Consider the following 72,089-nt stretch of genomic DNA (forward strand, 5'->3'; position numbering starts at 1 on the left):
TTTCCAGTTTTTTGTTCAGTTCTATTAATCGATATATCTGTTCTAATGCAAGTACATGGCCATTATAATCAAAACAGCCTGGTACTTGCACCACCAATTTACACCATGTTGAGGTACAATCCTACTATTACCACTTTGTTGAGAGTTTCAATTAAAAATGGACACTTGATTTTATCAAATGCTTTTTTGCATCTATTGATATGATCATGTGGTTTTTATCCTTTATTTTGTTTATGTGATATATCAGGTTTATTGATTTGCAAATATTGTACCAGCCTTGCATCCCAGAATAAATCCCACTTAATCATGGTGTATGATCTTTTTAATGTTTTCCTGAATCTGGTTTGCCAATATTTTGTTGAGAATTTTAGTATCTATTTTTATCAGGGATTCTAGCCTATAATTTTCTCTCTTTGTAGTATCTTTACCTGGTTTTGAAATTAGGATAATGCATGCCTCATAAAATGAGCTTGGAAGTCTTTCTTCCTCTTGATTTTGAAATAGCTTGAAAAGGATAGGTGTTAGTTCTTCTTTGAATGTTTGGTAAAATTTGCCTGTGAAGCCATCCTGTTCAGGACTTTTGTTTGCTGGGAGATTTTTGATAACTGTTTTTATTTCATTTGTTGTAATTGGTCTAATCAAGTTTTCTGATTTTTCTAGATTCAGTTTTGGATGATTGTATGTTTCTAGGAATTTATCCATTACTCCCAGGTTGTCCAATTTGTTGGCCTATAGTTCTTAATAATATTTTCTTATAATCCTTTATAAATCTGTGATGTCAGTTGTTATTTCTTCTCTTTCATTTCCAGTCATTTATTTAAGCTCTCTCACTTTTTTTCTGGATGAGTCTGGTAAAAGGATCTTCAATGTTGTTTATACTTTTAAAGAACCAGCTCTTGGTTTCATTGATCTTTTGTATTATATTTTTAGTCTTTATTTCATTTATTTGTGCTCTGATCTTTATTATTTCCTTCCTTCTACTTTTCCTGGGCTTTGATTGTTGTTCTTTTTTCTAGCTCTTTTAAATGTAGGTTTAGAATGTTTGAGATTTTTCTTGCTTCTTGAGCTATGCCTACAATGCTATAAACTTCGTTCTCAGAACTGCTTTTACTGTGTCTCATAAATTTGGGTTGTTGTATGTTTATGTCTTTGTTTCTTCATTGATCTTATTGTTAACCCATTTGTTGTTTAATAACATGCTATTTAGCCTGCAAGTCTTTAAGCGGTTTTTTTTGTTTTGTTTTGTTTTTTTACAGAGACAGAGAGAGAGTTAGAGAGAGGGATAGACAGGTACAGACAGACAGGAACAGAGAGAGATGAGAAGCATCAATCATTAGTTTTTTGTTGCGACACCTTAGTTGTTCATTGATTGCTTTCTCATATGTGCCTTGACCATGGGCCTTTAGCAGACCAAGTAACCCCTTGCTGGAGCCAGCGACCTTGGGTCCAAGCTGGTGAGCTTTGCTCAAACCAGATGAGCCCACGCTCAAGCTGGTGACCTCGGGGTCTCGAACCTGGATCCTCCGCATCCCAGTCTGACGCTCTATCCACTGCACCACTGCCTGGTCAGGCTCTTTAAATGTTTTTATGTGCTTTTTTTTTTTTTTATCATAGTGATTTCTAGTTTCATGTTATTGTGGTCAGAAAAGACACTTGATATTATTTCAATCTTATTTATTGAGACTTGTTTTGTGTTCTAATGTGGTCTAAGAAAATGTATCATGTACACATAGAAAGAATGTATATTCTGCTGCTTTGGGGTGAAATGCCCTAAAAATATCAATTAAATCCAGTTGATTTAGTGTGCCATTTAAAGCCAGTTTCCTTGTTGATTTTTTGTCTAGAGGATCTATACATTTATGTCATTGTGGTGTTAAAATTTCCTACTATTACTGTATTGCTGTAGATATCTTCCTCTATATCCATCAAAATCTGCTTTATATATTTAGGTGATTCTATATTGAGTATGTAAATGTTTACCATGGTAATATCCTCCTGATGGATTGTTTTGTTTATCATTATGTAGTGTTCTTCTTTGTCTCTTACTTTGTTTTCATTTAAACTCTGCATCTGGTAGTTTGGTTGCTTCAATCTCATTTAATTCTTTTTCTGGGGATCTCTCTTGTTGTTTTATTTGGGGCATATTTCTTCATCTGACCATTTTGTCTGTGTGTTAGGTAGCTCTTCTCTAACTCCCAACTTTGCTGTGATGTCTTCATGAGGAAGGTGTTTTGTTGGGCTTAGTGGTACTAACCTCTAGGACCCCTGAATTTCTTGCTGTAAGAATATTTCTTGTGGATTATATGCATCCTCCTGTTGTATATGAGTCTTGAATGCTGTTGGCCTTTTTGTGAGTGGAGTTAACCCTTCAGGTTAGCTGGCTCTAAGGGTTAATATTGATCACTGTATATGAGATGCTGTGGAGTAGCTGTCCCCTATAGTGGAGTTATTCTCAGCAGGGTCTGGTGCCTGCCTGGGTGTGCTGCTTGTATAGCTAGTTGAGTCTAGTGCAGGTGTTGTCTGAAACTCATTACTAGTTGAGTTGATTCTGGGTTTTCTTGGGCTGGGTTTGGGTACAGGTTGATTTCTAACATTGATTATAACCAGCTGTGGGCTCCCTGTCTAGGGATACCACTCTGTTTACTGTTTGTAGCTGTGTTCTCTGTGCCTGGGTGCATGTGGGAGTGGGTCAACCTGTGTATAAGGATTGATTTCCTCCTACTCAACTCCTTGATATTTCCTTGTACTTGTCAGCTGCTCCACCTCCTCTTGCGGTCTTCCTGCTCAGCCTTCTGCAAGAAAGACTGTTGAGTGGCCTTAGACTCAGTCACCCCATAGACTCTGGTTATGAGCTTGGTAAGGCAGGGCTGCTGAGGTCAGGAGGACAGTGTTAGTGGGCCCTTACTTGCAGAAGTATGTCTCTTGGTCAGGCATTCTGTTCATGGGAAGTGGTGCCTACTCCAGAGCTTAAATCCTTTAGCCACTCTTGGATACTCTAGTTCTATTCTCCACTGCTCTTCCCCCAGGAGTGAGCTGTGACCCTTCTCCCAGGAGTGAGTGCTCTTGCTTGTCATGGTTCTCACCTGATGCATTTCACTTACAGTTATGATTTCTTGGCTCCAGGTGCCATTTGAGTTGAAATCCCTGTGCACAACTGTTAGGGATATTTGTATAAGTAGGAATTACCACCCTTAGCTAGTGTGTAGTCGAGCTTTCCCAAGGTGGAAGTCATTGTGTTGGACACCACAGAAGTCACAGTGTTGGACACTGGGCACTATAGGCATATGGCCAAGCCCTCAAGTCTTCTTTCTTCTGTGATCACAGACAGAAATATTTTTAGAGTTTACATTTACTGTTAGTTTCATCAAAGAGGGCAGTTCAGAAACACTGGCATGTGTTAATGCGTGTGACTTCATACTGATGGAGCAAGGGTACTGAGCTCCTTAGGCTCTCTTTTGCCTTTGCTTTTATTTTCAGATTTACCATTCTGATTTTTGCAATAATTCATTAAATATAATGCACAAGGTGCTTAGTCTCTCCCTAGAAAGTGGAATTATTTTAAAGATTTGTACTATAAAAGCCATCCATATATGTAGAGAGAGAGATTGGGAGTGAGGTATGTGGGTTGTTTTACTTTTTAGATGCTTTCTATTTTAGAAAAGAATTAGGTTATCCTCTTAAAGAGTTACTTGAATAAAGGCATTTTCAAGGTCAATTTGGGCACAACTGACCCTTACCCTTCCACAGTCTGGGTCATCAAGACATGGCATTTTAGAGAGAATGTCCAGGACCTTGAGACAGTCAAACAGGAGTATGTGTGTGAATGTGTGTGTATGTGACTGTGTGTATGAGTGTGTGTGTGTGTGTGTGTGTGTGTGTGTGTGTGTGTGTGTGTGACTAGGTGCAGGGAGACTTATTCTGAAAAGTTGGGCCTAGGTCAAAGGAGAACTGCATTTTTTGGCCTGGGTGAGCAGGAAGGTGTAGAGCATCTATGGATAAGGTAGGCGAACAGGCTTGTAATTAGCCTGAAGCACTGGATGGCACAGATTTTTTTCTGTTTCCAAGCAATCATGTATGGATAGGCCCCTAGGAGAGAGCGCATTATCATTCCTGAGGCGCTCCTGCATCTGGGCCTTGGAGGGAGCAGCACCTGCTATAAGTCTCTGTGTTCTCTGACTTCTGTAATTCCTCAGGAAAGCCCTCTGGTCCCCACTCTGCAGCAGTTTCACAGGATGTGTTTTTGAGCTGTCTACTTCCAGGCAGTGCCAGGGCCTCACCAGCTCCCCCTTATTCAAGGGCAGCAGGGGTGGCAATGTAGAGCCTGCCCTGGGCATTGTTGGCTGAGGCCATGTCAGCTGGAACACAGGAGTGATGGAAAGGGAGAAGGAATAAAGTGAGCTGTTGCTGAGGGCAGGGTTGTGGGGGATTCCAGGGAGTCGGGGAAGGACAGAAAGGACAGGGGAAAGAAATATTATAGCAAAGTTACTAAGCTCTCACTTGTTGGACTGACACGTGAAGTATTATGAGGTACTATCATTATTCTCATTTTACAAAGGAGGAAGCAGAAACAGCCAAGGTTAAATGAAGGGCCCACGTCATACAGGTAATAAGTGGCGGAGCTGGCACCCAGAGAGTCTGACGCCACTGCCCGACTTGGTAAAACATCCTGCGAGGGTGGTATAAGACAGGGCAGAGAAATGCACAAAGCCAAGGCCAGAGATAGACCCGTTAGAAGAGGGCACAGTGAGAAGGAAAGGAGAGAGGTCACCCTGTTTTGTCACACTGCAGGTGACGGGCCCTGAGACTTGAAATGAGACTTAGAACTTGTGAGCTTGGCTCTGAGCCTCAGGCTCCTCGTGTGTAAACCAGGCATGGTAACCTGAGTAAATGCTTGGTGGGATTCTATGAAATAGAGAAAACTCACATTGGGCATTACTGAGTGTTTTGTATGTGGTGGTCTTTAACTATTGAGGTTGATTCTGTTAACAGGACGAGAAAGAAACTTAATTTGACCAATGTACCTGTGTGCATGGTAGGCTGCTTTCCTTCTGTGACTCATCTTTCTGGCTAATGTCCCTGTGTCCCTGTTGTTGGGTAGAGCTGTCATCTTCTTTATCTGGCTCTCACTGCTCTCTTGATTTTTCTGTCAAAAAGAGAGGCTCATTTTCTTCCTTTCACAGGATCAGTAATCCTGGCCTTGCAAGCCTGAGTTATTGACCATCTTGTTAGTGGCTGCCATTGCTAAGTGACAAAGTCACTGGAATTAATACAGCAGCTGCTTGGATTCCCTAGGACTATGTTTTAATTTTTTTTTTTTTCTGTCTTGCCATAGTAAGGTCATTTACTCAGAGTCAAACAGAATTGATTCTTCTATTTTCTTTCTTGTGACTGATAGCATCTCAGAGTTTGCCAGTCCCTGTTGTCACTGACCTCGATGTTGTGAGGATGCTTTCTCAAAGGACAAAGTGGGTTGAGGAGACAGGGTGTGCACAGCTGGAAGGAAAGGAGGCAGCAACCCACCTTGTATCCTATCTCACCTGTATGTATGTTCCCTCAGTACGCCATCACCTCTGTCCAGGTCTAGTGTGGGCACAGCAATGACACGGGCAAGGCCTACTGCTTCCCTTCTCAGGGGACCTGCTCTGCTATTCACTTCACTTTATTACTCTTGCTTTATTCTCTTCAGGTTGTTAATCCTGACTTGGAATGTCACCACTCCTAGCAGGGTTTTATTTTTAATAGAAAAATAGTGAAGAAAAAAAAACCCTGTAGGACCCTAAAAAATACATCTTCTGGAAGTAGAGTTTCAGGTTTCGCACAAGAATCCTTAGCACCTGAAATTCCCAATTTGGGCCTTTTCACTCTGAGTTCCTCCTGAAATTAAAATGTATTAATCTTACTATCAAGCATAATGTATTGTGTTCCAGTTACTGGGTACTGTCATTTGCTATAAGAGAAATGAGGGGGGAAAAGTCATTAAACTTTTTAAGGCTGGTTTGCAAATGTTTCTGTTACCATTATTCTGTCAAAGCTTAAAACATGTAGGATTCAAATATTTACTACAAAAAACTAGTTCATATCCTGCACATCCTGGTAAGTTTTATGGTCATGAGGTATCTTTTTCCTTCCTTCCTTCCTTCCTTCCTTCCTTCCTTCCTTCCTTCCTTCCTTCCTTCCTTCCTTCCTTCCTTCCTTCCTCCTTTCCTCCCTTCCTCCCTTCCTCCCTTCCTCCTTCTCTCCCCCCACTCCTTGCTCCCTTCTTTCCTTCTTTCTGTAAATGTTATTAGGAACTAATTAAATTCTAGGAGACATATTAAACACCAATATGAGAAAGCATGGTTGCCACCCTCAGTGAACTTACAGACTGGCTAATAAAGCCCATTTAAAAATCACTTAGTGTATGAGGCTTTTTCAGGTTTAACCAGTCATCAGGGTCTTATATATGTTTTTATAGCTTCCTAGTCTTACCCATATTATAGAAATTCTCATAGTGTGTCACAATTACATTTTTAAATAGTTTTTTAAATTTTATTTTGTTATTATTATTGTTTTATTTCTTATGTTTCAGTTACAGTTGGCATACAATAACATGGGTTTTGTTTTTCTCTCTAAATGAATGGATGGTAAAGACCATGCCACTTTCCTCTGTATCTTTTTTTTTAAATTTCTTACTTTTAATTCTTTTTCTTCTTTTTCCATGTGAGAGGTGGGGAGATAGAGAGACAGATTCCTGCATGCATCCTGACCAGGATTCATCCAGCAGCCCCTATCTGGGGTCGATGTTCTGCACATCCAGGGCCATGCTTGCAACCAAACTATTTTTAGTGCTTGGGGTAGAGGCTCCATGAGCCATCTTCAGCACCCAGGGCTGATGTACTCAAACCAGTTGAGCCATAGCTACAGGAGGGGAAAAAAGGGAGAGAGAGAGAGAGAGAAGGGGGAAAGAGAGGGTTGGAGAAGCAGATGGGCAATTCTCCTGTGTGCCCTGACCAGGAATCCAACCCGGGACATCCACATGCTGGGAAAACACTCTACCACTGAGCAAACCAGCCAGGATTTCTTTAAAAATTTTTTTAAATTTATTGTGTTGACATGGTTTCAAGTGTCCCACTCAATATAACACTCTCAACCCCCTGTATAGTGCTCCCTGCCCCCTGTGCCCCATGCAAAGTCTCTTTTCACCCTCTTTTTCCTCTTTGTATCTTTTGGAAGATAATTTTCCATGGCATTTCATATCAACTTTTATTACGGATTATCTTTCCAAGGATGTTTGTACAGCAAACAGCCTTGGAAGACGTAGAATCTGTAGAGTCTCACTTTAGGGCAGAGGGAAGACATTTTTTTTCTGACCAAGATAATAAAAATATCTTTCTTGAGGTAAGGGTTGAGGAGATTTTTAACACCTTTCTAGAAGATGGGGTTCCTTTAGCTGCAGGTTCCTTGGCTGTGGCACATTCCCACTGTGTGTGCAGCGCCTACCTGAGACGGTCTCCACCTCACCTTCTTCTCACGTTTACCTATAGAGTGAATGTTTCATCAATATTTTTCACTACCTGCTGTATTATCTTGGTAATTTTTAAAATATGCTTCACCTCAGTTTCCTTACATGTGTAAAACAGGAAGAATAAAAGTATTTATGTTATAGGTTTGTGACAGAGATGGAGGTGCACTGCTCAGATACTCTTTGGGGGAGAACTTGACGCCTGGTTGCAGGGACTGCCCTTTGGGTCTGCCTCCATTGTAGAGTCACTATACCTGAGGTCAGTCACAACCTTCCCTGGGCAGTCTGAATCTAATGTCTGAGCAGTGTTTTACATAGGTTAAATAAAGACAGCCATTCAGGTCCTATATGAGACAGCTGTGTTGGGCAATTATTTGCTTCAGAGCCCTCTGCTAGATTGGCTGAATGACAATTCTGTTTCTCCTTCTGTGCAATTGTAGCTCTTTTTAAAGATTTCCCTTACTTTTACAGGTTTTGATCCCTAATAAACCTCTAACTCACCCATTCCCTTCCTGTTCCAAACTCTGTGCCAGTATCAGCTTCTGGAGAACTCAAGCTGCCTCAGGTGCTAAAAAATGACTCCAGTTGCAATGGAGCAAGGGCCCCAGGTGGACAGAGCATCGCCCCCTAGTGGGCATGTTGGGAGAATTTCAGTGGGGGCACATGCGGGAGTCAGGCTCTGCCTCTCATTAAAATAAAAAAAAAAAAGAAAAAGAAAAGAAAGAAAGAAATGCATTACTTTAACTTTCCATAGGAAGCAGAAAGCTCATATTTTATTTCTCAATGTTTTCAAAATGAATATCTCAGAGTTGTTGGCTGTGTAGTGTTGACTTGATATGAATGATGAACCAACCCTTAGGAGCCAAAATTAAAATTTTTGCTCTGCCAAGTTAATTAATCTATTTTAATATTCATGCTCAAATAATCAGCTAAATATCTACACCACTTTATTATATAATAGAATGCCTGGCAATGTGGAACTTGAAAAAAATACAAATGTATTTAGCAAGAGATGCTGTTGGAAAAGTTCCTAGAGAGCAGGGGTATAGGACTCTCCAGAGAAAAGCTTTCTGTATAGGAGAAATGACCTGAGTGGCTCCTTTTGGTAAAGTAGATGTGAGGAAAGATCCTACCCCTGGCTGCTCTGGACTTCGTATTTCCTGTCCCCATTTAAAAAGTTGCTGGGAAAGAAATGAGCAACCTTGTTAAAGGGCCACAAAGTCTTCTGGGGACATTATACTCTAGTCTTTGATAATATTTTTAAAGATTTTATTTATTTATTTTATAGACAGAGAGAAGGAGGAGGAGCTGGAAGCATCAACTCCCATATGTGCCTTGACCAGGCAAGCCCAGGGTTTCAAACTGGTGACCTCAGTGTTCCAGGTCGATGCTTTATCCAGTGCGCCACCACAGTTCAGGCTGATAATTTTCCTATAAGTTTGAAGGTTATTAAACTCTGCCTGATGTACTAGGATGGCCTTATCTGGACCAGTCATGATGTAAAAGTGCCTGGAAGGAAAGTCATATTCTGAGTTCTGAGCTGGCCTTCATGAGATTCTAGAGAGTTCACTCACAGCACAGCTTTCCTGGCATCATAAAGAGGTCTGGAGTGTGTGTGTATGTGTGTGTGTGTGTGTGTGTGTGTGTGTGTGTGTGTGCGCGCGCGCGCGCCACAGAGAAAGCCATCAATAGCATTCTTTACCTAAGATTACCTTAGTCACACGTTTTATCTTCTCTCAAGCCCTGGCAATGCCTTTGTCCCTGCTGTGGTCCCAAGGATGCAATGCTGTGGTCACACCCCTTGATTATGGGCTTCTCCTCTGTAGCATGGGGCAGGCTATGTGGACAGCAGTTTCATCACCTGCAGCCAGTTCTGGATGACATTAGGGTCAGTTGCTTTGTGGCAATTAGGGAGAAACAAAGTTGTATATAATAAACAGTGTTCTTTATCTCTCTCGTGTGTGTGTTTATTGTAAAACTAGATGTTTCCAGGCTATCTCCAAAACTGATTTCTTGGGTCAAAATGGGGATTTCTTAAAAGAGCCCTTTTGTGATGTTCTGATCGAATACATACACGTTTCATCTGAAGGTCGCGCTAGTTAAACCTCCACGCAAGCTCAGCAGGTCTCATGTGCAACCTGGCCCACTTGCTTTTCTCTGGTTGTGTTAGCCTGACAGACACAGCTCACCTTTTCCTTGTACATCTGCTTGGTTTCTCTCAGGCTATTACTGCCAGGCTTAATATAAAGGGTCCTGTTGCTTAGGACGTTTCCAACAATGCTTTGGGTGGGGAAGCCAGAGGTAATTAGAACACTGGAAAGAGGATTTGCCTTTTTCTGCTCTCTCCTGAGAAACTGCCTCCAGGGGAGCAGGTATCTGTGTATCTCATTCCCGAATCACAAAATTGCTGCTGGACTTCATGATTTTTGGCAGCAACAGCAGCAAATACAATTAAGAATGAGGCATTTCAGGGGACTGATGAGACTTTCTGATGTCTTTTCTCTGAATCACTAATAACCAGGACTGATTCTCTTTGTTTGAATAACACCCTAGGGTTTCATAGACTTATGAAAAGACCTTAGTGAGAAAAGAAAGACATTCTCCAGATAAGTGGGAGTGGCTCAGAGTGGATTAATTTGAATACTAAAGGAGATATAACTATTTTTTTTTTATGAGGAGGAATATACTAGATGCCACTGGTTAGGAAAAGCTACTTCATGTTGAAAATCTACAACCATACACACCATAGCACTGTCAGAATCTAATGAGCCTGACTAGATTTCAGTCAAGCTGAATATTAGACCCAACCGAATATTAACCACCACATCAATCATTCTTCATGGTGCTTCTATCTCTTTTGTTGTTTGGGACCCTTCTTTAGGTGCTGAGTGTTTCCTTTAAAAGTGAGACATTCAGTCATAATTCAATAAATTTTAAGCACAAAGATATTTGTTCCAAAACCTCAGCCTAAAAGTCTGATGAGAAGATGGTGAGTCAAGGACACGAGGACTTCATTTTTTCAGGCACTAGTGAAAAAGGACAATGAAGGTGCTGTAGCTAGTAATGACCTCCTCAATGGACACTGCTGTGATAAAGGAAGCAAAAGTGAGTTAAAATTCAAACGTCAGCAGGAGTGGAGAGAAGCCAGAACCCAGCTCCTTCTTAACCCTACCTCTAAGTGTCTTGTCAGACGTTGCGTAAACAGTTAACTCAAGAAACAGAACAAAATTGTGCCCACCATCCTCTGTCATACCATACTCTTTGATGTTCTGATGGTTTCTCAAATACCCTGCAGTTGAGTATAATAACTTCTCTATCCTTTTGAAGTAACTGATAGGAATTTCACTGAGGTCTAAAAGCTGAATTGTGTGGGACTGTTATGCTAATAAGATTGAATAGCTACATAGAGATTAAAGAAAAAAGAAAGAAAAAAAAAAGGAAAAGAGAAAAAGGTAATTTCACTCAAATTCTTCAGGTATATTCCTTTATGTGTAACCTTTGATTTAGACAATTGTCTCCTGAAGGAATAACACTTTCTGTCACTAATCTGTAGCTTAGACAGCTGGGGGAAATAGGAAATAGATACAAAATAGACTTCAGTCTCTGGATTTTTCACTTAGCCATTATAAGGGTAGGAAAGGGGCTAGAGCAAAAAATAAAAAGGTTCAAACAAAAATATTAATTTGTCCACAGAGAGACCACATGGAATTGAGGGGGAAAAAGCTTAGAACATACAAAATTGTTTTTTAAAAAACTTTTTTTGGGCAAATTTTAAATGTTTTTAAATCCCATATAGACAGGGCAAAACCAGAGTTGGTCTACATTTATTTTTTCTTACTTTTAAAGCAGTATTTTAGATACTCTGTAGTGGATCATTCTGCCTTCACTAAAGCAAATATACAGGTATTTTAGAATTCCACAGCAGCATTGTTTGTAATAGCAACAAACAGGAAATAATTGTTCCCACCAGTTACATTGCATAAATTAGGAGTCAGTAAATTATGACCTGTGGGCCAAATCCTGTCTATAATCATGACTTCTATAAATCTAAGTTAGTTTATTTTCAAATTGGATTATACAGCCACACCTGTTCATTATGTATTATGCATGACAGAGTTGAGTGGTTGTGAATAAGACCATATAACTCACAAAACCTGAAATATTTACTGTACGATCCTTTGCAGAAAAAAACTTGCTAACCATTGATATAAATGATTGCATATATGTTCGATGGAATACTCTACCATTAAAAGAATACAAAAGATTGGTATATAATGATATGAAAAGATATCTAATATCAAGAAAAAGTGAATCAAAATAGAATGACATAATCATATTTAGATCCCATTTGCCTAAAAATAAAGAATATAAATATGTATCAAAATTTTCTGAAAGAGTATAGAAAAAACTTTATAGTGATTACCTCTGTGAAGTAGATAGATGTAGAAGGTAGCACTGGGTAGAAGGAAAGGGGAGGGAGAGAGGGAGAAATATATATTCGATATATTCTTTTCTGTCATTAAAATTTTAAATTTCTGTATATTACATTTGTATTTGAAAATAAAATAAATTGGATTTATAAAAATCATGGACATTTGTTATGAACATATTTATTTGTAGCATGAATTAATATAATGCTAAATGACATAAGAATAATAATGCCAGTCTCTTTTTTTTATCTTATGAATGTTTTTGTTGAACATTTATGTAGTATCTTTTATTTATTTATTTATTCATTTATTTATTAATTTTTATTTTCTTTATTTTTCAAGTGAGAGGAGGAAAGATGGAGAGACAGACTTCTACACACCCCCCAACAGGGATCCACCCTGCACCCCATGTGGGGCCTTGCTTGTAACCGAGCTATTTTTAGCACCTGAGGTGTAGGCTTCACAAAGCCAGCCTCAGTGCCTGGGCTGATGTACTCGAACCAGTAAAGTCATGGCTAAAGCAGGGAAACAGAGAGAAGGGGAGAAAGAGAGAGAGAGAAGGGAGAGAGGGGTAGTAGCAGATGGTCACTTTTGTGCGCCCTGATGGGAATCACATCTGGGAAATCCACACACCGGTCTGATGCTCTACCACTGAGCTAACTGTCCAGGACTGTATCTTTTACTTATTTTGACTAGTATATAGAGTATTTCTCATCTTTAAAGATTTATCTGCAATTTTAGGTTCACCATTTGTTTTAGATTTTTACAATTTACCTCTTCATTAATTTAGTGAAATCATTACTCTATTCCAATAAAATAGTTTATGTCTTTTAAATATATTTTTGTTGTGAAAAATTTTACAAAATAGTTTTGTTTTTCAATGTAACTTATAAAGCACTGGTTTTAGACCCCACTTGAATTTTAATATTTTTCCTGTTGAAGATCTGCTTTTTAAATTTAAATTAAATTTATTGAGGTAACATTGGTTAAGAATAACACCATGTAAGTTTCAGGTGTACATCTTTATAATACAATATCTATATACTCTATTAGTGTGCTCATCATCCAAAATCCAGTCTCTTTGTCACCACACACTTGACCCCATTTTACCCTCCTCATTCCAAGTCTTTTACAAATTTTTAACATTTTTTTTATTTCTAATTTTATAGGAAAATATTTGATTTGGGAAAAATTTAAGTATTACTTGATATTTTTAAATCTGAAAAATGAATAGAAAAATCCCTACCAAATACAATTTTGGTGTTATAAAGAAATTTTCAGCCTGACCAGGCAAGTGGCGCAGTGAATAGAGCATTGGACTGGGACGTGGAGGACACAGGTTCGAAACTCTGGAGTCGCCAGCTTGGGTGTGGGCTCATCTGGTTTGAGCAAGGCTCACCAGGTTGAGCCCAGGGTCGCTGGCATGAGCAAGGGGTCACTCGGTCTGCTGTAGCCCCCTGGTCAAGCCACATATGGGAAAGCAGTCAGTGAACAGCTAGGGTGCCACAATGAAGAGTTGATAGTTGATGTTTTTCATCTCTCTCCCTTCTTGTCTCTCTCTCTCTCTGTCTCTGTCACAAGGAAAAAAAAAAAGAATTTTTCAGTGTCTGACCAATTATCAATTCTTTTAAATATACAATTTTGACACAGTTTTAGTACAATTAAAATGTGGACAGAACTAAGAAGGAGTTTTTAATAGTACATGTGCATGGAACTAATTAATAGAGGCATTGTTCTAAAGTATCTAAAGTTTGGGATTTTAGACTCTTTGACCATAAATAATCCTAGGAAAGTTACAATCAACTGTGAAAAGTTAGAGAACAGGAGCTTCAAGTAAAAACAATATCAAGGTCCCTTTCAGCATGAATACTCTATTTTTTGGAGCCAGTGCCTGTTTTTCATTTCTGAAATAGGGATTGTTACACCTGCTTTGTCAATGTTTTTGAAAATTAAATGGATTAATTTATATGAGCAAAATCTGTAAATTGTATAACTGCATACCAGAAATTTTCAAAATATGTTAACCACTGTTGGTTTGCAAGATGATTTTCAGGATGATGGAAAATTTTGTATTCTAATGTCTATGTATTTATTTTACATTTATTTTTTCTTTATGATAAGTTGTATGTTACACTTGTGGTAGATTCTTTGACATTATTTTCTAGAAGTAAAACTGTAAGTCAACTTAGAAAAAAATAATAAATAACTCATACTATAGGTGGAGTGCAAATTTGACAAAAATCCTGATTATCTTATATGAATGACTAAAGTCTGAGAAACACTGCATTATAGAGACATAAGTTTAATTTGAATTTTTGTATTTTGCCTTATGGTTCTCAATCAACATTGTTTAATCTGCTGTGGCTGCAAATATACTGTAATCATACAAGGCATATGGAAACCTTTTGCAGTAAAGGAAGAAAGAAAAGGAACAGATGCTTGAAGTTTTTAGGAAAGGAACTTCATTATAACTGAAATATTGGCCAAGGGGGGGGTCCATAGTCTGAGGTTAGTATAGGTTGGGCTGATTTCATTGAAAAAAGAGGAAGAAAAACAGTTAACCAGAGATTAAAAAGTACACTTCCAAGAAATTATCTTTTGTCATGTTACAGTAAAGAGTGTTCTGGAGAAGTATGATTCTTATCATGAATGAATTCAACTGCTTGTCTGATTGGATGCTCACAGATGAGTCAGCCCAGTGAGTCATCGTTAAAGTTGGTAGCACTGGTATTAGGGCAGCAAATAAGAGAGAGGAGCATAGGAAACCTACCTCTGTGTTCACAACCTAAAGCTACTGAAATTCTGCGTGAATATGGCCTTCATGTCTTTAAGGTGACAGTGGCAAACCAAACTCAGGCTGGGAAGAAGTAAGAGTAGGGTTGAGGTGCACGTCTGTGACCTGGAAAGCAAAAATGCCATGCTCATAACATAGTGACGAGCTCACATAGGCCTTCATCCCAAGCCTTCCTTATTCTGTCCGGCAGAGAGGTCTAAAGGGAGGGAGCCCTTTTCCAGGTGTCTATGCATTTTTATCTTTCTTCTCCTCATATCTGCCTGAAAAGAGTATATTTTTTCCCCTAATCTCATTTCCTGAACTTGATATAGGAGTTTTAAGCAACCTACTGCATTGAAAGGTAAGGGCTCTCAGACTCTCACAAAGTTCCCAGCTCTGCACTTCATTTAGGAAAAGGAGCTTCTTGATTTGCAGTGTCTGCCTATGTGTAACTGACTTTCTATGTCTCTGCTAGTTCAGACAGCTAAGGACTGCTTATGTAGTGGTTCAGAAACAAGATGGAATATCTACCTTGATTATTTGCTTAAAAAAATTCTTTGAAGCCTTTCAGTTAACCCCAGCACAGGAGCTGGGATTTTTTAGCCACACATAGTGATTTTATTCCTCTGGAGTCTTATGTGAATTATTAAGCCTTTTCTTTTTAAAAGAGCAAACAGAGTTCTGCAAGGTAATCAAAAGCAAATATGCTAAGTTGGGCCTTTAAGACAGTATTTTCATCAGAAAGAACATTAAGCTTAGATCACTTATTCATCTAAATTAAGAAAACCAAAAAAGAGAGCAAGACTAGCAAATTACCTTTGCTGATGTTTGAAACCAGGACTATCTTGGACTCTTTCTTAATCGTCTTTTGCAGTGTAAAACCTAGTTACTAGGAGACGGTCGTGTGGCAGCATCTTTATTAGAAATTGTGTGGGAGAAAAAAAAGGTCAGATGCTCATTTCCAATAATGGTTTGCTAAAGTAACATGGAGAAAAGGGCAGGAAAGAATTGAGGTTTGTGATGTTTTCCTATACCAAGATTTTGAGATAATAGCACTTATATAAATGGGAAGTCTCCAGGAATACATTTTATTAATCTCAGGGTTGAGAGAAAAAGAGACATGGTAGCATATTGTCATCAAAATTAAAACCAGGAAGCCCAAAAGGAAATGTAAATATTCATTCTAAAGGTTCAGGGAAATACCAAAATATCAGGTAAAGTACAAAAATGCTCTCATCTGTCACTGATGAAAATTTTCTTAACTCTGGTTAAATCCAAGAGCTGTATAATTACACAGATAAAAGTCACACCTTCGATAGTCAATAGCTAAAGTTCTTAAACATTAAAAAAAACTTCACAAGATCTAGGTTGCTCTCACCTGTCACTGATGAAAATTTTCTTAACTCTGGCTAAATCCAAGAGCTGTATAATTACACAGATAAAAGTCACATCTTCAATAGTCAATAGCTGAATTTCTTAAACAATTCCAAAACCTCACAAGATCTAGGTTGCTCTCCCTGAAAAAAGTCCATAGCGAGATCATTATCCTTTTCTGTACTAGTATATCTTTATATCAGAATAAAGACATATTTATAAAATTTGTACTAATAAAAATTTCTTTGAATTAAACCCTATTTTACCTTTGTCTTTTAAAAAATAAGAGCTATACTAATATGGTACTAAAATTCACATAAAGATGAAAGGTTCTACAGCATATCATGTCTAAATTATTAACAATGTAATTTGCTGACAGCTAAAGAAAACAAGAAAATAAAAGTGCCTGACACCCCAGACACTCTGCTGCGTTGTGCCTTCCTATTCCCCTCCCTGGCCCTTCACCGTGCACAGAGCTAGTATGGGCCAGGGAGAGCTTGTATGTTTTGGCTTTGAAAAAACCTAGCATTGATTTACTTATTTCACTCCGTATAATGTTATCAAGGTCCATCCATGTTATTGTAAATGATCCGATGTCATCATTTCTTATGGCTGAGTAGTATTCCATAGTATATATGTACCAAAGCTTTTTAATCCACTCGTCCTCTGACGGACACTTGGGCTGTTTCCAGATCTTCGCTATTGTGAACAATGCTGCTATAAACATGGGGGTGCATTTCTCCTTCTGGAACCGTTCTATGGTGTCCTTGGGGTATATTCCTAAAAGTGGGATGGCTGGTCAAAAGGTAGTTCGATTTTCAATTTTTTGAGGAATCTCCATACTGTTTTCCACAGTGGCTGCACCAGTCTACATTCCCACCAACAATGCAGGAGGGTTCCCTTTTCTCTACATCCTCGCCAGCGCTTATTCTGTGTTGTCTTGTTGATGAGCGCCATTCTAACCGGTGTGAGGTGATATTTCATTGTGGTTTTAATTTGCATTTCTCTAATGATTATATGGAGTGAAATAAGTAAATCAGAAAAAAACTAAGAACTATATGAAGCCATGCATAGATGGGACATAAAAATGAGACTCAGAGACATAGACAAGAATGTGATGGTAACAGGGAGTGGGGTGGAGGGGTGGGGAGGGGGCGAGGAAGGAGAAGGAGGGAGTGGGGGGAGGGTAGGGGCACAAAGAAAACCAGATAGAAGTTGACAGAGGAAGATTTGACTTTGAGTGAGGGGTATGCAGCATAATCAAAGGTCAAAATAATCTGGAGATGTTTCCTCGGAACATATGTACCCTGATTTATCAATGTCACTGCATTAAAATTAATAAAAATAAGATTAAAAAAAACCTAGCAGTGAAACTCAGGTCTACCATTTATTAGCTGTGTGACCTTGGGAGGATCACATAGCTCTTCTGAGGCTCAGTTTTAGTAAGTGCATGGCAGCCAGGAGTATACTAAATTGTCATAGCCCTTCTGCAATTAGATCGGTGAAAGTGAATTATGTCAAATAGGTTAAATCTTATCACAGTAAAACATATTATAATAAAGTGGTTAGGACCCAAAAGATTCCCAAAATCTAGTAATGGTCAACTTATTCTGAGAAACACTGACATAAAATTTGATGTTTCCTCACTTGTGTAATGTAAGTTGACTGCAAAGTTTTTTTTTGGGAAGGGACAGTATATTGCAGAGTGATAGGTTAAAGACTCATAATAAACTGATGGGATACATTATAAATACCTAGCCACCTCAAGTTCTAACTTTGTATTCTTGAATGAATGACATCAAACTCTTTCCACTTTCCCAATCTGCAAAACAGGGACAGTAATAAACCGACATAACTAAGTTGAATAAGAATTACATATGAGATTGTGTATTTAAAACACTTAGCACACTGCTAGCATATCATAAGTACTTGATATTTGTTAAACATCCTTTTACTATAATTTTTGCCATAAATACTTAGATATAAAGCACAAACAACACTCAATAATTTAAAATGTTTCAGCTGTTGGTACTTCCAAATGGTTAAAATATGCATCAAATTTCATTAAAAACTGAAATCTGACTTTCATGATAGAGGAGATAAAAGGAGAAAGAGGAAATAATTCTGGTTTGTTTTGACAACAGACAAGGCAGTAATTTCTGTAAATATTCAATGACAAACAAGTATTTGAACATTTCAAAATGTCACTGTCTTTTAGTAGTAATTACACTCCTATACATACATCCCTTAACGCTTACACTTTTCAAGGTACTTTGCCAGCCGTTTTCTTTCATTCTCTCTGCTATTTTATTATAAGCTATTTACATATTTTATGGTCATACAGTTCTTCCCTATCAAAGTCAATGACATTTCTAAAAATACTGAATATTAAAAACTTCCACATTAAATACTCTCAAGGTTTTTTATTAGTTACTATTGTTATAGATTACTATTTGCATAACTAATCTGCTTCCTTCTTTTAGAAGCTTACTCCTTTGACAAGACCAGCCCAGGTTTATAGATTGACTTGTTTCTTAAAATTGTTGTATTATAAAATTTCAAATACACAATGAAAAATATAGAATTAATATGAATACCCATATAATCATGCCTCAGTTTTCAAAATTTTGTTTTTTAAAAAAGCAAGACACTAGAGATCCTCTTCTTACTTGTTCTTCTTTGCCTTCCCCGGTTCTTTAAATGCACTTGCTATTGGTGAATTTGCTACAGTTTTGCATTCTTTTTAAATTTTATCAAAAAGTTGCATATTGTAATTATTATGATACAAATTCTATTTTTCTCAATATTGAAATGTATCCGTATTTACTAATGTAGACTTACAGCATTCATTGGAACTGTTGTATAATATTTTTTTATATGAGCAAGTGACTGTGATCCATTTTTAGGTTCATGTTTATACATTGGTACTGGTTAGCTAATGCTGTAGTTTATACCCTTATCCTCTGGCAGACTGCCTCTTGTAAGACTCTGCTGGAGGGCTGTTCTGGCACACTCAGGGCACAATGGGTCCCTATGCAGGGTGAGCTGAAACACCTGAGTCTGAAGCAGACTTCATTCAATGACAGATCAAAATTTGGTGGATAAATAAATACCCAGTTCTTTTCACACCTTTATGAGAGAACTCTGCAGTGTGTTCTGCACCAGTATTTGCTTCACTGGGGAACAATTATTTTTCATTTTCTATTGCATGAGGTTTTAGAACTGTTTCTATATATTTCTGCATCGTTTATTCCAAATCTGAAATCTGCTTTTTGGTGCATGCTCTGGTTTTTATGCAATTTTAATTTCTTTTTGTTACAGTTCATGGCATGCATTGTTTTTTAAATTGGAGTTAAAGGGCAATGACTCTTGGATTGAACATAACCAAAAGGCAATTAATGTTTTACAAACATCACTTTTATATAATTGTAGTTGTTTTTAAATGTAAAAAAATTATTATCTAATAAAAACACCCTCTTATTTTGTTTTAAGATTGAATCATGATTTCTTTGAGTAGGCATAAATGTAAGAATAGTCCTGACATCTTCTGTTATGTATGTGGCTATTACACATTTCAACGTCAAAGGTGCAATATTTCACAATTTGTGACACGTGCATATATTGCCTATTTTCAAGTTCCCCTTGGCAATCAAGACAAGAATTGGGCTTCTCATATTGTGTGTCATACTTGTGAGGAATTGCTTCATGACTGGACAAAAGGAAAACGCAAAGGAATGCTTTTTGGTATTCCCATGGTTTGGTGTGAACCTAAAGACCATAGCAGTGACTGTTATTTTTGTCTGATCCATACAAAGGGCATCGGTAAAAAAAAAATGGCATATGATCACATATCCTAATATTCCTTCAGCAATACAACCTATGCCATATTCTGAGACACTCCCAGTTCCAATTTTCAATGGTTTTATTCCTTCTAAGGATGAAGAAAGTGAACATGGTGATCAAGTGTATTTTGATAAGATGCATGAGGAAATGGTTGTAGAATCTGAAGGGTCTTCTTCTGATGCCAAGCAGTCATTAACCCCTCAGCAGTTTAGTCAACTCGAATTGAATGACTTATTAAGAATGACATAAAAATTGTCCTCGACTTTCTGAGGAATAAGGAGCATAATTAGATCATTAGTGTGGATCTTAAAACAGTAATTTCCTGCTAGGACAAAAGAGAGGTTTCACAAAGTATTCTTGCTTTCTGTGTTTGTGGGACAGCTGAGCTTGGGAGAAACACTGGACACAGAAGGAGTGGCCAAAACGTGAAGCTCTGGAAGTAGGGATGCAAAATATTGTGAATGAACCTGTAGTTAATCAAGACAGGGTCATTTTCCCCCCACTTCCCATCAAACTTGGCTTAATAAAACAGTTTGTTCAAGCTTTGAATACAGAAAGTGAATGCTTTCAACATATTATTTCTGCTTTTCCTGCCTTGTCTTTCAAGAAGATAGAAGCAGGTGTATTCGATGGACCTCAAATTTGAACCCTCATACGTGACAAAGAATTTGCCAGGAAGATGAATAAGGAGAAGAAAGCAGCATGGCAGTCTTTTGTGGCAGTTACCAAGAACTTCTTTGTCAACAAAAAAGCAGAAAACTATAAATTTCTGGTTCAAAGAATGCTGTTGGCTTTCTGCGACATTGGATGTAACATGAGCGTTAAGATTCACTTCCTGAACAGTCACCTTGATAAGTTTCCTGAAAATCTTGGAGCTGTTAGTGATGAGCAGTCTACTGCTGGAGCATCAAATGAGACTGTCCTCAACAACTACACAAACACAAGAGCTACAAATGCAAATTTTTGCCTGAATAGAATTTAAATAAGTTTTGTGCAAATTTTATGATTAAAATAAGTGTTTTAATATGTTCTATTTTGAAATTGTAGACACATTCTGATGCAATCATATCTTTTAGTGTATTAGTGTATTTACTGCATTATATAAATTATTATATTTTCACAAAGATGATGCCTAAGAAGACATTCTACCTCATTATGTTAAACTAAATGTTGAAAATTTTACAATAAGATGAAAACCTAAAATCTTGAATTGCAAAAAAACCCTGTAGCTTACAGAGAAAAACTAATGTCAGATTTGAGATCAGCACACTCGAATTAGGTAAGAACAAGTGTTTTTGTGGATGCAACAAAAATTTTGTTCCCCAGTCCTTGGTGGAATTTGTTGATCATGAACCCTTTGTCTTTCTGCTTTTCCTTACCTCACATCTCTATTTGCCCACTCATTATTTTTTTTCCTGGGATCACACCCCAAATTAACTATGTGCACTCAGATCTTTGCTTCAGGATTTATTCTTGGGAACCTAAACTAAGGCTGCTATTCAAACCATGCCTGCAATAAACATACTGTATTTGAACATTTCTCTCTATCCACATGAAGGAGATTTCTCTAGGGCAGAGTCAGCAATACGAAGCCCAGGAAGCCAAACCCAGACTGTCACTTATTTTGTGTAGCTCGTGAGTAAGAAAGAATTCTTACATATTTCAAATGTTGAGAAAAATTTAAAAATAATATTTTATGAAATAGAAAATTGTATTAAATTTAAATTTTAGTGTCCAGAAATAGGTTTTGTTGGAGTTCTGCCATGCTTATCTGTTTACTTATTATCTACAGCAGTTTTTCTATTCTCACAGCATAGATGAATAGTTGGTCCAGAGACTGGATATCCTGAAAAATTTAAAATATTTGCCATCTGGTCTTTTACTGAGAAAAATTCACTGGCCCTTGCTTTAGGGTATATATATATATGAAATTTCTTTGTTAAAAGTAATGTCTATAATTAAATAAAAATTATGTATGTAAGCTTTCCAAAGTGGCTGCTGCAGTTTGTACTCTGACCCACCAGGGGCATTTGGGTGTTTCCATGTTGCCATATCCCCACCAGCATGTTTTTAAAAACCTTTATAATACCTGCTAATCTCCATTTTTAACAAAGAAATGTTTATGTCTCAGGTTCTTCTAATAGAGTAGTATCTACAGTTATTTGTTTTGTTTTTTAAAGTCTGTATGCTTATGGTTAACTTTAATTTGTGGCAAATGATACTGATTTTTCCATTTATGGGAGTGATAGAAAATTTTCTTTTAACTTTTTTAAGAAAAGAAAGATAAAAAGACATAGTTAAGTATGTGACACCAAAGTGATGTGCAGATATGACAAAATCATAAAGATAAATTTTGAGTGATTGACATTTGTGAATAAGTGAAGGAATGGAAATGTGGTACCTGTGTTTTTATCCTGGGTCAATCAACTGCTTGACTGTGTATTCTTGGTCAGATTATTTATCCTGTCTATGTTTCAATAAAATGGAAATAATTGCTAAGGCTTTCTTATTCCTCTTTTAGTATTATTTTGGAGATTTATTAAAAGTGCAGAGCATCATATAAATTATGACCTTAATGCATTGCACCATCTCCGTTCACAGCCTGTATCTTGTGATAACTGGAGTTTTCACCATTTTCCCTGAAGATGACCAACATGGTCCATGTTCAGTGCTTGGTTTTTGCCCGCATTGATACCTCTGTCAATAGTCCCAAACCCACGCTCTCCATTTCTACTTTTAGAAATTCTATTGACTGTCCTTTAGCCTTTGTCCTTAAAGTTTTGTTCCCAGAATCCATTACCTCTTGCATAATGTCTTCTACCAGCATATCTTTATATTGTTTGAAGATGTTCTCTCACAACAAGGGACACATTTTCCTACTTATTAATTGGACTGTTTATGTACCAGACACACAAACTGTCCTATGCCTTTGGTATTGTCTTCAGACTTTAGCCTTGTCATTTGCACGCAATACTAGCAAATCAATGTGTTGACTTCCATGTCTTCTTATAAGCATCTGTTTCTCCTTTTTAAAGTATGTTTGCTCACATAATTGAACGACAAGATAAACTGGACATGTTATCTTTAAATATATGTATCCTGATTTATTGATGTCACCCCATTAAAAAATAAAATTATTAAAAATAAATAAATAAAAGTACAAGGTAAAAAAAAAAAAGTATGTTTGCTCTAATTTTGGCTCCACACCTGAGAATATGAACCCTTATTTTGGTGTATAACCCCTGTACGGTGGACCTCCTCCTGCCTCTGCAGGTTCATTTTAAAACAGCCTGTTCTCTGCATCAGCCACACTGACCTGCTGGCTCCCAAATGCGTGTGCTCCTCCACATCAGGGCCTTCACACATATTCCAAGTGTCTGAAATGATCTTCCTCTCCTTCACTTATTAAGTTTTACTCATCCTTCACACTTGATCTTAACTGTCTCTCCTTCAAAGCTTTCCCTTATCTGCCTTGCTATGCCCAGTTTCCCTGTCTGCCCTGACAGCACCATAGCTTTTTCACTTAGTGTTTATTGTAGTGAAAATTTTATATTATGAGTATTTGATTAATACTAATCTTATTCATTAAGCCTTATGCTTTATGAAGATATAAGAATATTTTACCCCTTACCATTGTATCTCTAACATCCAATACAATGCTGGGTACACAGTAAATTCCCAATGAGTATTTGCTGGATGACTGGCTGAATGGATCGTGTTATTCCATCCAAAATTCAATCCAAGTTACAGTCCTTTCTTGCTTTCATATTCTATGATCAGCGAGGAAATACCTATAAGTAAGGTAGAAATAAAACTTTATCTGCTTTAGCCAAGTAGTCTGGGAAAACTTCCAGGGTGTCAAGACACCAGGCATAGCTTCCAGGAGTCAGCGACTTCCTGCAGCCATTCTTGGTGACCAGTTATTGCTGACTTTTGCCCTTTGAAAATTATATCATCCCCAAGCAAATGCCAGACTGCTGTTGGTGATCATTGAACTCCAGCTGCTGGCCACTCTAAATATACTCAGGTGCCATTTAGCCTTAAATGTCTACCTAAAAATAATTGGGTGTTGAGCCACAAAGGAATAATATACAATTTAAATTCAGGTTTTGAGCGGCGCATTGACGTTTAAGAATAGGCCATCTTGCATTTGGTTGCTGACATTTTAAAAACCTGCCATGCTGTGAGGTACAAATTATAGTAAACCCTGTAACATCACATATCAAATCTGACACTAAGGGAAGCATAAATAAATAAATAAATAAATAAATAAATAAATAAATAAAAACACATGTGTATAATTATTATTCACACTCTATATTTTAAAAGCTTCTCTTATTGTTTAACAACACTAGACTTCATAGCCACTTATTAGTCTTAATGCTATGGTAACAGATTATGGCATAGAGAATTTTAAAAAGTACATATCTTTTGGCCACTTCAATAAAGTAAGTTCTCTTAACTCTACCACCTGCTCAGTCTCTTTTTTAAAATGTCCAAAATGATCCATGAGGTTGTGTTTGAGTGCAGATAAAATATTTTGACTTTAGGGTATCATATTTATATATTCTTATTTTCAATACTCTCATAGTATTTACAGCTTTGGCAAGAACATGGTCCATATGGTCCATGAACAGATGTTGGTAGGTAGCAGACCATGTACAATGGCAACACATCTATGGTGTAACTGAGCCAAGGCCTCCATCAGTAGCCTTGTCTGTTGTCTGTCCACACCCCATTAGCAAGTAGTGCTCGGGGCCACACACCTGAACCACAGAGAATTGTCTCTTCCTGTATTTCATTGTGGACCAAGCATTACTTGTCTTGATCTAAATTCCCTCTTTACTTTTTAGACCCTGCGAGTGCAGGAACAAACTCATGCTTATTTTAAATCAGAGGAAGTAATCAAATCAAATGGTCTGGGTAATATGGCTGTGTGTACTGGTTTACTCATTGACTTAATTAGGAAGAGAAATTTTTACAAAAAATATTCACATGCAGTTCTGGATTTTCTAAATTAATGAAGACTCTCGTTTCCATTTTCACAGAGTCCTTCTGAGTATCATTCCTGTTGAATGTCACACTGTTGTTGGGTTGGTAGTAGATTGGCACAAAAACAGGGTAGAGAGAAGGTGCCAGGCAATGCTAGAGTGGCTCAGGACGCCAGCGTGCCAATGGAACATCTGGGTGAGAGCTATTGCTGCCTTGGGGAAGAAATTGATACTTCAAGACTGGGTGATAAAATTTGGTGAGTCATTACATGTATTATCTAGTGTTTCATAATAACTTTCTAGCAGAGGGTTAGTGTTGTGGTACCAGAAATGCTGTTTGCAGGGGAACATTTGTATTTAATTTAATTTCACTTTGCTTGATTGCCTCTATTGCATTGTATAAAACTTATGCAGAATTTTTTTAAAAAGAAGACATTTAAATAGCTAACTTTAGAAAGAATGTTGAAAATGGAGTATGTGGTAATGTAAAATTCTGCATTTGAAGTTAATTTTCTTTGATGGAATAAACAAACATTGATGTCAAAAGGGGTTTTTAACTACAAAATGATGTAAGCCTGTATCAACAGTAGCTGTTTCTGAAGAATTTTCTTTTTGCCTGTTTTTACTTTCTAAATATTTTATTTGTAAAATAAACACACACACATACATGAACACACATGTATGCCTACAGGTGTGCCTATGTACACAGTTACATATATATTTAGGTGAATATTGTCCTTAGGCAGAGCTGGTATTTCAAAGGAATGTCTATTCCACCTTCCAAAATTCCATCTGAGAAGTGTTGTTCATGAGGTTGGAGAACTAATGAGGAATGGGAAGTGGTGGGATAAAGAGAAGTAGAAGTTTTCACTTTTGCCCTCTGTAGTTGTTTTCTGAGCTGAGTCTTTGAGCTCCCATCTCTCCCGGATCCTGTGTGGCTTGGTTATAGAAATGTCACTTTCTTCTAGCTTTGCAACTTTGGTATTCAGGACAGAATACATTAATTATTTGGCATACTAATGACACTCTGGAAGGCACATGCTTCACAAAGACTATCTCTTGTGTACATCATGAACTTTATTTAGCCAAGTTTGCAGTGTGTTGGTGTTGTGGACATTGTTGTTTGCAGGTACAATAGTCATCTCCTTGGATGGCCTTGTTTCACGAGCCTTCCCTGGCTGTGAGGGATGGGGAGAGTGTATGCTTCCAAGACAAAGTTGGTTGTGATCATTCTATTTGGGTGTGAGCATGCACATGTGACACAATCCTGGCCAGTTAGAAACAAGAGGAAGTTCACTGAGGACTTTTGGGAAATGTGTCCTTTGTCTTAAAAAAGGAATATCTAATGGTGTCTTGTGATTTTTTTTTTCTTGACTTGAATATTGATGTAGATAGATGAAAACTTTAGAACTGCTGCAGTCATCTGGCTACCACAGTAAACAAGGACAAAGTCATTGTGTTGAGGAAGGTAGGAGAGAAAGGTGGGAACAGCGTGGGGGTCCCTGTTCATACTGCTCTGCCCCACACCTTCTAACACTGAATTTGTCCCGAGGCACTAGGCTTGCTCAAAGCTTTAGCCACTTTCTTGTTGTTGGATCTCTGTTACTTAAAACTAAAATTTTCCCACTGGTTCAATCTATAATCAGATTTCAAAGTGAGGTTTCCTTCCATTTCTGTAGAAATAATTAAAAACAAAACAAAACCAAAAAAAAACACTATGTGGACAAATAGTGTTGTTACTACTCCTGCCCCATAAAATGCTTTTTTTTAAGGACAAAGAGGACACACACACATATCCTGCCAAGTATTTTAAATTAACTGTTTACTGCTTTACATTTGAAGCAAGATTTTAGAATCAATTTAAATATCTACCAATACAAGAATGGTTGAATATGATATATAAAAGACAATGAAATTCAGGAAACAGTTAAAAAATAGATCTAATATAGATTTATCTGGAAAGAAGATAAAAAAAGCAAGTTGTATACTTAAATATGCAATATATTATTTTGCATTTAGGCATATATAAATGTATTTATGTGTACAAATTATATTTTTATGTACATTTTAAAAATGGGTAGACATTCTTGAAAATTTAACAACAAATGCATGGTGGTGGTTACCTTTGAGAAAAGGAGCTAGATTGGGGGTTGTAAAAAGGATGCTTAAAATCTTTGTTTTTTTTATTTAAGTAATATTAAAATTTTTACTGAAAAAATTATTCATATATTACTAACGTAATTAAAACATAAAAATCCCCAGGTCAAGCTAAAATATTTACAACTACTTCTAATCCTGTGATTATTACTTCCCATCTAGTCCATTTAACAAAAGACATGCATATATAACTTCCTTTTTTATTAATATTTTGAACAACATAAAGCACTTGCCATCCTCTCCTCTCACTTACACACATCTATTAGGCCCATCTGCCTCATCTGTGGTACTTTTCTGTTGTGAATAATCTAGGAAGAATGGGTGTTACCTGATTTCAGGCTCCTACTGTGGTCTTTAATCTGAGGGACCAAATCCCTGATTCAGCCAGGAGCAGAAGTTGCTTTTTCCTGGGGCCTTTATATGAATGATATAAGGTGGAAAGAATGTTCTAGGGTCAGATTTGTCATAGAGGGGGTTCAAGGGCCATATTTTCCTGTGGCAGGACATAGAACATTTGTGGCTCATGCAACACAACATCCAGACCTCTTTGTTTTTTTTGCCTCCTCTCCATTGGAGTCCTAATGTCCTTTCCACCTTTTTGCTTAGATAGCTGAGTTTACTTTTCTTGTGTGCAACCAGAACTGACTGATACAACTAATATTAACTACAACAGACATGTCTTTTTTTCTAAGTAAGATGATCAATAATTACTAGGAATATCCTATGGGTAAAGACTATTCTTGGAATATAAGTGTCACAACAAAGTTTTAATTTGTGAATCTTATAGCAGCAAGTCAGCTTTGGGGCTTTCTCTACTTAATCACAGTACTGATGATGCATTGTTTTTCCCTATCCCTCAGGCTGCTTTCATTGCTGATTACATGGAGATGGAACAAAAGTCCCATAATGCATCAAGATGTGTTTCATTTGTAATTTGACTAAAAAAATTCTCTTTGAAACTTCTTGATACTTGTAAACTGTGGACCTACAAAATAATTGTCATTGAATTTAGGAACTCAGTAATTATCCAGGAACATACTCTCATTTTACAGCTAAGAAACTGAAACTTACTCCAAGAAAAAATATGGACTAAAAAAATTACCTTGCTTTGAAAAAAATAGAAAACATATTTATAATCATGCTTTTTAGATTATAGCTAAATAATAAGCCATCAGCATTTGTTTCACTTCCTGCTTATGTTGTTTTGCTTAACAAGTTTTGGGGAACTCTACCTTTAGATAAGAAATGGGAAAATGCCCTGGCCCTTCGGCTCAGCGGTAAAAAGTCAACCCAGCGTGTGGAAGTCCCAGGTTCAATTCCCAAGGCACACAGGAGAAGTGACTGTCTGCTTCTCCAGGCCTCCCCCCTTTCTCCTCCTGCAGCTATGGCTCAATGGTTCTGGCAAAGTTGGCTCCAGGTGTTGAGGATGGCTTGATGGCCTCGCCTCAGGCACTAAAATTACTTGGTTGCCAAGCAACAGAGCTGTGGCTCAGCTGGGCAAAGCATCCTCTGGTAGGGGCTTGCCGGGTGGGTCCCGGTTGGGGTGAATGCGAGAGTCTGTCTCTGCCTCCCTGCATCTCACTTAATGTTAAAAAAAGTAGAAATTGAAAAAGTAAAACATATTTTTATATTTTCCCCCCTCTTTTTCTTAATTCTATATTTCTCCTTCTATAAATTCTTTTCCCCAGGATAGTCAAGTATAAATAAGCAGAAAACCAATCTTTGATAGTCACTAATCTTACAGAAAGTATGACTGTTTTCTGGGGTCTCATTAGGTACAACTAACTGTGAGAGTTGTAGTGTGCCAGGTAAAGTCTCCTATTTCACATTTTATATTTTAATGTATGTTTCATGCCTCCTGAATGAGACTGTTCCCTTATAGAGGGTCTTCATCAAACAAGTTTTGATGGTTTTACTTTTTTTCAACAAAAAGGCACTGAGCATCTGTAATGTGCCCTGCCTTAAGATGGAGAATTAGTGACAAAGGATGAGGAGAACCAAAGCCTGATCTTGGGGAACTCACTCTACTCAAAACAACTTGCATTTTAAATTGACAAGTTATAAGAAATGATACAAAATAAAAGTAGTATACTGTCACTCTTAATAAATCCATTAGTATATCCTTAAGAACTCATATTAAGAACTTCTGTTAAGAACCTCTAACTGGGTTTTTCTTTGGGCAGTCTGCAGATCACTCTACATAGTCTGGGAAGACAATTTCACAGGTGATTAAGATAAAATGCATTTATTCCTATGAATAATGCTGAAATCATCCCCAATATTACAAACTGGCTATTTAATTTCTATTTTTTTCCAAGATAGAAAGAGTATGTGTTTTCAACTAATGTAGATAAGAAGATGTTTGACCAGACTGGTGTGAGCCAAATGGTTGCAAAAGGGTTGAAACCTCTATAAAGATTAAAGAAAAACAGGTGACATAAAAGTTATAGAGCAATAGGGCTGCTATATACACTACAGGTATAAAATCACTTTTGTCTTGGCAATGATACTGGAAGACTTCATGTTTGTGACTGATGTATAGATGTACTTATTCATTCAACACATCTTTGTGTCAGACACCATTCTAGAGACCTGCAACACATCAAGACAAAGATGCCTGTAACTGTGGGACTACATTGTTGTATTTATTGCTTAAGGCACTTCAAATTATTCTCTATATATTCAAGCTAGAATACAACATTAGTACAACACACAAAGCTCTGCCAATGTCTCTAGCTCTTGAAGCTCCGATTCTCTAATTCTAAGTTTCAGCTATGCAGAGCTCAAACTTTCCAAATTCTGAAAACATGCACGCACGCGCACACATGCACACACACACACATTCTGTCCAAAATTCCTATTTCTGCACATACTCTTTCCTCTGCTGCAATGATCTTCTCAAACTTCTAACTCCTACTCAATCTTCAAGTCTCAGTTTGCTCAAACGTCATTTCCTCCAGGCACTTACCCTGCGTTCCAGAACAGGTCTTGGTGTCTCTTCTGTGTTCCCAAAACACCCCGTGCTTAACATCACCACACTCTATGAAAATCATATCTTTAAATGTTCATCTTTTATTTTATACCAGAGAGTGCTTGGGATCAAGGGTTGTATCTTCTGCATTGTCACATGCCAAGTGCCTCACATGATGCCTGACACATAAATATTAATATTTTCTTAAAATTGACAACACACGCCTGATCAGGTGGTGGTGCAGTGGATAGAGCATCATACTGGGATGTGGAGGACCCAGATTTGAGACCCCGAGGTCTCCAGCTTGAGCACGGGCTCATCTGGTTTGAGCAAAGCTCACCAGCTTGGACCCAAGGTCGCTGGCTTGAGCAAGGGGTTACTTGGTCTGCTGTAGAACCCTGGTCATGGCACATATGAGAAAGCAATCAATGAACAACTAAGGTGTCACAATGAAAAACTGATGATTGATGCTTCTCATCTCTCTCCATTCCTGTCTGTCTGTCCCTCTGACTCTCTGTCTGTATCTGTAAAAAAAAAAAAAAAAGACAACACACGAGGAACCAATGACAGAGGTTATCAGCCAGACAAGCTACAGGATTTGTCTTAAAATAATTCAGTCTGTTAACTCTCTACTACCTGAATTGTGTATCAAATCTCTATCATGAGTTTCTCATCAAGGCACTAAATACAGAATAAATTACAGTGATATGCCCAGCTAGAGTTAGATGCTCTTGTGTATTTAGGGGGACAAGGTTCAAGTTGGAGAGAGAAAATTAACACGTTTAGAGAGCAAGCTTGGAAACAAAACAGTAAAAAAGTAATACCAGGTACGACTGGAAGAACATAATTATGTGTGGCAGATTACGCTCATCACTGACACTTACAGAAAAGAGACACCACTTAAATGAGCACCTTCTAGAAACTCCTCATGAGTATTATTTCATCTAAACCTTCCAGATACCCTCACGTGGTAGTTATTGTTACTACTATTATATAGAAGAGGAAACAAATACAGAGAGGTTAAGGGCCTTGTTCAAGATCACACAACTCATAAATAATGGTACCAAGATTCAAGCCCAGACTTGCCCAACTCCAAGTTTACATTTCCTCTTGAACATTTAATTGAAGATGAGAGCACCCAGATTTTGAACTGTAGCACTAGTCTAAGCTTCCACTTTAAAAAGGAACATACATAGAACTTTTGCTTCTGCACATGTTAGAGTACTGGGACCAGACTTCACCAAAAACAACAAGAAAACTAGAAGTATATAAAAAAAGATCAGGCAATGGGGGACCATAATCCTTGAGAGAGGAGAAACAAATGAGGTTTACCTCATTTAGCTTTCTGCTTGGAGACAACTCTGGATCACAGTACAGGGAGGGGACCCATCAGAACACACTGACTGCATTGAGTTGAGGGGAAAAATACTGAGGAGTTGAGGTAGGCTGACTGGAAGGCTGCCTGTACCCTCCAGGCCTCGTGTACACACCCTCGCTGGCTACAACTTCACTTTCTGTTGCTGTGAAGAAGAGTCTGGAGAGATATGCCAGGAGGTGGCTGCTTTAACAAAATACCACAGACCTGGTAATGCAAAAAACAGAAATTTATCTCTCCCCATTCTGGAGGCTAGAAGTTGAGATCAGTGTGCCAACCTGGGCAGGTAGGTTCCTGTGAGAACTTTCATCCTGACCTGAAGAGGATCTCTGTGTCCGCTCATGATGAACAGAGATCATCTCTTGTGTCTCTTTTTAAAATAATTTCCTTTTTTTAAATTTTTCAATTACAAGTGACAACATATTATAACAGTTTCAGGTGTACAATCCAGTGAGTAGACATTTATATAACTTATGAAGTGATTACCTTGCTAAATATAGTACCCATCTAACACACTTATAGTTACTACAATATTATTGACTATATTTTCTATAATGGCATTTACAGTGAAAACAACAGAGGAACACGCCAGAAATTTTCATAAAAATCTTTTTCTTTTTCTTTTTTTTTAATAGCGCTCACAAGAGAGCGACAAGGGCAGACAGACAGGAGAAAAAAGAGATGAAAAGCATCAACTCATAGTTATGGCACCTCATTGATTGCTTTCTCATATGTGCCTTGACCAGGGGGCTCTAGGTAAGCCAGTTACTCCTTGTTCAAGCCAGTGACCTTGGACTTCAAGCCAGCAACCTTTGGGTTCAAGCCGGTGATCATGGGGTTATGTCGATGATCCCACACTCAAGCCTGTGACCTTGCCCTCAAGCTGGTGAGCCTGTGCTCAAGCCAGTGATCTCAAAGTTTCAAATGTGGGTCCTCAGCATCCCAGACTAATGCTCTATCCACTGCATCACCACCTGGTCAGGCTGCATAGGAATCATTTTAACCTAGTTGTTGAGTACTCAGCCACAAAGGATGCTAGAGAAAGAACAAATGGGTAGTTTTTGACTGAAGCAAGTCTCATAGTTTATGCCAGGCTGGATGACATTTTAATGCCAACTAACTATGGTGGAGTCCTCAATGAACACTTGGGACATTCACTGGAGAACTAGGAAAACTCATGTCTTAGCGGGGAGTCTAAATTAGACCCACCCTGGAAGCATTTAGAAAGCAAAACAAAACCCCTCAAAATAAGCTGATTCACAAGTAACAACTACCTGACAGAAAAATGTTCAACAATTTTTAAGAAAGTAAATAAAACCTGGTACTCAACAACATAAAATTCAGTGTTCAGCATGTAATTAAAAATGTAATAAATATAAAGAAATAAAAAAATCTATTACCAGGTGAAAAAAGTTAGCTAGTTCAGGCAGATACAGAAATAATATGGATGTAAAATTATAATACTAAGACTTTAAAAGAGAGATAAGCTTTAAAGAAAAATGTGAACATAATAAGAAAAAAATGGAAAAAGACCCAAATGGAAATTGTACAGATAAGAAACACAGTGTCATAAATGATAGATTTACTGACATCATTAAAAGATGTAAACACTACATGAAAAAAAAAGATTAGTGAACTTGATGATATAGCAATATATATTATATATTATCTAAAGTATATATAACATATATCCAATTAAATTATATATTATCTCAATACATATTATCTATTACCTAGAGAACAAATGTTTGAATAAAAAGATGAATAAAGCCTCAGAAACCTGAGGGATGATCTAAAATATGAGTCAATAGAATCCAAGGAGAAGAGCGTAAGGAGCATTAAAATATTTGAATAAACAAAGGCTTAAAAATTTTCAAATTTGATAAAAATTATAAATGAACAGATTCAATGAACTACAAGGAGAATGACAAGAAGAGAATCATACTAAAATATACCAAAATCAAATTAATGAAACCAAAATCATTAATAGATATGTAAGAAGAAAATCACATTGAATAAAGAAAAATGATAAATTCCTATAAATTTCCTACCAGAAACAATGTAAACTACAGAACACCAGAAAAAAGAAATCTTCAAAGTTTTGAAAGTAAATACATGGTGAGGCAAATGTAGGTTTATAGTTGTGAGTACGTGAGACAGTTTATTATTGCATTATTATTTATTAGTTATTGTATTGTTTTCTATACAAACAACTGTAAACCTATTTTTACCCACCTTGTATTATTCAGTCTGAAATTCTATATACAGAAAAAAGATCCTTGAAAAATAAAGGTAAAATAAAGACATGTTCAGACAGACAACATTTGAAAGAAAAATGTCACCAACAGACTTGTTTGAAAAGCAAGGTAAGAGGATTTCTTAGGCTGTGCATGCAGGAAATTGATTATAATGAGTTATCATGGATTTTAAGTCAGGTAGGAGAAGGAATGAAGATGTCAAACGGACAGGGTAAAGGGATAGTTAATAACTTAGTGTAGATGGTATGAGAATGTTGAATCTGAACTGGCTTTTAGAGGGAATTAGAATAAAAATAGAGTTATCAAAAACAGAACGCATGACCTTAAGTATACTGAAGGATTTACAGTCATTAGTAATGATGAGGTTCATAGAGAGGACCATGGGAGTGGAATTTCTGTTAGAAACGGATGCTTACAGAAATGAAGCAAACCAGAGCTATATCTGCAAAGATGCAGTTTAAGCCATTATGACAGAAAAGAGGAGTTGTACACCTTTTATTACCTACGTGCCTGATGAGTATTCCTACAGGTATTTCATTCTGGCCATAGTCTCTTACCTGACTTTTCCTTCCTGTCTCAAGCTTAAAGGTTGTGGTGGGCCAACTTTCAGTTCTGACTTTATTGTAACATTTTCTAGTGAGTGATGGGCTTGAAAAATAATATGAAAGCAGAATTCTATATTATTTAACTGAATTATTAAAAAAAAAAATCTTCAGACAGAGCATGAGACAGTAATAGCAGCAGCCTTTAAAGGTGCTTTGGGGAAAATAGCAGTTTCCATTAGACCCACTGGCTATTATCCCAAAAAACCCATGGCCAACCATTCAAACACTACCACTAGGACATTTTGCATTTTTACTAAGTGGTGCTGAGTGACTCTCCTCAACTGCAGGTCACTGTGACTCTGTCTGAGAAATTGATGGATTGTTAACATTTGTTGAAACAGACAAATACTGCCCTTATGTACAGCTCTGTTCAATGTTTTTAAAACTTTGCATTTTCAGAATAATTTTTCATATACTTTTTCAGGATTTATGTATATATTTTTTTCCAAGTTGAGTAACACCATAATGCAGAAAGAAAAAGGAACTCTATGCTAGGATGAGGAGAGAGAAGGATGAATTTATTTTAGAACTTAAGAATAGATTTCAAATTAATTCAGTTAATCATTTACAAAAATTATAATTATAATTCTTCAAAAAATGTTTTTATTCACCAAGGGAGTATAAACAATAAAATGACAGATGGGCCTCTTTTTAGTAGCCCACAAATAGTTCCTCCTAAATGTGATCACTCTAAATTTTACCCTTCATTCTACAGCTTGTTCAAGATTAACTTCCTCAATAAATTCTTTGATGACTGGTTCGTTTTCAGTGGTCTTTCTTTCCTCTGAGTGCCAACAAGGAACATTGCCACACATAGTCAAGCATAGCTAGACTTCTCCTTCAAGAGCTGGAGACATTGGCAGGGCCTTGTGTGTTGTATTAATGTTGTTAGATTTTATTTTGAATGTATGAAGCCTAATACGAACTGTCTTAAGCAAGAAAGATAGCACCATGATCCTATTAGTGAAAGAACATTCAAGATGGAATTGGAATATAATGAAGGAAGACAGGACTAGATGTAGAGAGAGCAATTAGGAGGTAGAAAATCATTATATTTTATTAATTTTAAGACATCCTCCCCCAACATTTTATTATCTCTGAAATCTGGATTTATCTTACCATTAGTGATCTGTCTTAGATTAACTGGAAGTTTTTTATTTTCTTTCTCAGTGATCCAAAAGGTCATAATGCTATTTACACACCATGGTAGCTTAGATTCAAGTAAATAAAATGAGGAATAATTTTAGTTTTATCTAAAATAGTATAGAGTAGTTGGAGAAGTGGATATAAAATCAAGATTTATTTTAGAGGTCAGATCATTAAGATCTACTGACTGGTTGCATTTGGAAACATGAGGTTGGGGAAGAAGCTGATGATCTATTTTTATTTTTATTATTATTTTTTCATTTGGGAAATTTCTTTCATGCATGGAGATAAAGGACTTGATAGAATTTGTGGGGTTGAGGAGATTTGTGAGGATGAGGAGAGTAAGGTGTGGAATTGGAAAGATAAAGGACTATTCTGCACATAATGAGTGTAAGGGTTCTGGGGACCTCCCCAGTTAGAATTTTTTTTTAATCAAAGATCATATCTACAATCTCCGTTAATGATAGGAGCCAGAATGAGAGATATAGGCTCTTCTGAGATGTTTCTTAATCAACAAAGCCATTAAATAACCACGCTTGCCCTGAGCTGCCAGGGAAGTGGTCCCCTTTCACAAGCGCCTCTTCTGTGGGGTCTCACTCCAGAACTGAGCACCTCTAAAGCATTAATTGATATTGAAGCCTCCTACTCTGCATGTCTAGATAGATTTCCCTTAAGAAAGAGTCTAATTTTCTCTTTCCTGGATTTGCCACATCTTCTACCTTATGTTTATTTTCCAGAATAAGCTCATCGCTTTATAAAAAAAGTCAAATATACACTTATCCTCTGAGTTAAAAACCCCAACTTTAAGAAAAATTAACTAGAAAGTTTTGCCTTAATAACTTCAAAGACCAGGATAGAGGAATTTAATTGTCTGCAGTAACAGTGGAGAGATAAGAGAAAAAGTAGACTATCCTGACCATGACCCTACCTTCTTTCTCCCTATAACTTCTTCCCCAACCACCAGCATCAACCACCTCCTGATTAGGTTTCTGCCAAGAATTTTTCCAGGCACTGGTCCTCCTTTCTGTGTGGTGAGTGAGGCTCAAAACCTCTGCAGCTATTGCTGGAGTGCATAGAGTGCCTGGTGAGGTCAGGCTGAGAGGTCTCTGGGCTGATTGCCTGACTTTGAAGTGCTTTCTGGGTTCTAAGTAGGGCTTTGGGGTGAAGATTGAAGAATCTGATATCACTATAAGGGGTTAACCCTACATCATTAATATAATGTTTACATTTTATCAGAAGCTTTCTTATACATTATCTTATTTGATTGTCATAAATACTCAACTAGATTGGGTGTTTTTATACATATTACATCTCCATTGAGGACCTTGAGTTTTAGATGAAGAAAAGTTCAAAGCCAAGGAGTGCCCTGGCAATGTCAGAACCAGGTCCCCTGAATTCCAGTTTATTAGTTTTCTCCCTAGGAAGCTATTAAGAAGAATAAAAAAGGTTTCTTAAGATGTTTCAGTTACCTTAGTTGGTGTGAAATGGAAGTCCCCAAAACAGGTCTGACAGCCAGAGGTCTCCCAGATGTCCACGGTTGTTTCTTTAAACCTGACACCCCTTATATTAGTGATGATACTGAGGTTGTCCCTAACATTATTTAATTCAGAATGATAGAGCTGGGAGGTCTCTGAAAGGAGTCTGTGGAGAATCCTGGAGGTAGGAGCCATTCCAGGAGGATTTGTTTGCTTCCGCAAGCTAGAAAATACCTTGTGGTTGGGTCTTCTGACTTTGACATTGAACCTGGAATGTGGTTTGCCTGCTCCTTCCTAGGCTCAGAAACCATCCAGCTAAACATAGTGGAATATTGGTCATTGCCCTAGAAGATACTGTGCTTAGAGTTGGCGACTTTATGGTTTGCTTCCCAAGAACTGTGGCTCCATGGCTTTGAGTTCAGACCTTGAGTTTTACTGCCTGCTGTGTGTGTTGAGTGCCTGAACAGGCAGTTTTTCACAGTGAGATCACAGAGTTGAAAAAAGGAGTATGTTAGAAGGGGAACACTTTTTTGCATGTAGAAACATGCCCTTTAGCAAATGTGTTAACTTTATTTTAACCCGGACCCTTTCCTCCTTGAATGTAATAAAACCTCTGAAATGACTGTACTTGGCGACAAGGTCTCTTCTGACATCCACAGCAGTGGAAAAGTCACAGAGTAAGTGAATTATTTAGGTTGGTTTGCAATAAAAATGCTAATATCTACCTTAGATGTGAACAAAGGGCACTGCATTTCAATAATGAAATGATCAAATTCATCAGGGCTGAGGGAGACAGGAGTGCATATATGGAGTTGCTGCCACTCAGCTCCAGACTGGGAGGAAGGGAGAAAGAGGGAAGAGAGGAGGAGAGGGCGGGGAGGGGAGGAGACAGGAGGGGACATGAGATATTGCGCATGCACGTGAGCACAGAGAAGAAGAAAGACTTGGAGGTATGCAGGCCTTTAGAGGAACAGGAATTCAAACGATGCGAAGTGAGACGGAAAAGACAGAAACCAAATTGCTCTCATGCACCATGTAATGCATGTTAGTAGTTTTCTCCTCTCTGACTCAGATATGTAGGCCTCTAAAAATTCTCTTTAGCCCTTCTCTCAGCAGTCATGAAAAAGAAACTTGAAAAAATAACTTTGTTTTTCCTTTTTTTCCCAATTGCATAAAATACAGGTAGCATTTAAAGAAGAGCAATATAATTTTAACACATAAAGGTTACTTTGTATTTCAAGACTCAAACGGCCCCCCATCAAAACCCACAAAACTTACATATACCTTGTTAATGAGATAGCAGAGATTTATTCATACAAAATTCTGACTGAATGACTTTTTTCTGTATAATGTTGTTAATAATAGCTATCATTTAATGAGCACATACCATGTATGAAGCACTATGTTAAAAATAGTTTCTTGGCCTGACCAAGCAGTGGCACAGTGGATAGAGCATTGGACTGGGATGCAGAGGACCCAGGTTTGAAAACCCGAGGTTGCTGGCTTGAGCCCAAGGTCGCTGGCTGGAGCAAGGGGTCACTCACTCTGCTGTAGCCCCTCAGGTCAAGGCACATATGAGAAAGCAATCAATGAACAACTAAGGAGACTAAGGTGCTGCAACAAAGAATTGATGCTTCTCATCTCTCTCCCTTCCTGACTGTCTGTCCCCATCTGTCCTTCTCTCTGTCTCTGTCACACAAAAAAATAGTTGCATGTAATATCTCTTTAGCTTCAAAGAGCTTCATAGGTTGTAAAATTACTCTTATTTTAAAGATATGTAAACTGAGGTTGCCTAAGTAAACTGCCTAAGGTCAAAGGGCTAATGCAGAAGAGTTGAGTTGTAACTCAGCTAGTGGAGAAAATGCACTGTAAATGCCATGTGCTTCCATTTATTTATCTAAGACCCAAACACAGATAATCCTAGCACTTGGATTTTTTTTTAAGTGAGAGGAGGGGAGATAGTGAGACAGACTCTTGCCTATGCCCCAGCTGGGATCCACCTGTCAAATCCTGTCTGGGGCTGATGCTCAATTGAGGTACTTTTAGTGCCTGAGGTTGACGTGCTGGGACCAACTGAGCTATCCTCACACAGCCAAACTCAAACCAATTGAGCTACATGCTGTGGGAGGAGAAGAGGAAGAGAAGGAGGAGAGGGAGGGAAAGAGAAGTAGATGGTTGCTTCTTTTGTGTGCCCTGACCGGGAATCAAACCTGGGATTTCCATAAGCCAGGCCAATGCTTTGTCCACAGAGCCAACTGGCCAGGGCCAGTACTTAGATTCTATTTAAGGATTTTTTTAAAAAGATAATTTAAGTATAGCTAATGTCTTAGCTTCATCTTGGAGTTTCATTCACATGTCAACTTCATTTGAAAGTAGTGAAATTGTTGCTCTATAAAGTGATAGATCTGAATAGTGATTAACATTCAAATGGATGGGTTCTCTGAACTCAGATGTTCTGGGGTCTTTACATATCTTGTTCCACAAAGACTTTTCAATTTTGTAAAAATAAGAAGAAAAGCCATGTAATGGAAGTGTCCTTCTTCACTGAAGATCATGTGTACTATATTTCCTTCATATCTCTACTAGAAATGGTTGGCTAATTTCAGCTTCTGTAGTTTTTAAGGGTAAGATATGTAGATATTTAAATTACTTATAAATACAAATAATTAACCAGCCTATAATAATTTCCTACTAAAAGTGAATCTAATCGTTAGGCTTTTCAAACCATCCTCTCAACAAAATCTGATACACTGGGAAGGTGGCCAATCAGGTCCTCCTGGGCTCAGTTGGACTCAGGAATTCTAATCTGCCTCAAATCAATTCAGTGACTAGAGAAAAAGATACATTTCTAGAGGTTCATGCAAAGAAAATGAGGTGCTTCCTACTAGCCTAGAAGCACTTATGCCATTGGATATTATCTCCTCAACCTATTTCTAAGCAGGGGGCTGCCGTCTTCTATCATGTCAAGATTTGAAGAAATAACATTTAAAAAACAACAACAGAAATATCCCAGGGAGATTATATCTAAGTGTTGGTTTGAGTTGCAGTAGGAAATAGTTTCTGGAAACATGACTTTTTTTTGTGTGTACACATGTGTGTTTGTTTAAAAATGTTCCTGCAGGCATAGGTTAGAAGGCAAAAATCAAAAGTTTATAAACAGTTTATGAAACATGGCCATCAAGTATTTTTTATCCACAAAAATATTTATATACTGTTTCCTGACTACAAAGAAACATGTCAACCAATATCATCATACTGCAGATTCTGCCAGATGTTGGCATAGTCCTTGTCTGTAAGTTCATCACAATAAATTATTTTATCACTCACAACTTCTTTAATGGTCAAGAAGCTCAAGCTTTCCTGACTGATCTTTTGGGTGGAATGCTGTGGCAGATCCACTCTAAGATGATCCCTGCAAGTCACAGTCTTAGATAATCGCCTCCCCCGCAATGCAGGATGGATCTATAGTTACTTCCAGTGAATAGAATATGATCAAGGAATATCACTCCCTTGATTAGGTACATTATATGGCAATCATTATATGGAATGTCACTCCTGTGGCTATGTGATGTTATACAAGACTCTGTTTTAGCAGATCAGAGTGAGACCTTCTCCTCCTGGCCTGGAAGAAGTAGGCTGAATATTGTGGGATGGCTTATGGAGGGGTGCATGTGACAAGGACCAAGGGCATCTGCTAGAAGCTGAGAGTAGTTGATAGCCAATTGCAAGAAAGACCTTAACCGAACAACAACTGGGAAAGACATTTTCCCCAACAATCTGAATGAGCTTGGAAAAGAAATCGAAGCTTGCGATGAAAACTGGCTCCACCGGAAACCTTGACTGAAGTCCTTTGAGATCCAGAAAAGCAGAGTCAGCTTAGCTGTGCCCAGAATCCTAACCTGTGAAAAATGTGAGATAATAAATACATATTGTTTTAAGTCTGTGGTCATTTGTTGCACAGCATAGGAAATAAATACAGACGGTGTGGCCCACCTATCCTATTCATTTTAGTTATCCTATTGAAAAGAACTGAGTGACAACAGAACTGGAAAGTATTCATATAATTTAAAGTGGTTTCAGCTTATAATGAACTTTATTTTTTATTTTATTTTTTTTTGCATTTTTCTGAAGCTGGAAACAGGGAGAGACAGTCAGACAGACTCCCGCATGCGCCCGACCGGGATCCACCCGGCACGCCCACCAGGGGCGACGCTCTGCCCACCAGGGGGCGATGCTCTGCCCCTCTGGGGCGTCGCTCTGCCGCGACCAGAGCCACTCCAGCGCCTGGGGCATAGGCCAAGGAGCCATCCCCAGTGCCCGGGCCATCTTTGCTCCAATGGAGCCTTGACTGTGGGAGGGGAAGAGAGAGACAGAGAGGAAGGCGCGGCGGAGGGGTGGAGAAGCAAATGGGCGCTTCTCCTGTGTGCCCTGGCCGGGAATCGAACCCGGGTCCTCCGCACGCTTATAATGAACTTTAAAACCTCACTTAAAGGTTAGTAGCAAATAATCAGTTCTTTAATTGCATATAAAGACTAAGGGAGGGCAAGGCATTTCTGCACTTAGATGAGATTGAATATAGGAACCAATTGTGGGATGTTTGAATGGGCTAAAGATTTGTGTAGGGAATCACTGCTTTCTATTTTCATACTTGGAACATTTTGGAGATCTCAGCTGCTAAACATAATCACAAAGCACAAAGGTATCTTCATGACTCTAATTGCTCTGTTTCCTGGAGTTATAATGGGTAATGTAATCAGAAGGGGCATTCTATACAAGGGATGGAAAAAGGAAGCTGTGAACTATGACATTATTTCTGAATAAGGCTGAGAACTCTAATGCAAGGACTTCTTTAATTCATTGCTTGTTTCAGGTTTCTTTTTAAAAACAAAAAACTACCTAGATTTGTAGATTATAAAATTAATGTAAGTCCAACATAAAGTTGTGAAACCATACATATATATTCACTAAGATATCTGCTCCTGACCTCAGATGTTGAGCCCTTTCCCAACTGGCAACAACTATCATCAGTTTCTTATGAACCTTGTAAGAAGAGTGTGATACATTTAGCTGTTCATGTCATTTTGGAGCTTTGTGTGGTGAGCACATATCTTTTTGGACATATATAGAAACACAAGACCCACTCCATTCTTTCTTATTTTTTTAAGTGTAACAATATATCCTGGAGACTTTTTTATATCAATAATAGGCTTATATTTATTAAAAATGATTTAAAAATATTACAATTTAAGGTCATTCTAAAATGTTACAATTTTTAAATATCACAATGTTATAAATGTAATTTATAAAATATAATTGGAAAAAATCACAATATCAAAATACTGCACGTTAAAAAGTATACATCTATAGTTAAGTTTTTTAAATTTATTTTTAGAGAGGAAGGGAGACAGAGACAGAGAGAGAAAAAAAGAGAGGGAGGGAGAGAGAGAGTGAGAAAAAACATCAATTTGTTGTTCCATCCATTCATGCTGTCATTGGTTGATTCTTTTATGTACCCTGACCAGGGATGGAATCCATATCTTTGGCATGTTGGGATGATGCTAAATGAGCTACTCAGCGAGAACCCATATATACTTTTATATACATATGACCCATATTGTATCATAAGCACTTTGTGTGTATTGACTCATTTAATCTCAACAACAACTCTATGAAATAGATACTTCTTTCAGCACCACTTCACAGCTGAGGACACTGAGGCACAGAGAGCTTAGGAATCTTGTTCAGAGTCATAGAGCTAGTAAGTGGTAGAGCTATAGATATTAGAGTCCCGGGACTCATGCCCACTTAACCTTCAATTTAGGTTGTACCCAGTGGTTTTTTTAATGTTGCAAATTATGTTTCAAAGCATTTTTTGTACATTTACAGTTGCACATATGTGCAAGTCTATCTGTGTAATACATTCCTCAAGATCACATTTCTGAGTTGGAGGATATGAATATTGTTAGTTTTTAGAGATATTGTCAAATTGTGTTCCAAGGAAATTATGGAAGTGTGTACACCCACTGTCAGTCTGTGATAATGCCTTTTTTTCTCACAACCCTGCCAAGATTGTACACTATCAAACTATTGCCAATCTGGCAGCTAAAAAATGCTATTTTAATTTTGCTTTAATTGGCATTTATTTGTGAGAAAGATTGGGCATCCTTCCATCTGTTTATAAGCCAAGCCATATGTGTTTATTTTTCAGTGAAATGCCTATTATTCTATATTATTCTAAAAGATTTGGGATATTTTCCTTATTGATTTTTAGGAGAGTTTTATATGTTAAGGAAAATAGTCTTACCTTTGAATATACTGCAAATATTTTTTCCTAATTTGTTTTCTGGCTTTTGTCTTTGTTATGCTATTTGGTATTAACCATACAGAAGTTTTAAATTTTCATGAGGGTTAACTTTCTAAAATACTCTCTTATAGTTTCTGGAGTTTTTTTAAGACTTGATTAAAAAAGTTGTTCAACTTCAGGATTTTGAAAAATTGGGATATATTTTAAAATATAGTTATAATTTTATTATTTTCTTTCAAAGTTTAATTCAACTGGAAATTATTTTGGTATAAAAAGTAAAGGAAGAATTTCCTTTCTTGTTTTTGTTCATTATTTCTCTTATATTACAGAGGTAAGTTTTATTTTACCTTTCTTTTTAAAAATTTTTATCTTTCACTTATTGTGTTGACATGGTTTCAAGTGTCCCACTCAATAAGATGCCCTCTGCACACCATATCTGACCCGCCATGCCCCCGCAGAGTCCCTTGCCAGGCCCACTTCTCCTTTCGCCCTCCCTCCCCCACCTTCAGCACCCTTTCCTTTTGGCTGTTTCTACCCTGTTTTCTATATATATGTGTTATGTATATATGATTTTGACTAGTCCCTTCACCTTAATATATTTTTCATTCTGCCTTTATTTTTTTAGTTTTTTCACTTATTTTCAATATTCTTGAATAATATAGACTACGTTTCTATTCAGTATTGCTTTAGTTATATTATAAAAGTTCTGATTAGTAGTGTTATAATTATTATAATTTTCTACAGTGATAAGGGGTATTATCAACTCTCCCTTGCTTCCCCATCTTTTTATTGTTTTTCTTTTCCTGGAATTATATTTATGCATTTAAACATCCCTAAGTTCTTATTACTTTACTTATTGTCCATAGTTAGAACCTAGTGACTTTATGCTATGAAAGATGAAGAAATCTGATTCTTTTTCTTCTGTCTTCTGGAGTTAATTTCCTAAGTTTTGTTAAATTATGAATGTTTATTTTGCTTCATAATATTAGTATTCTTATATTCTGTGTCTGTAATTTATTTAACATTGTATATTTTCTGAATAACTTAATCCTTATCATCACTCATTTTTAATGGCTTGTCTTAAGTTTTTTTTTCTTTAATTTTTTTAATTCTATTATTTTTCCTTTAAAATACATGGGTGGCTCTTTCTTCATGCTTCTTTTTCTTCAAAAAAATAAATAAACAAAAAATAAAACAAAAGAAATATGGGTGTCTGTTTCACTTAAAGTCAAACTCTATTTTATTCATATAACTTTCTTGTGTCATATTTCTTTTCTTTTAGTGTGCATTCCACTGTTTTTTCTTAACTATTTATGATTTTACTATTTTATTTTAACAGTATTTTATTAGGACAAAGCAAGGTATACAAATTGCAGAAAATTATAAAATAAAAATAAGCAAAAATAAAATCACAAGTTCACACACCAACCCCCAAAGACTGTGACTGAAATTTCACTAAAAGGAGATAGTGCATATCCTTTAGATATTTTCACACATATCTAAATACACACAAATACACACACACACACAATATCCTACCTGTCATCTAAATTATAAAAGTTGTTAATAATTCAAGACCAGGCAATTTGTATCAGCCTGTAGTACATTGCTTTTTGGCCTGGATGCTTGTGCACTATCAAACTTGAAGGTTAATAATCTTATCAAATTGTGTTATAGTAATGGTCATTCTATACTTTTTCCATTGTAATATGTGTGTCCTTTTAATTTGCAGATTCAGAAGTCTTTTTATTTCAGTGTTCTGATATTAGAGTAAAAAAAACATAGCAGTTTGTAGTCTCCGATGTCTCTGAAAATAAGTTTAAAGCCTGGGACTGTAGGAGGAGAGCACACTGAGTCCCTTCCTGATGTTGTTGGTGGTGTCATTCCAAACCAGGTGAAAAGAAAGTCTCCTAGACCACTTTATTCATAGAATTCTGACTCGATTGATAGTTTCACATCTATTTTAATGAATAAGAAGCACAATCAATTTCTATTTATTTTTAAAAAAGTAATTCTTCAAATACACATGATTTCATTTATATGTGGAATCTAAAGAACAAAATGAACGTATAACCAAAGTTGAAACAGACTCAAACACAGAAAACAAACTGATGATTGCCAAAAGAGAGGATATTTGGAAGGGCTAGATGAACAATGTGGAGGGATTAAGAAATGTTAATTGATAGTTACAGAATACCATGGGGATATAAAGTACAGCCCAGGGAATATAGTCAACAGTATTGTAATAACTATGTTTGGTACCAGGTGGGTGCTGAAAATATTAGGGGGAACACTTTATAAAGTATATGGTTGTCTAACCACTACACTACAAAATAATATTGAATATAAAGTGTAATTGAAAAATGAAATTTTTAAAAAACAACCCTCCAAAATAAATAAACATAAAAAATTCCAGTTCTTTCTCTTTTCATCTCACAATTTCTACCATAAAGTTTTAACTAATACACACTAATTCATGACAGATTTCTATTACTTTGTTTTATTTCAAACTGGTTCCTCGTCTTACTTTTTGTGTTCCTGTTTCTTTCTCTTTCTCTCTTTTTCCTTCTTCCTGTTTGTCTCTCCATATGCATATATACACTCATGGTAACACACACATGCGCACCCACGCAGACACACTCATAAATTTTTAATTTTCCACTGTCACGAGCATGGTGACAATCTGAGAATTAATACTATCATATGGTTCAGCATATAAACTCATATAACTGTACTGCATATGTACTCAGATTCTTACTGAATAACTGTATGAAATGTGAGGTAAATGGAAGTTTGGGTTTCTGTTGACATTTCCAAGGAAAAAGAAGTGGAGGGCCAAATATAATCCACTCTGTATAGTGATATTCTAAAAATTGTTTTTAGTTTCCTTTTTATACCCTTCTTATAAAGACTTCAAGATAGTCATGGAACACCCATAACAACATGAGGATAAATGGGGATAAGTGGCAGAGGGTGGAGGAAAAGAATAACAAGAGGCACATTGGTTTTATAACCTAATTGCCCTTAGAAAACCAGGCTAATGAAAAGGATTTCTCTTTAATGGCTTTTGTTTCAGGATACTGTGTGGTTTTCTTTGAAAATGTGGTGGATTTTTGCTTACAAATATTGTAATTTTTTGAGAGAAAGAGAAAGAGAAAGAAACAGGAACACAAAAAATAAGAAGAGGAACCAGTTTGAAATAAAACAAAGTAATAGAAGACCATAATGAATTAGTGTGTATTAGTTAAAACTTTATGGTAGAAATTGTGAGATGAAAAGAGAAAGAATTAGAAATTTTTTATTTTTATTTATTTCAGAGGGTTGTTTTTTTTAAAAAAATACAGGGGGCATTGCTCTGCCATCTGGGGTGTTGCTCCGTTGCAGCCAGAGCCAGCACCTGAGGCGGAGGCCATGGAGCCATCCTCAGCCCCCAGGGCCAACTTTGCTCCAATGGACCCTTGGCTACGGGAGGGGAAGAGAGAGATAGAGAGGAAGAAGAGGGGGAAGGGTGGAGAAACAGGTGGGTTCTTCTCCTGTGTGCCCTGGCCAGGAATCAAACCGAGGACTTCCACATGCTGGGCTAATGCTCTAACGCTGAGCCAACCAGCTAGAGCCTATAAATAATTTTGATCTCCTCTTGTTGTCACATTCTGTCTAATTTTACCGAGTTACTGGCGGCACATTGACAACCATGAGGGAGAGTTATCATCACCTATACTATCAGGGATCAGAAAATATGACTGGCATCATATCTTTCACTAAGGATTCTGTGACTTAATTTTCCTGCAGTTTAATTAATATGGGTAACAGGAAATGACACGTTGCTTCACAATCCCATAGGCTTGACTGTAAATGCCTAGTATAGATATCTACCCAGGCTAGGTGTCCTTAAATGGTGATTTGTTATTGAATGAATGAATGGATGAATGAATGATAGGCAAGCAGAAGAAAGTGATTTAAAGGAATAATCATGAGGTGTAGACTTATTAACAGGGACAATTTATGGGTGGGATAATTTAGTAATTTCTTCCTTGATTATTTGGCTCACATCCAAAACACAGCCAGTATTGTGGAGACTTGCAGCCTCTGCTACTCGAAGACAGCAGTTCTGTCCTTTGGATGAAGATCTTTTTGGACAAAAGTACACTCGCTCACACACGTACACACGCTCATTCACATATACATAATCACTCCCGATGCAGAGACATTGTAGCTTAAATTAGGGTAGCTCCTGGTGTTGTATATACTATCATGAGGGGAAGGAAACTGGGAAATAGGCCAGCTTTCCACTCTATTGTTCATTTTTGGCTGACTCAAGCTCAAAGCTGAAAAGATCAGCTCCCAGGCAGTCCCTTCAAAGTTTGGAGATTTATTCAGGATATGCATCTATAGGATTGGATGCTTATCTATTCTATGTATCCCAAAATGTGGTTAGAAATATAACAAGATTCTTGCTTGTGAGTTAAAGTTGGCCCTTTCTCTTATCATCAAAACTGAAACTTTAGAATTAAAAAAGGTGAGGGGAGGGGCTCTTTCACAGCTTTTTGTAATTTGGTTGTGTCCGGGAAGTGACAGTTATAACTAAAGTATAATTCACTTGTTTTCCATTCTCTCCAAAACCTTCTTTGGAAAATTAGGGCATGATGGAGATTTATGTATAGTTTTTGTTCCTAATAATTTCAAATGCCATTAGGTTGGTATCTTGGGAAAGAGAGAATTAAATTCTTTGAATTTACCTCTTTTGAAACAAAAACTTTTTACTATATTAGCTAGTTTGACATCATAAAAACATTCAGTAGAGTATAAACCATTTTTATTCTTTCAAGGATATACAGGTAAATGATTTGAATGGTGTTTCCCAGGGCTGACATAATGGCACTGTCTGGTAAAGGGACAGAGCATTGGGGGCTTGAGAGCCGTTCTGGGCTGCAGGCATCATTGAGTACTGTAGCTTTGGCGTGTCCTGTATAGAATTCATCTTGCACAAGTTACTAAAGTAGGGTAACTTTAAAAGGCCAGGATCTTTTGAATCACTCATGATAATTGAGCGATGAACCCTCTCACCACTAGAATCACAGATTTTAATATAATAATTGAAGTAATCTAGTCTAGCAGTTTTCTTAGAATAAAATTTTAATGTTCTCCAAACACACCGAAAAGACTGAAAAATCACAAAACTCTGTGTTCACTAGCAGCATTAAGCAGATGGTAACACTTTGCTACAGCAGCCTCCCATCTCTTTTTAGAAAAAAAAAAAATGCCTCATACAACATACTCGATTTTAAGCTTTCCAATCCTTTTTTGCCTACTTCCTTCCCCAGAAGTAACCCTGACTTTGAAATACATATTAGTTTTTAAATTTTCCAACATATTATTCAGTAAATAACATTATATGGTATTGTTTTACATGTTTTTAAATTTACATAAATGCAATCATATTATGAATGTTACTTTGCAAAGATTTTTCATTCATTATTGACTTGAGAATTTTACCAATATGGTATGTTAACATGTTGGTAAATGGAGATTTAGTTAGTTACTTAGTTAGTTTGTTTGTTGAGTTTAGAATGTGAGGAAGAGGGAAGAGAAAGAGGGAGAGACATCAGTTTGTTGTTTTATTTATTTATGCATTCATTGGTTGATTCTTGTATGCATCCTGACTGTGGATCGAACCTGTAGCTTTGATGTATCAGGACGATGCACTAACCAACTTAGCTACCCAGCTAGGGCTTGTTCATTTATTTTAACTGCTGTATTATATTTCATTCCACATTTTAAAAAACATTAACATTATTTACATGTTCTCATTATCCTAAACAGTGCTTCCAGTGCTTCAGTGAGAATATATTTTGTTTCTCCAAAGAATGTGAAACTAGAAGTAGAATTTCTGGGTCATAGATCATTTATGTCTTAGATTTATTTCTCTTATTCTACTACTCTCTGTAGTGTTTGTAATAATTTACATTGACATCAGCCAATTGTTGCCTGGTTGAGAGATTTTATTCTTAGATTTAATAATTTTTTCAAATCTGATGGGTGTAAAATGGTATTTTCTTATAGTTTATTTTGCATTTCTTTGGTTTATTAGTGACACTGAGCATCATTTATTTCCTCTTCGATGACTTGCCATATTGTATAGGTTACTTATTTATATTTTCTACTGGTTTATTATTTTCCTTATGATTTTCTGTAATTTTTTTCTATACCCTGAATTCTTTGTTGATTACATGGGTTTTCTAAGTCTTCACTTCATTTGTATCTTACTTTTTATTTTGTTGGTTATGTCTTTTGTTAAAAAGAAATTTTACTTTAATATATTTATGTCTTGTTTAAGAAATTCCTACCTTCTCCAATGTCATAAAATATAAGCTTTCTTTGCAAATTTTCACATTATAGATTTTTCTTCTTTATTCCTTTATTTTATCTGTATTTTATTTTTCTGAATGACATGAACTAAGAATGTCTTTTTTTTTGCATATAAAGAGCCAATTTTCCAGAAGCATCTATTGACTAGTCCAATCACAACTCACTGCCCAGATCTAGTCACATGACCCCAGCCAACAGAAGGAAATGTCATGTCTACAAGTGTGTCCAGAGTCAGGGAGACCTGAACACAGTGAGGAACAGCAATAATCACCTACATATATGTGATGGTTTTAAACTTTGTTCACAGAATTTTTTGACACTCTTCTTTTCAAAAGGTGAAGCCTAGTTTCTCTCCTCTTGAATGTGAGCTGGACCAAGTGACATACTTCTACTGAATAAATAGTGGCAGAAATAATGATGTGTGACTTCTGGGATGAGGTTATTAAAGGTATTATGTTTTCCTCCTTGCTTTCTTTTGGATCATTTACCCTGAGGGAAGTGGGTTGTCATGTCACGAGGATACCCTGGTAGCCCTATGGAAAACATGCATTGAGAAACTAAGGCCTCTTTGCAACAGACAGTGCGAACTTGCTAACCATGTCAACAAATGACTATAATGGCAGATTCTCCACCTCCAAGTCAAGCCTTGAAGATGACAGAAGCCTTGGTCAAAACCTTGAATGCAAACTAATGAAAAGTCCTGAGCCTGAACCATTCAGCTAATACAGGGGTCCCCAAACTACGGCCCGTGGGCCACATGCGGCCCCCTGAGACCATTTATGCGGCCTGCCACACTCCGGAAGGGGCATCTCTTTCATTGGTGGTCAGTGAGAGGAGTAAAGTACGGTGTCGCTCACGTACAGTACTACTTCCGGTGACATGGGACGTATGCGTCACGGCTCCGGAAGCGCGTCCTATCACTTGTTAGGGCTAGCAGTGACAAATATGGATCTGGACATTGACCATCTCATTAGCCAAAAGCAGGACCATAGTTCCCATTGAAATACTGGTCAGTTTGTTGATTTAAATTCACTTGTTATTTATTTTAAATATTGTATTTGTTCCCGTTTTGTTTTTTTACTTTAAAATAAGATATGTGCAGTGTGCATGGGGATTTGTTCATAGTTTTTTTTTTTTTTATAGTCCAGCCCTGCAGTGGTCTGAGGGACAGTAAACTGGCCCCCTGTGTAAAAAGTTTGGGGACCCCTGAGCTAATATGTTCTTAAATTCCTGACTGACTGAAATTGTGAGTTAATAAATGCTTATTGTTTTCTAAGTTGATATATTTTAGAACAATTTGTTATACAGTAATAAAGAATTAATTGTGCTATACCAAATTTTAAGTCTGTTTGATTCAATATGTTTTAAAATATAAGCTCCGTGGCATAAATCATTTCTAATTTAGTGGTCTTATGAGATCACCTCAAAGAAACTTAACCACCAAAGCAGAGTAAACTGAGGAACAACAAGAAGCCTAGACAGACATCTATGCTTATTAAAGTGTAGTGGAAACAAACAAACAAACAAACAACAACAACAACAAAACAAATGAAAAACAAAACATCCACTAAAAAACCCCAGGAACAAACACTAAGAGGAAACTCAGAGAGAAAGTTGTAACTGAGTGATCCAGATTTGCAGCGACTAACTTGCTGTTCATCTGTTTCAAACATGGGCAATTCCATGGAACCAGGCTTCAAGTTGAGTGGAGATTTATTTACCTAATGTCCTATGATATTGGGGAACAAGATAAGAATCTAGCTAGCCTCTAGCATAGAAATATCACGGTCTGGCCTCCACACTCCATAGCGTTCTGAAAGTGGTCAAAGTAAATCATGAGAGCCAAGGTTTTGGGAGTGGGAAGGAACTATGCAAAGATATTGCTGGGATTTTGTATCAGTCAGCAAAAGCTAGGTTGTGCTATGATAATGAAAATTCCAAAATCTTACAGGCTTATGCTCTCTGAGGTTTATTTTTTGCTCATGTTTGTCAGCTTTGGGTTGGCTACAGCTCTGTCCTGTCAGCTTCACCCCAAGTCTCAGAAGACACAGCAGCCTCTAGCTGGAGCAGTGGTGCTTGTCATGAAGGGGAGGGGAGAGGAAAGTCTCAAAGGACTTCCTGGAAGTGACACTGTATCAGGCGTCCCCAAGATCACCTCTAGATTTGGTGAGTCACTAGAAGAACTCACAGCATGTAGTCATAAGGCAATGATTTACTATAGTGAAAGAATCTGAAGCAAAATCAGCAATAGAAACAGTGCATGGGGAAGTCTGGAGGAAACTAGGAGCAAGCTTCAGGGGGTCCTCTCCCTAGGGAGTCATACAGTATGTGCTTTATTCCTCCTGCATCAAACTGTGCACCATATGTGCAATGCTGTTTACCAGGGAAGCTCACTGGAAACTCTGTACTCAGGGTTTTTATCGGGGGATGGCCATGTAGGCACCCTCTGCCTAACTAGCACATGCCACAGTTCCAGGCTCCAGAAGGATAAATGTTAGGCCAAGCCCCATTGTTGCAATAACAGTTGTCACTGGCAAAGGGGTTCTTGCCCCATTTGAAAATAAATATTAAGACAAGCAGTGGAACAGATTTAACAGAAGAGGTTTACTGAAAACAAGGTGAAGGAAAGGTGATAGGGAGGAATCTTGATGCACCAAGGGAGTGCCCACCAGTGACAGCATGGCCCCTGTTCTCCTTCCCAGCCTGGGTTATATAGGACTGAATTCTCCATGCAGGCACAGAATAGATTTCTTTGCTTCCAGGTTTTAGCTGTGAGTAGCATCGAATGGTGCCGGTGCAGAGCGGAGCTATTTGTGGAGTGCCTGAATAGAAACTTTAAATTTATCTAGCAGAGGCTTAAAAAGAAATAACTTGAGTGTTTCCATTCATTTAAGAAAATGTTTCACAGTGAAGAATTCTTAACGGAGAATGATGATGGGGACCTCTCTGAAACCAAGTGTCCCAACGCAGCCAAGGACAAACCTTCTAAGTGGGTCTTTCAAGGTCTAGCAATCTCAGACCTGCTATGTCAACTTCTTTCTGCACAAACAGTCTCTTCTGCTCACATTTCACTAGTCTCATGGCCAAAACTGACGTTTTTGCAGTGAAAACCTATAATTCTCCTGCAGGAAGGAGCAGTATATATTTTAAAACAGTAATACAATCTACTGCAGATTATGACCTATAGATCCTTTGAATAAAACAAGATTATAAATAAAAAAAGAATGAATTGATATATTCTATACATGTGTATATGTGTAACCTACAAATTTTTATGGTCTAGGTTCATATCATTTAAATAGTTTTATTGAAGTGAGTTGAATTATATAATAACATGAGGAAAAAATGTAACAATATATATTAGAGAGACACTGAGCACCAATTTTAAAAAGCAATTATTATTCTTTCTACATTATAGTTCTCTCTGTCTCTCTGGTACTTCCTGGAGGCTAGTGCTTTCGTTTGCTTTTGACTTTCTCTAAAGCAGTGTTGTATGTGTTAAAGCTCTAATCCTGCCTGGCACTTGTGATTAGACCCCTGAAGAGCTGTTTCATGGCTTTTGCTATGTTTTCTTATCATTCTTAAGCTTTCAGCTGTATTTCCAGTTCAGGCCTGCATATGGCCTTCAGCATAAATTCCACCGGCAAGGTGGTTAGTTCTAATGCTTTCCTCATTTCTCTCAATTGTTTTTATACAGTACTTCTTTTTATTATAGATCCTCAGCCTTCGACCTTTTATTCATTAGCTTAAACTACTTTTTTGGCTAAAGGTTAAGTAGCAGAGATGGTTGGCTTTAGCCATATGTATCTACATTTTTTACTTTTCTATTTTTGTATTACCCGTATCATTTTTTGATTTAAAAAAAAAAGAATCTTGTTCCCCCCACCCTATAAAAAAACAAACTTCATTGTTTAGAAATAAAAGTAAAAATTTTTGTTTTTTTTAAAAAAACACTGAACAACAGCTTTTAACCACTGCTTCCCCCAGGAAGAGACAGTTATATCGCAGGAACTCACAGTTTATTGGAGAAACTGTGTTTGCAACATTGTTTTAGAACAGCGGTCCCCAAACTTTTTACACAGGGGGCCAGTTCACTGTCCCTCAGACCGTTGGAGGGCCAGACTATAAAAAAACTATGAACAAATCCCTATGCACACTACACATATCTTATTTTAAAGTAAAAAAACAAAATGGGAACGAATACAATATTTAAAATAGAGAACAAGTAAATTTAAATCAACAAACTGACCAGTATTTCAATGGGAACTATGCTCCTCTCACTGACCACCAATGAAAGAGGTGCCCCTTCCGGGTGTGCGGCGGGGCCAGATAAATGGCCTCGGGGCCGCAGTTTGGGGACCCCTGTTTTAGAAGATGACATGTCCCTTTTCAATGAAGGGAGGATTTTACATTGGTGTCTTTTTTATGATTAGATGGCAGAATGTTTTATAATTATTTATAAAAGTCTACATTAAAAGAATACAATATTGGTTTTCTCAGAGTGGAAGATATTTGGAAAACTAATTATCTCTAAATGGTTACAGATTTTCAGTAATCTGCCAAGAAGACCAATCAGGAATACCATCTAAATGATTCATCACAACAAGGAATACTTTGAAGCTCTTGGAACCTCCCACTGCTATTTAAACTTTTCTGCTGCCTTTCCCTCCTCTTCCTGCTCCAACCTCTGCAGATGACCTCAAGCACATATTTCACAGAGAAAATAAAGATCAACAAGGGAGGACTTCACTCACTCTCTTGACCTTCCTACATAGTTATCCGCTTTTAACTTCCTAATGTTCTTCTCTTTCACCTCAATAGAGGACTGCCCCAGCTTCGTCCCAGGCAAGGCTGATCTTGCCATGTGAGTTCCTTCAACCTCGGGGTCTGGATCCATCAGACACCTCCCCTTGTCTGTGGTTTCACCGCTGCCTTTTTTTTTTTTTTTTTGGTTCATTCCTTTTAGCCTATATATGTACTCAAGTTTCTTCAGTGGATACCACAGTAACACCACACATGTGCATTTGCTGCATCTATTCTATTTCTCTTCATCAGAAAGGCCATTAGTGCACTGTCCCTGCTAGCAGAGCAGGTGAGGCACTGTCCTGAGGGAGGGACTCTGATGTAATCTGAGTGCCATTGTGATGAAGGCTGTATTATTAGATCCACTTCTGCTTACTTTTACTTGCTCACCTATTAAATAGGTAGCACAGTTCGGTTGACTATTTTGGGGAGTAAATACCTAGGATCTTAAATACTTCAAAGGCCAGCAAATGATCTTATTACTTTATTTCAAGGAAGTAGTCAATAACATGTACTGAGAATTTCCTATGTGCTAGGCATCAAACTAAACCTTTTATGTGGATTATCTCATTTTATCTTAAAAATAACCCAATGAGACAGATAGCTTTAGCATTCCAATTTTTCAGATGAGGAAACAGAGGCACCACATGTTAAGGAACTGCTCAAGCTCACACAGCAAACAAGGTACAGAGCCCATTGTTTTCCTTTTCAAAATCTCAAGAGCATCTGTCTTTGGGGGTAGGACACCATCTAGCTAGAACGCCAACTTTCAGGTAACAGAAGTGTCCATTCTCTGCGATTCTTCTGAGGTCACTGAGATTCCTCGTATACCTTCATGTCTACTTACACATTTTCTTATCATAATGGTTTTCACCTGTTGAGCAGATACAATATATTATGCTCACTTTGTTAAAGATGATGCTGCCCACGTGGAAGCCTGTCGCCCAGGTGATGGTATTGGTTGCCCTTCTTGCTTGGGGTGGACATGATTATATTAATGTGTGTTGGGGCAGGCTGTGGGCAGGCAGGATCCTTATAGTCTGGGGCTTGGTTTTGGGACTAAGACTTTCCCACCTTTTTTGATGTGGGGTGGTACACTCTCATGAGGAATCCCATTATGCCTCAGATAAGTGCCTTTGTATCAGACTTCCTTGTTTGTATACTGGATTAAAGATTTTGGTTTCTATACTATAAAGTGGGGCAGACTGAGAGCTTGCTCTTGGTTCCTGAGATTAGCATTAGAGAGAGCAGAGAAAAGAGAGCAGAGAAAGGCCACATGGAGGAGAAGCCAGTTTGTGCAGAGAGAAGGAGATGGGGAACAGAGGTGAATAAGGCTAGTGAGCTAGAAACCTAGGAAACTCGGATAAGTCAGTAGCTTTGTGAGCACTGAATGAGTGGGTTTTGGACCCCACTGTGTGTTTTTACTTGCCCGCTGGGTGCAAGGTAGGATTAAAGATGATGACCCACCAGTTCTTGGCTCCATTGTTTTATTACCAACTGTCCGAATCTAATGCTAACCTGCACAGGCCAGGCTGCTGTGATGGTGGCCGTGCCTACTGGCTTTACATCACCCAAGGCTGAGCACAAGCATCATGCCTGGCTCCACTCCAGAACAAGCAAATCAGAATCTTGGAGCTGAGTGTGGGCATTTGTGTTGTTCCCCCCGCTCCCTTCCCAAGTGATTTTGATGTTCAGGAAGTGTTCCATTTCTCTCTGCCCTCCACTATCTTACTTGCTATTGCCTTTCTTCTTCTGAGTGGAGAAAAACACACATTTTAAATGATGAAATTGTTTCATAACTAGCTTTCTGTGGATAATGTAACTGAAAATAATAATCTTATAATGTGTTTATTTCACAAAGTTAAGTGCAGCTCATACTTGAGTAAATACGTAAGGTATTGGGAAATGGTTTTTTAAAAGCCCCATTTTTCTTCTGGACACTGGAAGAAAATGGACACTAGAAACAACGTGAGTCAGAGGTCTTCAAGCTGTTTCTAGTCAGAGATGTGTCTAAGTTTGGAAACATGCAGTGAATCAATGTTTCTTTTCAGTTCCTCTCCTATCTACTGCATAGGCAGTTTTTCAGAAAAATAGTCACTTCACATAACATATTTAACACATTATTTATTAACTTTAATTCCCTTTGCTATATAAAAAGTATATTTGAAATTACCATGTTACTGAATGTGCTATATTGTAGGGAGGTTGAAAAAGATTTTTGAAATGGTTGGCTTCTCTTGGCCATTTTCAATTTAACTCTGATATTTTGTAATAATGCCAAAACTAACTTTGAAAAAATAAAATAGTTTTAAAACATCTATACCACTTTGTAGGGGAAAATAATTGTTTTCGAAAGCCATCTTTTACTTTGCTAATGATGAGACTAACTTGTGGCTCCCCACTGGAACCCTTTCCTTTTTTGTCTTGGTGGGTTTATCTGTCAACAATAATGACTATACTGCTTTCTAAATACCAGGCTTACTCATCAGAAAATTTACAGTATTTCTAAGATGTGTGACACAGCTAGAACTCTCCTGGCAGCAGTGTGATCCATTTCGCTGATATACAGGAAGCTGACACAACTCGAATCTCCTGAATCCAGAAACTGAAGAAACCAACATCTTAATTAGCATAGAAACGACAGATGTGGAAGCCTTCAGTCCCTGAATGAACTAAGCCCTGTAATAGAATCATATATAAAAGAATTAGGCTTGATTATGTTTTTAAAAATATTGAAACAGACATTGGCCATTATGTGCTATATTGCTTTAGCAAAGGGCATCAATCAATAAATCCAACTGGGAATTTAAAGGGCAAACTCTATTTTATAAGATAAAGCTTGTGGCCTGAAAAATAACTAGTAATATACAGATTATGCTTTAGGAAGGAATAATTTTTGCATTAAAAAAATGTTACTCTGAAGTATAAATGTGTCAAAATCAAAGACTGCTAAACTGAAGTCAAATTAAATTTTAATCCCTGTTTTTTCATTAACTAGCTGTGTGATCTTGGGCTAATTATTTGATTTTTCAGGGCCTCACTTTCTTTGCTGGACTAGATCATCTCCAAGGACTTTTTCAGGTCAATCATTTTATGATTTTATTAGCTTTCCCATAGTAGAAACCAATAAATGAGTTGGAATTGTAATAAACAGGACTGCTCTTCTGCAGTGAAAAGGAGTGACTGTGGGACAAAATACTGCATTCAGCTCCCTCCTGCACAGAGGTGAATTAGGTCAGTTGAGGCCCTGGGCACAGAAGAAAATATTGGGCCCCTCTAAAAAGAAGGCAGAGCCTTACCAGGCGGTGGCACATTGTATAGAGTGTTGGACTGGGATGCCAAGGACCAGGTTCAAGACCCCGAGGTCACCAGCTTGAGCACGGGCTCATCTGGTTTGAGCAAAAGCTCACCAGCTTGAACCCAAGGTCACTGGCTCCAGCAAGGGGTTACTCAGACTGCTGAAGGCCCACGGTCAAGGCACATATGGGAAAGCAATCAATGAACAACTAAGGTGTTGCAACGAAAAACTGATGATTCATGCTTCTCATCTCTCTCTGTTCCTGTCTGTCCCTATCTATCCCTCTCTCTGACTCTCTCTCTGTCCCTGTAAGGAAAAAAAAAAAAGAAGAAGATAGAGACAGGGAAAATAAAAATAGCTGTTGGCCCTGCCAGTTGGCCCAGCGGTAGAGCATCGGCCTGGCGTGCAGAAGTCCCGGTTTGATTCCCGGCCAGGGCACACAGGAGAAGCACCCATCTGCATCTCCACCCCTCCCCCTCTCCTTCCTCTCTGTCTCTCCCTTCCCCTCCCGCAGCCAAGGCTCCATTGGAGCAAAGATGTCCCGGGCGCTGGGGATGGCTCTGTGGCCTCTGCCCCAGGCGCTAGAGTGGCTCTGGATGCAACAGAGCGACACCCCAGAGGGGCAGAACATCGCCCCCTGGTGGGCATACCAGGTGGATCCCGGTCGGGCGCATGCGGGAGTCTGTCTGACTGCCTCCCTGTTTCCAGCTTCGGAAAAAATGAAAAAAAAAAAAAAAAAGCTGTTAACCATATTTTTAAATAAATAAAAAATATTATGTACTATTAATGTTAAAATTGCACATATGAAACCAAACTAAGTGTCATTAGAAAAATGTTTAAAGTTGGGGTTTTGCAGGGCCCTTCAGAAGTCGGGGCCCAGGGCGCACACCCAATGTGCCCACTGTTAAATTTGCCTCTGCTCCAGCACCACTTAAAGACCACGTGATTGAGGTAAATTCTCAATGCCTTGCAGTACTTACCTGTAAATTAGAGAGGATGATATCTCACTGCATTGATAGAAGTTTCAAATGAAATGCCCTATGTATTAGTTTGCTTGGGCTGCCATGATGAAAAACCATCGACTACATGACTTAAACACCAGAAATTTATTCTCACACTTCTAGAGGCTGGAAAGTCCAAGATCAAGGTCCAGTAGGGTTGGTTTCTGGTGGCAGTGCTCCTCCTGGCTTGCAGATGGACACCTTCTCCCTGTGTTTTCACATAGCTGAAAAAGAGCTCTGGTATCTCTTTCTCTTCTTATAAGTGCACCACTTCTATCAGAAGAGGGCCCCATTCTTATGAACTCATTAAGCTTTATCACCTCTTCATTCATATGCTCTATATCCAAACATAGTCATGTTGAGCATTAGGGTATCAATATAAATTTTTGGGGAAACACAATTGAGTCCATAGCCTCATCTATGGAAATTCTTTGTAAACAAAATTTCTGCTAATGTCCTAATAAAGATCAATAGCATAGGTATATTAGGCATTCATATCCAATGTTGGTGGGACTATGCAAAACTACAATGTTTTTGAAGGACTCTTCAGTGATATTTATTAAAATATAAAGTGCTCATAGCTCTTGAACCTTTATTTACACTTTAAAAATTTATTACTCCTGAAGCACTCTTAGAATTGCACAAAGATAGATGCATGGAATAGTCAATGAAAAATTGGGAAAAATCAGGAGCAAATTTAACACACTATATAGATCATACAATAAAATATTTTATAAATGCTATATGCTCATAATATAAAATATAATATAGCCATTAAATTATAGTAAATTTATACATATTGACATAAAAAGATGTCCATAACCTGTTAGAGGAAAAAGAAGTGCAGATTGCAAAATAGTTTCTAGAGTGTGATTGCTTTTTTGGTAAGATATATTGGAAGCCTTATGCATTAAGTGTTTACACAGCTTTCTCTGAGTGGTATGAAATCCAGGAGGCTTTCCCTTTCCAAGTTATACTTTCCCTTGCTTTTGAATTTCATTTTAAGAACTTATATCACACTTGCTTTAAAAAAATAAAAGATTAAGAAACTGTACAATATCACTATCTCAGACTATAAAAAGTTCTTCAGTTTATATTTGAAATACTTTGAAGTTCATTTTTATTGAGGAATAAATGTATGTAAACAATTGAAAAGCTGATCTATATATACATATAAAATAGCAGTTCCCTGGTCATGCACGTCTACTCCTGATCACCTGGGGCAACCTTTCAACTGACATATATTTACATATTAAGAAAGAATATGTATGCTTATATTTGATTATTTCACGTTGGACATTTTAGCCTGACTTTTATCTGCAGAAGGTTTAGCTTTCCATCTTTGCTTCTTGTCTTCCTCGCCCCCAACATACAGGGTGGGGCAAAAGCAGTTTTACAGTTGTTTGTGTGGAAAATAATAAAATAATTAATAAACAATAATGCAAGAATAAACTGTTTCATGGACTCACAAATGAAAACCTACTTTTTGCCCGCACCTGTATGACCACCATCCTGTCACTTTATGTATATCACAACGTTGGCTTAATTAATAGTCAGGGCTCACATTAGTATTACTGTGTAAATATTGTTTATGGCTGTACATTCTAATGAAATATCATACCTTATGCAACTTTTGTAACCAACTTATCTTTTTTTATAAATAAATTTTTTTATAAATAAATTTTTATTAATTTTAATGGGGTGACATCAATAAATCAGGGTACATACATTCAAAGAAAACATGTACAGCCCTGGCCGGTTGGCTCAGCGGTAGAGCGTCGGCCTGGCGTGCGGGGGACCCGGGTTCGATTCCCAGCCAGGGCACATAGGAGAGGCGCCCATTTGCTTCTCCACCCCCCCTTCTTCCTCTCTGTCTCTCTCTTCCCCTCCCGCAGCCAAGGCTCCATTGGAGCAAAGATGGCCCAGGCACTGGGGATGGCATCTTGGCCGCTGTCCCAGGCGCTAGAGTGGCTCTGGTTGCGGCAGAGCGACCCCCCCCACCCAGGGGCAGAGCATCGCCCCCTGGTGGGCAGAGCGTCGCCCCTGGTGGGCGTGCCGGGTGAATCCCGGTCGGGCGCATGCGGGAGTCTGTCTGACTGTCTCTCCCCATTTCCAGCTTCAGAAAAATACAAAAAAAATAAAAAAATGAAAAAAAACCCCAAACAAACAAACAAAAAAAACCATGTACAGGTTATCTTCTCATTCAATTATGTTGTGTAACCATCACCCAAAGTCAGATTGTCCTCCGTCACCTTCTATCTAGTTTTCTTTGTGCCCCTCCCCCTCTGCCTTACCCTTTCCCTCCCCCCCCCCCCCGTAAACACTACACTCTTGTCCATGTCTCTTAGTCTCATTTTTATGTCCCACCTACATATGGAATAATGCAGTTCTTGTTTTTTTCTGACTTAATTATTTCACTCCGTATAATGTTAGCAAGATCCCATCATTTTGTTGTAAATGATCCGATGTCATCATTTCTTATGGCTGAGTAGTATTCCATAGTGAATATGTGCCACATGTTCTTTATCCAGTCTTCTATTGAAGGGCTTTTTGGTTGTTTCCAAGTATTGGCCACTGTGAACAATGCTGCAATGAACATGGGACTACATGTGTCTTTATGTATCAACATTTCTGAGTCTTGGGGGGGTATATACCCAGTAGAGGGATTGCTGGGTCATAGGTAGTTCTATTTTCAGTTTTTTGAGGAACCACCATACTTTCTTCCATAATGGTTGTACTACTTTACATTCCCACCAACAGGGAATGGAGGGTTCACTTTTCTCCGCAGCCTCTCCAACATGTGCTATTACCTGTCTTGTTGATAATAGCTAATCTAACAGGTGTGAGGTGGTATCTCATTGTAGTTTTGATTTGCATTTCTCTAATAACTAATGAAGATGAGCATCTTTTCATATATCTGTTGGCCATTTGTATTTCTTCCTGGGAGAAGTGTCTGCTCATATCTTCTTCCCATTTTTTTATTGGATTGTTTGTTTGTTTGTTGTTGAGTTTTATGAGTTCTTTGTATATTTTGAATATTAGGCCCTTATCTGAGCTGTTGTTTGAAAATATCATTTCCCATTTAGTTGGCTCTCTGTTTCTTTTGTTGTCAGTTTCTCCTGCTGAGCAAAAACTTCTTAGTCTGATGTAGTCCCATTCATTTCCCTTTGCCTTCACTTCTCTTGCCTGTGGAGTCAAATTCATAAAATGCTCATTAAAACCCAGATCCATGAGTTTAGTACCGATGTCTTCTTCTATGTACTTTATTGTTTCAGGTCTTATATTTAGGTCTTTGATCCATTTTGAATTAATTTTAGTACAAGGGGACAAGCTGTAGTCGAGTTTCATTCTTTTGCATGTGGTTTTCCAGTTTTCCCAGCACCATTTGTTGAAGAGGATTTCTTTTCTCCATTGTGTGTTGTTGGCCCCTTTATCAAAAATTATTTGACCATATATATGTGGTTTTATTTCTAGACTTTCTATTCTGTTTCATTGGTGTGAGTGTCTATTTTTCTGCCAATACCATGCTGTTTTGATTGTGGTGGCCCTATAATATAGTTTGAAGTCAGGTGTTGTAATGCCCCCACCTTCATTCTTTTTCCTTAGGATTGCTTTGGCTATTTGGGGTTTTTTATAGTTCCATATAAATCTGATGATTTTTTGTTCCATTTCTTTAAAAAATGTCATCGGAATTTTGATGGGAATTGCATTAAATTTATAAATTGCTTTGGGTAATATGGCCATTTTGATTATATTTATTCTTCCTATCCAAGAACAAGGAATATTTTTCCATCTCATTGTATCTTTTTCGATTTCCCTTAACAATGCTTTGTAGTTTTTGTTATATAGGTCCTTTACATTCTTTCTTATGTTTATTCCTAGGTATTTTATTTTTTGTTGAGGCAATCGTGAAGGGGATTATTTTTTTGAGTTCATTTTCTAATATTTTATTATTGGCATATAGAAAGGCTATGGACTTTTGTATATTAATTTTGTATCCTGCGACCTTACTGTATTGGTTTATTGTTTCTAGTAATCTTTTTGTGGAGTCTTTGGGGTTTTCAATTTATAGGATCATATCATCTGCAAAAAGTGATACCTTTACTTCTTCTTTTCCAATATGGATGCTTTTTATTTCTTTCTCTTGTCTGATTACTCTGGCCAGAACTTCTAGCACCACATTAAATAAGAGTGGATCGAGTGGACAAACCCGTCTTGTTCCTGATTTAAGGGGGAAAGTCCTCAGTTTTATGCCATTTAATATGATGTTGGCTGATGGTTTATCATATATGGCCTTTCTCATGTTGAGATACTTTCCTTCTATAACCATTTTGTTGAGTGTCTTAAACATTAAGTTGTGTTGTATTTTATCGAATGCCTTTTCTGCATCTATTGATAAGATCATGTGTTTTTTGTTCTTTGTTTTGTTGATATGGTGTATTACAGTAACTGTTTTACATATGTTGAACTATCCTTGAGATTCTGGGATGAATCCCACTTAATCATGATGTATTATTTTTTTAATATGTGTTTGTACTTGATTTGCTAGTATTTTGTTTAGTATTTTAGCATCTGTATTCATTAGAGATATTGGTCTGTAGTTGTTTTCTTTTTTTGTGCCGACTTTCCCAGGTTTTGGTATGAGGGTTATGTTGGCCTCATAAAATGTGTTTGGAAGTATTGCTTCTTCTTCAATTTTTTGGAAGACTTTGAGTAGAATAGGAACCAAGTTTTCTTTGAATGTTTGATAGAATTCACTAGTATAACCGTCTGGGCCTGGACTTTTATTTTTGGGGAGGATTTTAATAGTTTTTTTGTATTTTCTCCCTGCTAATTGGTCTGTTTAGACTTTCTGCTTCTTCAAGACTCAGTCTAGGAAGGTTGTATTGTTCTAGGAATTTATCCATTTCTTCTAGGTTGTTGAATTTGGTGGCATATAGTTTTTTGTAGTATTCTACAATAATTCTTTGTATATCTATGATGTCTGTGGTGATTTCTCCTCTTTCATTTTGGATTTTGTTTATATGAATCCTTTCTCTTTTTTCCTTGGTGAGTCTTGCCAAGGGTTTGTCAATTTTGTTGATCTTTTCAAAGAACCAGCTCCTTGTTTTATTAATTTTTTCTATAGTTTTTCTGTTCTCTATTTCATTTATTTCTGCTCTGATTTTCATTATTTCCTTTCTTCGGCTGGATTTGGGTTGTCTTTGTTCTTCTTTTTCTAGTTCCTTAAGGTGTGAAGTTAAGTGGTTTACGTGGATTCTCTCTTGTTTGTTCATATAGGCCTGAAGTGATATGAACTTTACTCTTATTACTGCTTTTGTTGTATCCCAGAGATTCTGATATGTCATATTGTCATTTTCATTTGTCTGTATATATCTTTTGATCTCTGCACTTATTTCTTCTTTGACCCATTCATTTTGTAAAAGTATGTTGTTTAGTTTCCACATTTTTGTGGGTTTTTTCCCTCTTTTTTGCAGTTGAATTCTAGTTTCAAGGCTTTATGATCAGAAAATATGCTTGGTACAATTTCAATTTTTCTGAATTTGCTGATGTTATTTTTGTGGCCCAACATATGGTCAATTCTTGAGAATGTTCCATGTACACTAGAGAAAAATGTATACTCTGTCGCTTTGTGATGAAGTGTCCTGTAGATGTCTATCATATCTAGGTGCTCTAGTGTTTCATTTAAGACCAATATATTTATTGACTTTCTGTTTGGATGAACGATCTAGAGCCATCAGTGGTGTATTGAGGTCTCCAAGTATGATTGTATTTTTGTCAGTTTTTGTTTTTAGGTCAATAAGTAGCTGTCTTATATATTTTTGTGCTCCTTGGTTTGGTGCATATATATTAAGAATTGTTATGTCTTCTTGATTCAGTGTCCCCTTAATCATTATAAAATGACCATTTTTGTCTCTGATTACTTTTTCTGTTTTGTAGTCAGTCTTATCAGATATGAGTATTGCTACACCTACTTTTTTTTGGATGTTATTTGCTTGGAGTATTGTTTTCCAGTCTTTCACTTTGAATTTGTTTTTATCCTTGTTGCTTAGATGAGTTTCTTGCAGGCAGCATACAGTTGGATTTTCTTTTTTAATCCATTCTGCTCCTTTTTGTCTTTTTATTGGTGAGTTTAATCCATTCACATTTAGTGTAATTATTGACAGTTGTGGGTTCTCTATTGCCATTTTATAAATTGCTTTCTGTTAGTTTTGTATCTTGTTTGATTCTTCTCTTTTGTTTTTCAATCATTTGTTTTTGTTTGTTTGTATTCCATACTTCTTTCCTCTGTTGCTACCTTTTTTATCTCATGTGCTTCTGTGGTGGTTTTTTCAATGGTGGTTACCATTAAGTAATGAAAAGGGTACCTACCATATTCATTGTAGTACCCTATCTTATGGATGTTTCTGTACTCCATCATCTTTTGATACTGTTAATCTCTGTACTCTCTCATTTTTTTTGTTTTTGTAGTAACAGTTTAAATTTGGTTTTATTGTGTTCTTGGTGGAGCTTTTACTTGTGGTTTTGTTTTGTTTTGTTCTTTGTATCTGGTTGGAAATCCCCCTATAGTATTTCCTGAAGTGGGGGTTTTCTGATGATAAATTCCCTCATCTTTTCTGTATTTGTGAATGTTTTTATTTCTCCTTCATATTTGAAGGATAGCTTTGATGGGTATAATATTCTTGGCTGAAAGTTCCTCTCTTTCTGGACTTTGAATATTGGGGTCCACTCTCTTCTAGCTTGTAGAGTTTCTGCTGAGATATCTGATGATAATCTAATAGGCCTTCCTTTATATGTTATATTCTTTTTTTCCCAGGCTGCCTTGAGAATTTTTTCTTTGTCATTGGTTTTTGCCAATTTCATTATGATGTGCCTTGGAGTAGGTTTGTTGTGGTTAGGAAACCTCAGTGTTCTGTTTGCTTCTTGAATTTGAGGCTTTAGTTCTTTCCACAGGCTTGTGAAGTTCTCATCTATTATTTGTTTGAATATATTCTCCAACCCATTTTCTCTCTCTTCTCCCTCTGATATACCTATTGTTCTTATGTTATTCTTTTTAATGGAGTCAGACAATTTTTGTAGGGCTTTCTTGTTTTTTAAAATTTTTGAGTCTCTCTTTTCTTCTCTCTGTGTTGCCTCAAGTTGCTTGTCTTCTATGTCACTAATCCTACCTTCTATCTGGTGTGTTCTATTAGCTAAGCTCATTACCTCATTTTTCATTTCATGGATTGAGTTTTTCATCTCTGTTTGATTTGTTTTTATAGTTTCAATTTCCTTGGTAATATATTCTTTGTTTTCATTGAGTTGTTTTCTGAGCTCCCTAAATTGCTTTTCTGTGTTTTCTTGTATATCTCTGAGTATTTTTAGGATTTCTATTTTAAATTCTCTGTCATTTAGCTCCAAGGTTTCTATGTACATATTCTTGTTTTCCTCCCAAATCTTCTGAGTTGTGCAATTTTTTTCAACATGGTCTCTGTTCTATTTTCAGTGGTGTTGTCTCTCCTGGTTGGTCATTCATAAAGCCTATAGTTACTGATTTTTGAAGAGCTAAGGTTTATGAAATAGTCACAAATCTCTTTCCCTCCTCCCCCCATTTTTTCTTTTATTTTAAATCCTTTCCTCTATTTGGTCAGCTAGGTCATTCTGTTCAAATTTCCTTAGGTTAAAAAGAAATGACAGCAAAATATCGAGAAAGTAGAAGACAGGTAGGAGTCATTTTCTGACTTTGAGATTGAAAGCTTATACTTTCATGGACAGAAAAGTGTTTATGGTAAATCACAATATTTTTAATAAACCCCAGGTAAGAGACAAACATCAGTTATGCCATTTCTGTCAGAGGAGAAATAATTAAAGAGAGTTGTTTGGGGTAACTGGGATTGAAGACGTAACAGGGACAGTGATTGTCCACTTCTGTGAGCACATCAGACCCCACATGTCCAGCCTAAACTGTTTTCTTATTGATTCCTGGTGAGAACATCCCTCAGTAGCAACCAGCGCCTCATCCACAGAGCAGCCCAAGTGGGCAGTGTGTGGGTCTGGGTATAAATGCCCCTCACTGCCTGCAGGGGCACTGGACGCTTGCAAACCTCAGAAGCTTGGATCAGAATTCCTAGTATTAATGGTGTTGAATAAAAGTAGCTTACCCATTTTTTGTGACTTGGGTCAGTGGTAAAGCACAGCCTTATTTCAGGTGCAGGTTGAGGAGAAATTGAACTCTTTTGTAGGCTGTTCATTAAAATTGTTGAATTAATGAGTTAGAGAATAAAAATAATAGAGCATTTACATAATGACCCAGAAGAAGGATATAAGGAGCCTAACTAAATTTAGGCAAATCATTGAATCACTATACTTGATATCTCATCTCAAATTAGGACAGAAATAATTTGCTGCCCCTTAGAATGGTTGTTTGCCAATGGTGTAAATAAAAGTATATTGAAAATGTAAATGCAGAACACTAGGCATCATTTTATATATAAAGCAAATATTTGACCTATTCATTGGTTTTATAATTCAACAACATAAATAGAATATAGATACCAAATTTGAGCAGAGGAGCAAATGCATATTTTCACAAGTAAGTGCATTATTAGTGTTGCAGCCTGAGGAAAATGATATCATTTATCTCTCTAAGTGATTACATCTAAGGAAGGTCACTCAGATGTTATATATAATTTTCGACACTTCTCTGCTATTAAGTTACATTTCAAGCTTAGTGCCTACTTGTCAGATATCATCTGTAAACACTGATTAATGTCTGTGAATACCACAGCATGCTTGTCACCCACAAAGCAAGTTATGAAACCTTGTCCTGTCACCTGAGAGCATTCAATGTGACTGTGACTGAGTGCTGATTTTAGAAGTCAAGAATCTCTAAGAATGTGATCTCAAATAATATCATGATGCCGCATGAAAAAGCAAACTACAAGTTTTTAGGGTTAATGGTCCTCATGGATTCTAGCTTCTTTCTTTGGCAGTGAGGAAAAAAGTGGAAGAGAGAGAAAACTCTTCACAGAATAATTTCAGTTAATAAATATAAGAGGAATGAAAAAAAAAATCATCACCAGGCAGACATAATTCTCAAAGGCACAGATGGATGCAAAAGTTAGTGGGCAGATGCTCGAGGATATCGGTATCAAGGGCAAGCTGAGGGAGGGGTCGATGAAGACTTCCTGCATTTTGGGGGGCAATTTTTATGTAAGTTTGAAATCATTTTAAAATAAAAAATTCTTACTCAAAAAATGTTTTGGTCCCTTAACTTTTTTTAAACTAATGCTTTGTCATATTAACCCCCAAAAGCATATATCTCCCTTAAACAAATCTTTTCAGTATTTCCATATATGCACACAAATCCTTCCCAACAACCTTCTAGTACCAGTTGAGGACTGTAAACATTAAATGGGGAAGCATGTCTTGAATACCTATTATTTTCATAGAATTTTGCAAACAACAGTAAAGGAATAAAAAGCAGTCCATGATCCAATCTGTCCCTTGAGATAATAGGCATGTTGGAAAGATAGGTATACACTTGAAAGAATAAAATAGTGTGAAATTATGTGAGTCAGACCTTATTTTTATGATATTAGTTACAGGAGTTGATGGAGGCAGAGAAAAGCAGCACATGTACAAGCAAAAGCCAGCTACACCTACAACAGATGCAGGCCCAGGAGGGTGAGTAGGTGGAGGGAGTCTGCACAGACTTTGTGGAGAGTTGGCAGGGTATGTGAAGCAGTCTTGAGTCCTGTCTGAGTGGGATAGAAAATTTGAGGTGATAAAAAGGAGAATGGTCCTGGATGGAGTTGAACCAGGTTAGAGAAGGTTGTGAAAACCAGACTGAAGAGTTTTTTGTCCAAGTAAAAAAGGGAGGCTATTTTAAGTGTTTTGTTAGGGTCAAATTACTTTTCTGGCACCAACATAAACGTGTATGGCAGATCTCAAGCCTAAACCAGCTCCATTTCTCAAAATCAGATATCTAATGATGGATCTTTGAGAGACCGTTTCTGAAATGCAAATTAGATTGTCCACACCTTTTCCACTCTACCCCACCCTTATTGTCCCTAAAGCATTTTAGGGGATTCCTTGCTCTTAGGGTAAAAGACCACATTCTTTAATGTGTTCTCAGGGCCCTCCAAAATTGGACATCTCCCCATAGACCTAGATGTCTCTGTACTATATTTACCTCCAGGTCTGCCTTCTCTTGTTTCCTTGAGAACTCTCTTTCATTACTAGACATTTGCATATATTCTTCCCCCTGACTTACCTTTTGACTGCTTTCTTCTTTTTGTCCTTCAGATGTGAGTTCAATCTCCCAGTTATCACCTCCAGTGCAAAAGCCTCAACTCCTGCTCTGATTGGATTTATCTACTTATAGTACCAAGTGCCTAAGTCTGTAAAACTTACTGTATTTATATATGTATGTAGAGGATTATTTGATTTAATTTTGTGATTGTTTGATTAATACCTTTTCCCCTTATTAGACTATAGCAGTGATTCACAAACTTTTTGAAGTCAAGGCGCATTTAAAATCCTACAAATAATTGTTGGCACACTATATACAAATATCTGAGAAATATATTATAGTAATTAAGTCAAATATTAAAAAAAATAAAGTCTAAGCATGCTTTTATGGTAATTAAACAAAATAAATATGATAAAAATTAAATTTATTCTGACATTAAAAAACATTTTTATGTTACATTTTTTGTTATGCTTTTTAGAATTCATAAAAAAGAGGGGTTAAAAAATAAAAAAATGACAAAAAAGTGATCTTTTTATATATATAGATACATTCTAGTAAGATTTAGTAAATTTGACAGGTCTCAGCATGAATGTGTTAAGTTTTTTCATTCTTGTGTTTACGAGTAACATGCCTGATGTGTCCTAGCAATTTCTTCAATGTTTAGGCATATATTTGAAAGGCAAACTCTCATTTCCTCTTCAATACATTGAAGAATTCTGTTATTTTTACTCTTAATTGTGTTGAGTGCAGAAAACTCCCACCATACATATCATCTTAACTTTACACCAAACAAAGGATAGAAGAAACTTACCTTTAGTCTCTCCAGGGAACATTGGAGGGTAGTGTAAACAATCTAGCACTACAGCTTAACAGCCTTTTGCAACCTAATCAGGCAAGTAAGGTGGGGGTTGGGCATATTGTCAGCTTACAGCCAATTCCCCACACCTCTGTCCCCCCAAATTCTGAACTCCAAAAACCCTTTTGGTTTTTTGGTCCTGAACAGGCACATATTTCTCTGCAATACAATAGGGCATACCTGGAAATCTAGGGCACACCAGTGCTCTGTGGTGCACACTTTGAGAACCACTGGACGATAGATTTCTGAAGTCAGAGAAATTTCCCTCTATATCTCCTGTCGCTTGCATATAGTAAGCACTCAATAAGAATTTGATAGGAGAGTCCAGATGGTGATGGAGTAGGCAGAGCTTCCAATGGTCACCTCCTAGGACCAAATTTGATTACAATTTAATTTAAGACCACTCATCTTGAAAAAGAACTTTGGACTAAAACAAGAGGAGTCTATAGCCAATGATCACAGAAGAAGCCACACCAAGACTGGTACGAAGGGTGGAGATGCAGAAAGGGTGGCCTGCTCCCAGGAGTGAGTGGCTGCTGAGGGTGCAGAGGGAGTCTCATTGCAAGGAAGGTCACTCAGAGGGGTGGGTGCTCAGCCTCATGCCTGGAGCCCCAGCCTCTTAGAGCCTCAGAGCCTAGAAGAGGCACCCACACAGCATTTGGCAGTTAAAAGAGCCAGGGTTTCTGTCTGCGAGAATGAGATGAAGCTCTTGGAGACACAGGCTTCGTCTTAAAGGGCCCATGCAGAATCTTGTTCACAGCCACTTACCTGGGGCTCTGGTGGAGAGAGAGCTGAGAGAACTAGAGGTACATGAGGAGAGTGTAAAGTTGCAGGCTCAGGGAGAGACATGGTGGGGAAAGGCCACCGGAACCCCTGTGCTGAGTCATTTTCCAATACTGCAGTCTCCATCTTTCTTGGGTAGAGCAGTCCCCTCTGTGCAGCATCAGCCTGGGTAATAACAACTGCTTCACCTTCTGGAGTCTATTCTGCTCCAGTCATGGAAACTGGGTCATGCTGAGAAGTCAGGAAGCAGGGGGCACATCAGTGACTCAGGTTTCTGATCTTGAGGCCAAAGCTTTCCCCGACAAGCTCCCAAGACTAACACTGGTGCTTCTGCTCCACAGGAGACTCAGTAGAATCTGTCCAGTCTGTGGGAAGACTATCCTTCTGGGTCTCAGAGGCCACACCCACTGGACTCTTGAGGTCACACCCTACTGTGGTCTATGAAAAAAGTCTAGACAGACTGACATCTGGGGAAAAGGGATGGAGCTACACCCACCACCCTTCCTAATCCCTAAATTGCTGCAGGCTCTAGACTCTACCAGAGGTTTTTCAGTGGCCAAACGCAACAAGGAGCCAGCAGATAGAGGCTGCAGGAGTCAGAACTCAGAGAACCATGGCCTTTTAATGGATCTTCCCCCAAACCCACTGTGGATAAAAGCCAGTGTAGGTGTGCAGCTTAGGATTTTCATGTGAACCTGGGCTCAGCAGAGGCATCCACAAACTCTGGATTGCTTGTGGCTCCAAGAAGGTTGCTGAGAGCCAGTCATGGGCAGTGTCTTCCACTGGTTGGCACTGGGTTCCTGCCAGTTCCTGCTCAGAGCTGGCACATACACTGGCCATCTGTGGAGAGCATTGGTTCAGGACCTAACAACCCTTGCTAGAGTGGTATCCTAAGAAAGGGCTCCTTACACCTGGCCGGATGAGGCAAGTTACGCTCTCTGTGATCAGGACTGGCACAGTGGCTCATGTACATTGGATAGGATGGAACTTCAAAGTCAGCTAGCATGGGTGCTGGGTATCCTGCCCCACAGGGCTAGATTCCACAGGGAGAAGGAAGCAAGGCTTGGAGATGGACATCTAAATTGGGACTACCTGTGAATCTATTATTGGTTCTGGTTGAGGGGCTTAGCCACTTTCTTGGGGGGCACAGCCAGCCCCAGGAGATGACTCTCAGTCTTCTTCTCCAAGAACAAGGTCTCACCAGCTGTAAGAATTTCTGCAGAGGGGACTGTCAGCCCCACTTGATCAGAACCTGCTGTTCCCCTTATTGAAGACAAATAAAATTTGAATATCCAGCAGTGGCTGAGGGATGAAGCTCTGGAGTAGGGGCCACATTACCTGTACTGAGCTCCTGACCAAGAGACACCTGAAGTATGGGATCCCACTAATGTATTCCCAAGCTCAGCTGCCCTAACCCGACAAACTTGCAACCTGTAGAGGGTTGGTTGGGTGAGCCCAGTCTGAGCTCACACTATAGTCTTTCTACAGAAGACTCAGTGGTAGACGAGGCAGTTGCAAGAGGAGGTGAAGCAGCTGAAAAGTGGA

Source organism: Saccopteryx leptura, chromosome 6, assembly GCF_036850995.1.
Source record: "Saccopteryx leptura isolate mSacLep1 chromosome 6, mSacLep1_pri_phased_curated, whole genome shotgun sequence".
NCBI lineage: Eukaryota > Metazoa > Chordata > Mammalia > Chiroptera > Emballonuridae > Saccopteryx > Saccopteryx leptura.